General features: G+C 50.6%; 1 protein-coding gene across 2 annotated transcripts; it reads left to right on the top strand.

The window, feature by feature from the left end:
* Positions 1–542: 542 nt before the first annotated feature.
* VDR (vitamin D receptor) lies at positions 543–55,110 on the top strand. 2 transcript variants are annotated; one of them, XM_033117271.1, is made up of 10 exons: positions 543–625; positions 20,818–20,902; positions 23,873–24,020; positions 34,014–34,144; positions 41,295–41,479; positions 41,677–41,797; positions 44,508–44,679; positions 50,457–50,608; positions 50,788–50,904; positions 52,260–55,110. In XM_033117271.1, the coding sequence occupies exons 3-10, from the start codon at positions 23,875–23,877 to the stop codon at positions 52,517–52,519; spliced, it is 1,284 nt and encodes a 427-aa protein (XP_032973162.1). In that variant the 5' UTR covers positions 543–625; positions 20,818–20,902; positions 23,873–23,874; the 3' UTR covers positions 52,520–55,110. The 2 variants fall into 2 exon arrangements, with proteins under 2 accessions (XP_032973162.1, XP_032973163.1); XM_033117272.1 differs by lacking the exon at positions 20,818–20,902 and having other exon boundaries at positions 557–625.
* The last annotated feature ends 5,838 nt before the right edge of the window (positions 55,111–60,948 follow it).

Genomic DNA, 60,948 nt, shown 5'->3' with positions numbered 1-60,948 from the left:
TTTCCGTTTGCTCTTTTATTCTAGCGTGTGCGGTCGGGCTAAGCTCCCTGGCGCTCCGCAGTAGTAATACCACTACTGCGAGCGGCGCCGTGGTATTTCCCAGTAGCGCGGTGAGAATTGTTGGAGCTCTCGGCGGGCGCCCCCCAGCGCCGGGCAGACCAAGGAGAAATCCTGGCCAGGTCAGCCCAGGTGGGGGTGACGCACCTGGAGGAGGTGTCCGCCGCAGGCTGGATAGAACCACATTAGCAGGGGATGGGGGAGTGCATCACAGATGATCGCAGGCAGAAGCGTGGATCTGCACACACATAAGCATCGAAAACTCACGCACGGAAGACAGAAGCATGCCTTGCCTTGTGGACGGCAGTCGTGTAGGACTATATTGGGCAGAGTCTCCTAAACGACAGTGCAGTGGTTGATTCCAAGTCAATCAAGATGGTTGCAGCGCCGATGGAGTTCTTGGCAAGCGACGACTGGACCTGTGGGCGGGGCCAAGGCACGGGGAGGGACCAGGGGCGGGGCCTTGCGAGGGCGGGGCCAGGTGCTGGGCTGTCTCTGCTTGTCAAAAGGCAGCAGCCGAGCCGGAGGCACTGGGAGCGCGGAGCAGCGTGCCCACCCGCCAGACCAGGTGCGGAGCCGGGAGTGGCGGGGAAGGGGGTCTCAGGGTCGGGATTAGGCTCGGATGGGGGCGTCGGGGATCCTGGGTCTGAGTGCAAGCCCTAGAGTCTTAAGTCGCAGGGGCCAACTTGACGACTGAGATCCAGGCTGTCGTGCCATGAGGCTGGGGCACTGAGGGGACACTGTGGTCTGAGAAAGAGCTGAAGTTAGTGCCAGGCTGGCGAGGGAGCAGCGACCTCTTCGGTTCTCGGGCAGCTTAACGCAGAAATGCTCCGCTAGCACAGTGCTCAGGACTTGGGCAACAAGAAGCGTTTGTTTCCTTCTTGTGTCGGGCGCTTTGGCATAGAGTGGAAGAGTAAGAAAGGGAGAGACTGGCTGTCGATGGCGCTAAGATCTCCTAGGGCTGGAGTGTGTGTAGCCTTATCTTGTAGGACCCAGGTATGATCACCTGCCATGGTGGAGCTGGATCTTTTAAGTATTTTTCTTGACTTTTTTTTTAACCACCAATGATTTTAGACCTAGTTGGCCCTAGAGCACTGGATTTATTTTTCAGGAGTTGTCCATTGATGTCCAGCAGAACTTAGAGGCAAGCATCTAATTGAGGAAGGGACTCAAGGAGTAGTTTCTGTTTGGGGAGTGCGGGTGCTGGGCAGGCACGTTGGGGGCAGTGGATGAGGGAGGATTGAGGGGCAGTATCCAGGTGGGAACTGCATGTGGGTTCCACAGAGCAGTAGACACTGCCCCCTTCCCCCATGGACTACTGACGCTGAGACCAGGCTGCCTGGGCTGGGAGAGCCCTGGGTCTCTGAGCCCAGGCCCTTCCCGCATCTCCTCCTCCTCTGTCTCCTCCTCCTCTTCCTCCTCCTCCGTGTGGTGAGTGAGTCAGCCTCCTGTCTGGGCTCAGTTGCAGCCAGAGGGGCCAGAGCCCAGGCAAGCAGTTGGGCAGGCATTTTCTGAGCATTGCAGAAGCTCTCGTGGGCAGAGTTCAGCTCTGATCCAGCTCCCTGCTGGAAGGCTGTCTTCCTTACGGTCAGTGGTGGCCACTCCTGAAGGAGACACCCAACACAGCAGTGATTATGGGATAGCTATGGTATTCCAGAAGGGTTGACTGTGAAGGGATTGTGGTAAGTCCACATCTCTCCTCTCTTCTTCTAGGATCAGGAGATGCATCCCAGCACCGTAGAGTTTTCTCGCCACTCATTCCATGTCTGCCTAGTGATCTTGTTCCATAGCTACCCATCTCTGTTAGTGAGGTGGTATGCACAAGAAATCAGGAAGGTTCCGGGACTGGGGAAGGCATGGTATTGGCAAAGAAGGTTTTAAGCCAGGCTAGAAAGTGGGGGTGGTTTGCTGAGACGGAAATGGATTGTCGGGACACTGACTGGAGCCTCAACTCTATCAACCAAGAGTGTTGTGTATTGGGGGACCGTCCTCATCCTTTCCTTGTCCAAGTGCTGGAGGAGGTTGTGGGTCCTTCTGGAATGGTATCAGGACTGGTATACAGCTAGACCAGGAAGAAGTAAGACTGCAGATTTTTCTCTGGCTTTTGTTTTGAGTGCTTCAGATCCTTGAGCAGAATTGGGGGTCCCAGAGTCCATTGCCCCTTTCAAGTGGCTTCTCTGGACTCATTGCAGGGTCCATGGGCTGACTCAAACTGAATAAAGCTGGGGGATTCACAGTGTGTGCTCTGGCTGGTCCCATGGCTTCAGTTTGTCTGGTCCCTCATCAGCCAGTACTGGGACTCTTCCCAGGGTAAAGGATAAGAAAGGAGGGAAGAGAAAAAGGATAAGGAAAGAGCAGAGTGGGATAAGGAAGCAGGGAAAAGAAGAGAGTTAGGAAGATTTCCCGACCCCTCACAGCTCCTCAGCAAATGCCATGATGCTTTATTTATATAAATATTGTAGAAGGTCTGATGCTGTTTGGGGTGCACTGGTTATCTGTGTTTATGGATTCTCAGTCTTCTTACCCCATTCGACCTCAGAACTGATCTCCTTTTGGAACTAAGTCCCAGAGGAAGCACCAAGAGGACCTCCTGGACCCCCCATCTTCATTCCCAGAATGAATAGCTAGTGTCCAAAGACAATGTGTTGTGTGTTTGGAGGAAGGCCTAGGGCCCAGTGAGCCACACCAAATGCTTATCCAAAACGGGAGGAGGTGTTCCAGTCATTCAGTTCTTTACCCCATATCCTAAGGAAGCGCTGACCATTCCAGCCAAGAGCTGCCTCTGCTGGAACCTGCTGTCGCCAACGTCCAGCAGTTGGGTTCTAGTGGCCGGAGAGCCAGAGTCAGGATCTCCTAGAAGACTGAGCCAGGATAGCACTGCAGTTTGTTGCTTGACAGGATGAGTTACAGGACTCCAGCTTTCCATTTGTCACTACTGCAGGTCTGTTTCAGATGCAGGTAGCAGGAAGTAAGGAAATGACAGGATTTGATTAAGAGCCTCTTGTGTGCGCAGCGTGGTGCCAGGCCCTTTGAGGGATACCAGGAAGCAGAACCCCCCAGAGCAGGCCTCTTCCCCAGGATGACCTGAGCCCAGGATGGGCAGCAGCCCTCAGGCTCTCCTTTCACTCCTGCCCACCGCTGAGGGGATCCAGCTGGACAGAAGCAGCCTGGCTGTCACTTTGGACCACCACGACATCACTTCTAGTTGCAGTTTCCTCTGATTCTCCCTTGACCCTCCTGTGTCAGTGCCCTCCTGGATGTGCTAGAGAGAGTGGCCGTATAAGTTATTGTCTAAACTGGGAGACTTTGAGTGGGAGGGGGTGCTATTCATCGTCATGTCAGGACAATAGACATAATCCAAAACTATCCAGGGCGAACTGGGACATTTGGTCATTCTGGTGAACTCTGGTGAACGAGGAGACTCAGTGGGGGTCACAGCAGGGAAGATGTGTGGGAATGGGTTTCATGAGGAGGAGAGGACGGGGGTGGTGCTTAATGAGGATGGGAAGAGGGGGTAGCTTAATTCTGAAAGCAGCCCCAACCTCCCAGCGTGCTCCTCTGTGTGATCAGCCAATTCCAGTCTTCTCCCTGAGGGCCGCACTGCTCCCAGCCACCCTCTCCCAGGACCCAGCCTCCCATTCTTGTGACTGCCCTTCACCCTTGACTGGTGACCGGCTTCACCTTTGGTTTTCCTGCCCCACCCCTACCTCAGACAGGGACAGGAAGACCTGCCAAATCCCCTTCAGCTGCCCCTGGGGAAATCAGAGTTATAATGGAGCCAAAAGAGCCTCCTGCTTCCTCTTCCCCCTTCCCCCATTTCTGCAGCCTCCTCATTTTGTCTGTCCAGTTTCTCAGACCTCTGGGGCCACACCATCCCATGGGAAAGTCCAACTCTAGGTCAGGTAAACAACCAGGAAGGGAAGGGTAGTCAAACCTTGCCCATGTGGAGAAAGGGCACAGGTCACTTATAATCAGGTTCCGGAGAAATGGTATGCAAAGTGGAAGTCAGAGCCAGGGAGAAGCTGCTTAGCGGGAGATGGGGTCAGGTCCCTTGGCCACTGGAGTCTGACTCTCTTGTCTGGTCTGACTGTTGGGGAAATGGTCCAGGGTGGGGACAGACTGTTCTTGCTCAACCGAAGCTATAGGCGTTGGTGGCAGCTACTGTATCCTGCCCTGGTGACATGTGGAAGAGAAACTGCCCTCCCTTCTGAGTCCTTGGTCCTTGTGGTCCTGATGCGCAGGGTGGGCTCCCTGGAGAGTCCCTAGAGGAACAGTGTGCACGTCGTTGGACGTTGGGTGTGGGGGGTGGAGCCTCCCTGTTGACTGCAGTGATTCTGTCTACTCTGGCAGGAAGTAAGTCATGATCCGACAAATGACAAGGGCAGATGAAGACTTCTTGGGAAGTCCCTCCCTTTGAAGTGACTTGTGGGGAGACAAGAGGGGAGAGACCCCTGTGCCAGCAGGAAGAGGAAGGGGTGGCTGGTAGGTAAATGGCAGGAGTGAGAGGCAGAAGCAGCAGGCTTCTGAGTATGTGTCATGCTTTTGCAAACCTGCCCTGCAGGTCCCGTGCCAAGGAATAGACCAAGCAGTGTTCCCAGAACCAGATGCGACACAAAGTCCCCATTCTGCACAGGGGAGAGTCCTGGTTCTGAGCAGAGCGTGGGCAGCTGTACCAGCGGGAAAGTGGAGTTTGGCAGGACCCAGTGGCTGCTTCCTGGGAAGCTGCTGCCTCTCACTGGCCTTCTACGACAGGTGGAAGCCTTGAGGTATTATGCAAGGTGTGACATTCCAGGCACTGTGGGGCACCCACAAGTCCCAAGGCTCTGCTGGTGACACATCCAGTGTGTGCCACCTGCTGGCACTGGAGTTGTAGCTCCAGGAACAGCTACTCACTGAGCCCTCAGTTCAGTTGTACCAGGTGCTGTGCTAGGTATGTGGCATGCGTGGCCTCCCAGGCCTGCCACAACCTTGTGGGACAGAACCACTGTTACGTTCCTGCTACAGATGGGAAGCTGAGGCTCTGTGAGGTTGAGTGACGTACTAAGGTGACACAGCTGGGGAGTGGGAGTGTCAGGGTTCATACTTGGGTCTGTCTTAACCTCCGTGGAACCCTACTACTTGTGCACTTACAGACAGCCACAGGACATTCAGGCCATGCCTTGTGCAGAATAGGCCTGCAATAAATGTTTGTGAGCGGCAGGGGTAGATTCACTAACTCGTTTGAACAAGTTGAACTGGGAGCAAGCTTGATTTGCTCAAAGGTTACCCTGGGGACAGTGGCCACTCAGAAGGAGGCCGCCTCTGCCAGTACCCTCGGGCCTCGGTGCCTCTCTAGCAGTCCCAGGTACCTTACTGGGGTGAAAACAGCAGACAAGATCTGTGAGAGCGATTGCATGGGAGCAAATAAGACTTGAATGGTCTGGAAGGTAAATAAGAAATACTCTTTCAATTTCCAAGAAGGCACTCTATTGATAACCTTCTATGTGCTATATGTACCAAGGAAGAAAAGGCCGTTGTCCCATTGTCACCTGGGAGCTATTCTCACCTTGTTTACCTCTTCCCCTCCTGGCTACCCCTTAAGGAATATTCCTGACCCTAGCCCACCTGGAGGAAGACAGCCTCTGCCAGGCACTGTACCAATTCCTTTGCTTGTCTTCTTCTATCATCACAACCTCTCTTTGGAGTAAGTGACTATCATTCTCACCATCATGTATATGGGGAAACCAAGGTTTAAAGAGATGTAGTAACCTGCTCATGGCTGCAAAGTTAACCTGTGACCACTGCTCTGCACGGCTTGCTGGTACTGGGCCTGGGCCTATAAGCCACTCTAAGTACCAGAGCCCAGACGCAGAGGAGGAAAAACGCTCAGCCTACCCACATCAGCTGGGGTTTCTGGGGTTCCTTGGTATATGGCTGAATTTTAGCTAGTGCTAGGTATTAGAAGCTGTGCCACCAACCTGGTGGAATGGGAGAAACACAGGGTTTATGTTAGACGCACTTGGGTTTAAATCCTGGCTTTATCATTTTCTAGCTTGTGACCTTGGGCAAGTTTCTTAATCTCTCTGAATCTCAGTTTCCTTATCTATAAACTGGGGGTTATGACGACTCCCTCATAGGATTGTGCGAGGATTGCGGACGATGTAAATAAGTGCCTGGCACGAAATAGGCCCTTGAAAAGCATTGCAGTCATTCGATAGATGTACTTCAAGGGCCTACTGTGTGCTAAGCACTATTCAAGACACTGGGAAATTAAGAGTGAAAAGAAAAGATGCTTGCAATTGTTTTCAATTGTACTGGATCAGAAACACATCATTGGGAGAGTTCCCTTTCGAATCCAGGAATGGCTGTCTTGGCACCTAATATTCAGTAAATTGATTTCTCTTTCTGCCATTTGTTAGCTGATGAGCTTGGGAAAGTTATTTAGCTTCTCTGGGACTCAGATTCTTCCATTGTGTTTGTTTATTGTTTAACTGTGAAATACGTCATACACACAAGAGTATACAATATGCTTAGATTAAAAAATAGTATATACTGTACCCACTAAGTTCGGAATGGACCTTAAACGCCCCCTTTCCTCTGCCTATTTGCATCCCCCTCCCTGCTCTTAACCCCACAGTAATTAATATTTTGAGTTTGGGTTATTTCCTTGCTTTTCTTTGTAAGTTATCATCTATCTCTGTTTTACAAAACAATATATTTAGTCCTACGTGTCTTTGGAGTTTACATACATGTGTGGGCTCTGTGATGCCCTTTTTTCACTCAATATCATGTTTCTGAGATTCAGCCAGGTCGATGCACACAGCTGTAGCTCGTTAGTTTTCACTGCAGTGTAGTATCCCGTTGTAAGAATAGGCCACATCTTATTTCCTCTTGTTGCTGGACGTTTTGCGGTGTTTCCAGTTGGGGGCTATCATGATGAGATACTACTGCTTGGGATACGTTGTGCTTTCTCCTAGAGCATGTGTAGGCATTCTCTAGGGCATATACCCAGGAATGGAATTGTTGGGTCACATGGAATTCCATGGTTGGCATTACTCTACAAAGCCAAACTGTTTTCCACAGTGGTTGTGTCAAAAAAAACAACAACAACTGAAAAAACCTCTCCTTTCAGTAGTGGATAAAAGTTCTCATTGTTCCCATCCTTTCAATATTTGATACAGACTTCATTTCTAAAATGAAAAAGTTGTACTCGATGAGTTTCTGAAGTCCCTTTCAGCTACAATAACTGTATCATCCTCAACGTAAGGACCTGGTTTCCGGCGTATGTGTGTGCCTGTCTGCTGTGTTGTGCTCAGGTGGCTCCATACGTGCCACAACTTGACGGAGAGCCCTGTGCAGGTTCTCTGGGTGCAGCTGAAGTCTTTCCTCACGGGGCTTGCACCAGCAGTGGGTGAGGGAAGCCATGGCTCCACATCCTCCCCCACACTTGGCATCCTGTTCCGTTCAACCAAGAGCCTGGTGTCAGTGCTGAGCAAACAGTAGGTGCTCAATTAATACCCATTGAATTGCATTTTTCTCAAGAGCCTTGGAAGGGATTATATTTTCCCTGGGCATCAGTTTTGAGCAAAGGACATAGAAGTAACAGAATGATGTGTGTGCTAGCCAATCAAAGCACACGGGGCTGGGGACAGTGATGGGATTCACGTCTGTCCAGGGCTTCTGGATTATTTCAAGTCTCCAGATCAGGTGAACTGAAGTTTAATAGTCTCCACTGTTTAGAGTCTGGCCTTGTTCTTTGACCCTCTGACTTGTCCAATCTGAGAAGCAGGGAGTGGCTGGAGTGTAGAGAACAGAGGCAGTGCCTTGGGGAAGGAGCAGAACTCCCTCAGAGAACCCCTTCTCCTTCCAAGGGTTGATCGCGGTTCCTGAGGGTGCTGGGTTTAAGAGGTGTTAGATATAGCCAGTGTCCTGGCAGCCACTTAGACAGCCAGCTGCCCACCCACCCAACCACCCACGGGACAAAAGAATGTGGCTGGCTGGGCAGTTGCCTGGGCCATCCCAGCCCGCAATCCTGTAATTACTCATCTAGTCTGTGCCTGTCAGCTCCAGAGGCAGGTAAGCACCTCTGCCCTAGGCCTCATCCTGGTCACCAGGCCTACGCTGGGCTCAGTGGCAGGGCTCCACCGATGCTTCAGCCATCCCCACCCCCAGCTCTGTCCCAGTGCCTCTCTCTGCACAACCTTTGACCCTCGTGAGGTTTACATATCATATCATAGCTGGCAGTCATAATAACCTAATGGTTGTTATACATATAGCCCAGGCCTGTGTTCAACGTGTTCATGCATTTCTCATTTATGCCTCTCAACAATCCTACGAGGTAGGTAATATAATTATTCCATTTTACAGAGAAGGAAACTGAGGTTCAGAGACGTTAATTGGCTAAATTTCTTGCCGAAGCCATCGAGCTCCTAAGTCAGCACCAGAGCTTAAATTCAGGTTTTCCTAAGTCCCAAACGTGTGTTTCCTGCACAGTGTCCGGTCATTCAGTTCAGTTTTCCCCCTTCCCCCTCCTGTCCGAGGAGGGCTGGAAAAGAGGCCGCAGGTGGTGCCAGTGGAGGGTGAATGGGACAGTTCCAGGCTGGCCAGGATGATGCTGGAAAACACCTTCGGGGCAGAGTTCTTTGTTCCAAATGGCTCTGAGTTTCCCAGCCTCTGCCAGGGCTGGGAAGTTACTTGTACCCAGCCTATTTGGCAAGCACACCAACGTCTTGGGTGCCATGATGTTAAGAAGTGGGGGATGGCCTGCCTCAGGTAAAATTCCATTATGATGAACTCCACCTGAGATCTGAACAGCTTTGTTGAAATGGAATTATGTTAACCTGTGTGCAGTGGAAGAACTCAAACATGCAGCCTGAGAAACTGGAGGTAAAGTGGAGCTCATGTGCCATTGAGTGCCTCCTGGTAAAGTTCTGGAAAGGGTTGGAGACCAGGAGGAATAGAGTCGGACTCAGCCCCAGCTTCTCCTCGGATGGCTGGGACAGGGTAGGGAGGGGAGAGCTAAACACCACGTGACAGGGCTGTGACTATTCAACTTTCCAGTTCCCCCCACTCTACTGTGAGCCCCTGAGGACAGGTCTGAATCCCATCTCTCAAGTGTCACCACTCAACACGATACCTAACCCATCACAGATACACGCAATAGATGTTTACAGGATGCAAAGATGTTTGTAGGTAGACCAGGTCCCCGGAGCTAGAAAGATGCGAAAGGCAACTGCTTTGTGTGGCAAAAATATCTTTAAAGAGCTGGGCTGCACCTCAGATAAATTCTTCCTAGTTATGGAACAGTTGTGCAAGCACCAACCTTTACTGCACAGGTACGTACTGTGTGCCATGCACTGTGCTGAGCACCTTACATGCATTATCCCGATTAATCCTCACAGACCTAGGAGGTAGGTATTGCTGTTTTTCTCATTTTGTAGGTGAGGGAACAGAAGCTTGGGGAACCCAGGTCACTGGTTCTGGTCACACAGCCCGTAGCTGGTAGGGCGGGAAGGCGGGGTCTGCACCCAGGCGGGCTGCCTCCAGAGCCTGTCCTCTTCACCTGTCTCCTGGACCACAGAGTTCTGCTGTCACTGTGGGCTGGTTGGGGGTGGGGGGGAGGGAGTAAGGCCAGGGGTGTAATGAGCGCTGCTTCTTTTGCAGCCCTCCTTGGACAGGAACTGGAGGGGAGAAAACTGAACTGAATGACTGGACACTGTGTAGGAAACAGTGGGCAGGTGAAGAGTCCCATACGTTTGGGACTTAGGAAAACCTGAATTTAAGCTCTGGTGCTGACTTAGGAGCTCAGTGGCTTTGGACAAGAAATTTAGCCACTTAACGTCTCTGAACCTCAGTTTTCCTCTTCTGTAAAATGGAATAACAATATTACCTACCTCGTAGGATTATTGAGAGGCATAGATGAGAAATGCATGAAAACGTTTAATACAGGCCTGGGATATACTGTTATAATAACCATTAGGCTACTCTGACTGCCAGCTCCCTACACCCCTGGAGGGATGCCGACCCTGGTGGGATGGGCTGGAGGGCACAGGCCGGGGCTGGAGGGACAGCCTTGCCTCAGGTCAGCAGGGTTGCCCCTGGAACTGCAGCCCAATGTGGCCAAATTATCTCATTTGTTTTAATAGGAAGCTGGACATCCAGATTTTTTTCAAAAGTGAAACCTCTCCACTTTTTAAACAGTGACAACTAATTTAAAAATTTATCATTGCTGATGGCGTTGGGGATGGGGCAGCAAACAGAACATATCCATGGTCAGGTTTAGCCTGCAGGCCTCCAGCAGGTCGTCTGGTAGTTTCGTACTTTTAACAGGTGCCTGTCACGTAGAATGAGACCAGGAAAGCCCTGGTTTATATAGAATTCCTTCCCAAACGCATGAAAAGCACTGTCCATGGGTCCCCCTCCTGGCAAGAGATAATACGTTGTAATGCCGAGTGTTTTTTTCTGGAAAGTTATAATGAAATCTTTCAGGCGGATGATATTCCATGAATGAATCCTCGCCTTTTTTCCTTCTTTCCCGCCTTTCCTCCCTCCCTACCTCCCTCCTTCCTCCCCAACTCTGTTTTCCCAGTCAGATATTTTCCCATAGTTATTACAAGGAAAGTTCTGAGTAGAGAAATCAAAAGGAAACTAACAGTCCAGGAAAGAACATCTAAGGGGGGAAAAAGGACTTTTTTGGATTGGGCTTGGTGGGCATTGAAAGACGCTTATTATGTGCGATCTGCACTTTGGGCCTCCCGGGCTGCGAGGGCCTCATGCTGCCAGCGAGAGGATCACACTCCGTGTTGTACTTCAGAATGTTTCCTCACAGCCTCTACTTTACACCTGAATTCAGTCCTCCTCCTTCTCTTAAATACCCGGGAGAATAATAATAAACTAACCAACATTTTTATGGAGTATAACCTTTTTTTATAACACACTTTAAGTATTTCATCTCAGCTGACACAACAATCCTGTAAGACAGGCACGTGGGTATACAATCCCCTTTTTGAGGCTTGGTAAAGTAGCAGAGTTTTCTTCTTCTTTCCCTCCATCCCATAAGAGAGCAGTAGTCATGGAGGATTGAAACCCACTGTGCGGGGAGCCCCCGCTCCCACAGGCCTTCCCTCACCTGCCACCCTTACTCCTCACCTGGGGTCCACAGGTGGCAATAGGTGGGACAGCTGGGAAGTCCTGAGCCCCTGACTGAGGTAGATCCCATTTCCCTGAAAATCCTCCAGAGGGAGTGTGGAGTGAGCATGGGAAAGGCCCTAAGCCAACACTGGGTGGCCCGTGGCCAGCTTTCTCCCACGCTTACCCTCACCACCCATCACCCTGAGCTATTGTTCCCAAAGCTGGGCAGAAAATAGCTCACTAGAGAATTATTTTCGTCTCTGTTAAACTTCAATCCTGGGCTGCTGAAGAGCATGGCTGCAGAGTTGTTTATCAGGTCAGGGGGAGTTCTGGGAAAAGTAAGAGGTGGGGGAGCAAAGGGGAAGTGGTGGGTGGAGGGGCCGCCAGCTCTCCCCACAGGGCAGCGATGGGCCACAGCCCCTGGTGTCCTCCCTACCCATCAGGCTGCCTGACGGGCAGCGCCTCCAGCTGACAGAGTGCAGCCTGCCCAGCCAGCTGGAGCAGAGTTTCACTCCTAGCTCCTTCAATTGAGCGCAGGCTCTTAGCTGGTCCATGAAATCCCTTCTCCAGGGATGTTTGCCTCTGCTGGAAAGCGTGTTGAGGTGAAGGGAGTGGGGATTCTGTTACCTGGTGCAAAGGCCCAGGTGGGCGGGGGACGGGGCTGCCGATAGCTGACTGCTGAAGAGGGAAAGAGGTAGTTCTTCTGGGGGCCCTGCTTTAGCTCTTCTCAAGGCAGCGTTGAGTGCTGCTCTATGTAGCAAATCTGTGCCATCTTTTCCCCTGGCCACCAGAGAAAAACAAGGAAGAGGAAGATGGCCAATGGGTAGGGCTGGGGGAGGGGCGTTATAGTTTGGAAAGAGTTCATGGGTTGGGACAAAGGCAGCTATTTCCTACCACTCGTTGGCCCTGGGGAAGAACCCTTCAGAGCAATTAGGACATTTTGGCCTGACACATTGAAACAAGAGGGTTATCGTCAATCATAGCTCTGCGGGGAAGGCTGGGCTTGTGTTACATCGGCCAGCAGTGAGTGTGGACATCCTGACTCAGAGTGTGGGCTGACATGTGCCCACACGTGTCGGGGACTTCCCACACGTGTCCGTGGAGCACGTTGTTTGTGACCATTGTGTGTTTGTGGCTGATGCCCTTCCTTAGAGCAATTCCTGGCAACAAGGAAGTGACCCTGTTGACAGAGAGATGAGTGGGCCCAGTGGATTGGTGGAGGCAGGTTGGGGATCAGTGGGCTGTGTGGTAACCCAGGTCTCCCTGTGCCCAGCGACCGTATCTGGCCGCCCTTATTTGTTGTATTACATAAGGATTGAACTGGTAGTGTGCCGCTGAGCTGTTCACCAACGTCCATCTGCCCTTATTGAACCTTTTGTTCGTTGTATTGGTTTTCTCTCACAAAACGTATTTTTTTCCTATTCAGCTGGGCTGAATTTTCCAGAACTCTCCCCTCTACTTCTCCCTTCCAGCTCAATTACTGATGGTCCTATTCCCAGGGTAAAGGATCCCCTCCAGAGGAGGATGGAGGTGGTGGCTCTGGGGATACCCCAGCTGGGATCCCCCGCTGCTTTGCTGGCTTCAGTGGCCCTTTCTAAACGAACCACTGGATTAGAGGCCCATTTTTATGTTCTTCACTGTGTTCAAGGTTGATTCAGGTTGGAATGGGAATCTGAATGGAGGCTGAATGTCTTCAATTTCAAAATATTATTACAATAATTAAAAATTCCTCGTGTTCAAACTCAGTGGGTTTACTTAGAAGTAGTACTCAGTAGAGGAAAGAATGGGATATACTTTCTATTAAAATGAGTGCCCGGTAGGTTCTCTCTTCCTGGTGCCCTCTCTCTCTCTCCCCAGCCATAAAGAACAAGTTTCTCTGCCTCCAAGTACTGTCTGCCCAGAACCCTCATACCCTTCTTACCGCTGCCATGGTAAACTATGACCTCCTCTACAGAGCCTTCTCGAGCTTGCCAACACAAGGCAGGTGCTCTCCTGCATGCTCCTGTCACACCTGCGCTTACCTGTATCATAGCATGGACTGCACTGAATTATACTTTCTGTTTGTCTCTCCAAATAGACCATAACCTTCAAGAGGCCAGGGTCTGTGTGTGGCCCGACATTGCATCTCTGACTTCTAGTACAGGCCTTGCCAGGTAGTCAGTGCTTAAAACCAGGCAGGGGTTACCTTCAAAGATAAGGCATCAGATGCCAGAACCAATGCCCACCAGAGTGTGAAGCCAAGCAGAAATGCTGCCGCCTCGCTGACCCTCCAAGGGGGCCCCCTAAGAGGAAAGCTACACAGAAGGCTGGCTGGATCCCTGACCAAACAGAAGCTCTGGAAGAGCTCTTTGGGGGGAAATCATTCTAATTAGGAAGTGAGGAGCAGCCGGTGGCACCCTCTACAGTACCGTAGATGGGAACCTCCCTGTTTGCCGTAGGCCGTAGGAGCTTCATGAATACATGCAGGGTGTTCACTCCTCACTAATAACCCAGAAGATGGAGAGGATACCTTTGGGTAAGTCAGCCCCTTATGGGATGGGGACAGCCTGATAGAGAGTTATCCCAACCCTGCCATCTCGGAGGACCCAGGTTCCCTCACCGATTCCGAAACGGGCCTCAGAATCTAGCCCACAATAAGTGAATGCCCTCCCAAAGCCCTCCAGAACTGGGGGCAACCAGGAATCCAGGCCCCCTGAACTTAAGCCAGCCCAGTGTCTGGGTTGGGGGCTCTGGTGGGGCCATACTGCTGCCAGGGCAGCTGCAGCCCTCACTGCCGCCGCCGGCCTCCAGCCCCCTGGCACCCACTGAAGCCTTTCCCGGCCCTCTGCCTTCCGCTGCTTATGGTGATGGACAGGCAGGAGTGGGATAGGAAGTGCTGTCACCCTGATGACAGACAGGGGACATCACAGGACTGCTGAGCTTCAGGCCCCAATAGGGAGAGAACAGATGCACGACAGCTGTAGGACAGGCCCTAGATGATGGAGGAGGGAAGAGAGAGGTGGCACGGGGTGAGAGAGGGAAGGTAAGGGCAATGCGCAGAAGGGGTTAGTGATTGGTGACACCTTGGGAGCCACTGGCTTTATCTCCTTGTGGAGGAGAAGTCCGGATGTGTGACTCAGCTGCTCTGCTTGTTGGGGAGACATTAGAATTACCCATTTCTCCCAACCCTGAGCAGCCAGATTTTCGGAAACCACAGCCAATGGGTGGGGTGGTCAGTTTCTTCCCAGGTCAGCAGAAATGTGGCTTTCTCGGCACTGTTTGTTTGGGGTGGAGCTTTTGGGACCAAGAGCAGGCTTCTTGCCTCCACAGCGTCTCTCGGGCCCTGCAAGCCTTCTGCTCATTTTCCAGGCCTCGAACTCGCGGACGTTTGTACTAACAACAGTTGCAGCTCTAATAAGAGAACTAACTTATATAAAGCTGCAGTGTTCCCGGTGCCGTGCTGAGTGCAACCCACAACAGCCCTGTGACCCAGGCACTACCATGTCCCAGGAATGGGCTTTGGGGTAAGCTGGGCGGTGGTCAGGTAGCCAAGGGCATCCGCTGGCCACGGTGGTTGTGAGGTAAGCAAGGGATATGATGCCAAGGATCCTGAATATCTCCGAGCTGGCGGACGAGGGGCTGGATACTGACCTTCACACGGTGAAGGAAGAGTCTGAGTGATTCAGAGAACACACTGGTCCCAGAAGGAAAATAAGGAAAGGAAGACTTGCCAGGGTGGGGCAGGTCTCAAAGCCGTGTGTCTCAGCAGGGGTTGACTCAGGCCCCTGTGGACTTGGGCTGGGGAATGCTTAGCCTGGGTAGAGACCCCCGGGGGCTAAAAACTGGGCTTGGGAAGCAGCTCTCTCCTGTTGTTCTGAAGCCACTGTGGGGAACAGGGGGGAATGCCATTTAGCCATTGGCCACATCAGCAATAGCAGGGCTTTAAGTCTCCTCGGAGGAAGGCTAGACCCACTCTCCCTGTATTATTGGTGCTCTCCCTTTGGGCTGCTTCAGTTTGTATTCTTTAGTCCCCAAGTCACTGGGCATAGAGCCTCCTTGTTCCATCTACTTGGCCTGTAACAGATAGCCCAGGAAGTACCCCCATCCTAGTGTCCCAGGAAAGCCACCCAGGGGAGGGAGAGAGCAGGCCAGGCATATCCGACTTCCCTCTACAATAGTCCCTGTCTTGAGTCCCCCTCCATTTGTCCAGGCTGCAGAGGCCAGAGTGGGGAGCTGGAGTTGGTCAGGTGGAGTGTGTGGGCAACCCTTGCCCACCTCTTCATTTCTCTGTGCTGCTTGTAAGGATGGGGTCCGTATTGGATGGTCCCACTGCAGTCTACATCTGGGCTTCCGCTGTGGCTTCCCACAACTTCCCTCCTCTGAAGAATAAGATTCACCCCTCCTCGCGTGGTCTGGTGCTCTCCCATACCACTCTGTCTCCCTGGAAGCTTCTCAGGCTGAGGATGAGAGGTCTTGGGATTTGGCCAGTGTGGAGGTAGAGAATCACTGTCCCTCGTTGTGTGGCTTTGGACAAGTCGCTTCCCCTCTGATGGCCTCAGTTTCTTCAGCTGTAAAACCAGAAACATTGGACTATAGCTTACGAATGGTTTGGTTCCCTACGCTTCACCGGCCACTGTCGCTGCCCACGCTTTCCAGCTGTGACAGGGCATGGCCTGCCTGCTGCCTGGAGAGCAGTAATCAACCCAGAAATCTTGTTGACAAAGCTTCGGGCAGAGTTTCCACTGGAAAAAAGCAGCTTGCAGGAATAATTGTTGTAGATAAGAAATGGAAATATATCTAAGTAAGCTATGTATCTCCTGCCCCATGGCCTGGGGCCTTGTGGGTTCCTGCCTCAGCTCCAAGAAGTTGCCAATGTTCCCAAGAGTGACAGGACAGTCCGCCAAGAAAGAGTCCTCGTGAGTGTCCAGCAGAGTGGGAGTGTGTAGCCTGGTTTCTACAGAGTGACCTGCTAACCCTCGACACTGTATGGGGTGTCAGCCATGATCTTTATCAGGTTCTCCAAGGTGATGGATTCCTCCAAAGGGTTAATTAAAAAGCACCTGCAGGGCTAAACTCCTTCCTGCAATTGCTGGATCATCAGCCACTTCATTTCCCATCCTTCTCGGTCATTAAATAGTTCGGTACAGCCCATGCTTATACTTAGAGCTGCAGTGCTAGGGCCAGCCTGCCCTGGAGACAATGGAGCTGAAGACGGAGGAGGCAGGCAGGCTTGGTGGAGCTCACACAGTGGCTCGCTCTTCCATGGAGTCCTTTTCTGGAGCTGAAAACTGTACTTTCCAGGTGAAGGCCACAGAGGCAGACTCACCACATTACCTGCTGTCCTGTGGGAACTGAGATCATACCTGGTGAGTTTATGAGGTGTAACACATTCAATATAGCCCAGGCCAGTTTCCTCTGCTTCTCCCCTGTAACCTCACTCACAACACAGATATTGTACATTTTTCTGTTTCTTATGACAATGTTCCAGCAGATGAGGAATCGGCCCCCCTTTTCTAATTTGTACAATGGTGGTGGCCCTGCCGACCCCTCCTCCAGAGACCCTGGGGGAATGGCCTTGGAGGTTCATCTCAGGTTCTTCTTAGATGGCTGCAAAGAGCTGGTCTAGGACCAGTGATTTAAGCAACAGGGGCTATTTCATCTGTGCATGAGGAAGAATTTTCTAAGCATAGAGCCATCCAAAGAGAGTAGGTTGCCATGGATATAGTTCTCCATCAGGAAAAATATTCAGGAGCAGGCTAGGAAAGTGGCTAGAATATTATAGAGAGGATTCAAGGTGGTCGCACTTGGTAGTGTTAAGTTTCCTTTCCATCCTGAGACGTTCTGAGATGACTGATGTCTGTTGGGTTTTCCTTTGGACGTTGTAGTCGGCAGAAAATAATTTCCGATCATTCTCACCCATGTTTAAAAATATGTGTGTGTGGAGGAGCCGGGGAGAGAATGGGGCAAGAAATAATTTGGACAGGTGCTATTTATACAGCACACTTCCTCTCCCCTTGCCCTCAATTTTCACTGTTTCCCTGTCAGCTTCTTCTGGGAGGTAGTGCTGAGACTGTTCTGGGAAAAGAATGTGGGCGTATGTTGGGGATAGTGGAGAAAGAAGAAAAGGCGTGACCCTAGCTAGCCATGACACTGCTGTGTAGAAGTTAACACTAGAATGAAAGGACGACAAATAAAAAGTAAGGTAGGTCATGCTGTGTTCAGCACTCCATGCGCAGAGCTGAAAAGATGATGAAATGAGAGCAGCAAGAAAAGGGCGTGCCCGGACGTGTGCAGCCATGGCCAGTGTCCACACAGGCCTCTCTGCTCAGAGAGCCCCACATGTGGTTGACTCTGTATGTGCCAATTTTAGGAAGAAGAATTTTCTCCCCCCCCTCTGCTGGGAAATCACTTAGTTTTCCATTTGTTTCTAGAAGGAGGGGCAGCTTTGAGCCGATGTCAACAATTGGAAAGCCCAGTTTTAATCACTTCAGTCCCCATCTGGCTGAGCGAGGCCCCCTCCCCTGGGCTGCCATTCTCTGCGGGGCTCATCGGGCCACGTCACTCGTGCCCTTCCTGCTCCTTAGCATCTGAGGGTGAGTGCAGCTCACTGGCGCTGACACATATGTTGGGGTTCATCTGGTTACTGAGGGGCTCAGGGAGAGAGCTCAGTGAGGGAATCTCACATCCCGAATGGTCTTCAGGCCTCATCTTGGCGGGGACTCTGGCCTTAGAGTCGTGCACTGTCAGAGCTGGAAACTCCCGTAGTGGTCCGACCTCTTCTCCACCACTTGTCCTCCCAGAGTCGCAGCTAAACCACGCGCAGGATTCTGGAGGACGGTCCAGGGAATGTGGTGGAATTCACCTGAGCCCAGCGGCACTTTGATCCTCTGTCTTGTCTTGCCAGCGCTCAGCCCAGAACACCCTGCAGCCACCACCCTGTGAGGCTGTCCTGGTGAGACTCTGCCTGGGGATGCCCGTGTGGCAGAAGCCACTGGAACAGGGGGTGCCTGGTGTGTGAGCCCATAGGCAGACGTGTAGGAGAGGCACAAGTTGTGGCTTCAGTGACTGGAAGGAAACACGTTATCTCTATTTCTTGCTAAGGCGAGGTCAGGTCTGGGGTCAGGCGCGGCAGGGGTTTGATGTGGGATGCAGACCCTGAAGGAATGGAAGCCAGGGACTTTCTGCAGAGCTCAGCTCCACCCCCTCTTCTTCTCTATGGCTCTGTACTGGGGCTTTGGGTATTTCTAAAGCAGACGCAGAAGGGAGTTGCTCTGGGGACAGCCCCACCAAAAGCACTAGAATGTCCTGCATACTCAGAACGTGAACTGGGGGCGAGGTGGGGCGGGGGTTATGACGTGGCACAGGGTGCTGCTATTAGGCAGGTTGATTTCCACTTGCCTTTTTTCCAACCCTGTGTCTTTGCCCCACTTTCCATGCACTTGGACCAATAGACTAAAGCTAGGGTGATCTCTCTGACAAGGACCATCCAGTAGTGCACAGTTGCGTGGGGAGGGGAGGCCAGTCTGTGGAATGGAATTTTCCCAGAGAAGAGGGGCTGGCTGGCAGACGTGGGGTCCTGGCTGAGGCCTGCTGTCCTCTGGTCTTGGGGAGTCTTGGGAGGAAAAGCACCATGGCGTTCTTCCCTCGTGGCCTGGGGGTTGTTCTCTCCTCTGCTCCCCGACTCGGTGGACGTGAAAGGCATCCAGGGTTTAGGATTGGGGAAATGACAGATCGTTCTCTTGGGGAAGGCAGCAGAATGGAGACTCAGGGCTAAGCTGCCTAGGTTCAAATCTGGCTTCCAGAGACAATCAACTTCTCTGTGCCTCTGTGTCCCACACCTAATGTAGAGATGATAACAGTACCCGCCTGTAAGGTTGTTGTGAAGATTAAATGAGTGAGAATGTGAAGAACTTGGAACAGGGCCCGGCATCCAGTGACAGTGTCTGTATTGATGGTTATCACTAGAATGAGAGGAGCCAGCAGGAGGCAAAGGACACACCTGGGCAGGGCAGTCAGCCTGCCCTTGTTTGGCCCCTGGCGCCATCACTTGTCTGGCTATGGAAACTTTGGCCAGTCACTCAAAGTGCTCTGGACTTTGGTTTTGCCATCTGTAAAATGGGGCTGCTCCTCACCTCACGGGATGTAATGAGGGTTACGTGAGATCATGTGTGTGAGCTTAGCGGGCTGGCACGTAATAGATGCTCCATGCACTGTATTTTTTAAACTCAAGGATGGTGGTCTACCTGGATCTTATGTCTGACTTGTGGAAGTCTTAGAGGTTGAGGACAGAAACACAGTGGTCTTTTCTGTGTCCCCTTGGCCCTCACCTCAGCCTCTGAGGAACACGCAGGGAGTCTGGAAAGTAGATAAGGTAGAATCCTGAGAAGTGTGCTCAGCTGCGGCTTTGGGCAGTACAAGTGGAGGGAGCAAAGGAGAACCTAGCTTGGAAGTAAGTGGCAGTATGTCTGTCCACAGAGGATATGCCTCCTCCCACCTAAGGTCCTTGGGAGTGGGCCAGCCTAGCTCAGGTTAACTCAGCTCATGACCCACTGGCATTCTCCTTGGATGTTCTGGGTGGGCTGGCAGTGCCCGAGTGGGTGGCAAATGGGCTCAGCGGGCTGGCAGCCCTAGAACTGGGCCTAAGTCTTGGAAGCCCCTTCCCTGTCTAGCTGGGCCACTCGGAGGCAGAGAAACAAAAGCTGGGGATCTGGACCTTTCCCGGCTGGGTCTGGCATAAAGGTCTTCACCAGGTTTCAGGATAAGGTCCTCGCATATCTATGTATCTCCCCAGCCACCTCCTATTGGCATTAGTGAAGGGAGGAGTGTGTGTGTGTGTGTGTGTGTGTGTGTGTGTGTGTGTGTGTGTGTGTGAGTGTGTGAGTGTCTATGGGTGGATAAGCAGGGCTGGGTGGGGTGGAAGTGGGGAGGGTGAAATTCTGCCGGCCCCGCCTTGGTTATCCATCATCCCATTACAACCCAGAGTCTGGGCATTGGAGTAACCTTTAGCCCTTGCTGAGGCCGGGGGTGTTGAGCATGTCTGGAGAAGAGCTAAAAGTGGCAGAAAACATCCTGTTTGAAAGCAGTGTGTGGCTGTATTTAACCCTTGCAGCACCTGCCCCACCTACACCCAGTCTCCACAGGCAGGAGATCCCAGACACCTGTCTTTGAAGCCCCAGGCCACGTCCCAGCCTGCACTGTTTCCAGCTCCCCCAGGCTCCTCTGTGTTCTGCGTGGGGTGCCTGTCTCCTTCCTGCCCTCAGCAGCAAGCTGGGCTACCCTGCGGCTCTGCCTCTCCCAGCACCCCTCAAATCTGGAGCGGGGCCAGTGGGAGTTGGAGCACCCCCTTAGGAAGAAGCTCTCCTCCCTCCTGACACCTTCTGTTGTGAAGGGAGGAAAACCTCGAGCAGGGAGGCTGTTTCCATTGCCCTCACTGCTCCTTGCTACACCCTGCTTCAAGGGAGGGCCATTCCTGGCTGCTGTCTGGCCCCCGCCCCCTCACCCCTGCCAGTAATGACATGGCACACCTGCCCTCAACGAGTCATTCTGTCAAGTTCCAGTCCGTGATCTGGGGACTAACGTCCCTGGAAGGAGCCTATCTCACCCGCTTCTTGGGCTCCTTAGGGAACTGGCTATGAGGTCAGTAGATACAATGTTTTCCCTTTTTCATTTCAGAGTCTTCTTGGTAGGAAGTGTCTGTGAGACGTCACAAAAGGGCACCCCTGGACTCGACTCACCTGCCCACCCCCCTGCTCTTCAGGTGCGTGTTTTTCCGTCAGCCACAACCTCCCTGACTTTCTGTTTTCCAGGGGCAGGGCTGGGCCATGGGAAGGAAGAGGACACTACCCCGGGCTTTGCACATGCGGGCCAGTCCCATGTCAGCAGAATCCACAGCAGCCCGCAGCTGAGGCCCAGAGTCCTGCCAAAGTGGCGGTGGGGGCTCAGAGGGGCTCAGAAGAGAGGGACCTGCTGACTCCAAGACTAGGCCCCCGGGAGGGCTGTGCAGCATGGTCATGTTTCCTCTCCAGCTTCCATCTCCTCTTTCACTGTCCTGCTTTCCGCACACAGTCTCTGCCTGTGTGCTATGCCTGAGCCTGCCATTCCCAGGCCATAGATGCAGGTGCCTCTTTTCTACCTCCAGAGTTCTTGACAGCAGCAAGTAACTCCCAGCAGCGCTCTGTTTTTCTCTCCGCTCACCTGCAATGGTCCTGTTTGCAGTGGGCCTCTGTCTGCCAGCCCCTCTGTCCTGCCTAACCCCAGGGCTTGGGCCCCCAGCCCCAGGCCAGGAGCCTTCCTGATGCCAAGGCAGCACCTCGCCCGGCTACAGGACGGCACTGCTGACACTCTGTGGTATCAGTTGTTCCAACCCTGTTGCATCATAACATCTAATGAGCCCATGTGATGCTGAACACTTCTTAGATGGATTTGACTGATAGCCTCCCCACCCCCGCATCTGATTTCTCTTTTTTCCACCAAATCTGCCAGATGTTTGGCCGCTCAGATGACACAGACTCTGTGGCAACGTCATGATGACTCGGAGTTGCAACATCGCAGCTGACCTGGGGTTAAGCCACAGGCATCCTAGACGGTTTCTCCTCTTGCCCCACAGCGGCTTTGGGCCTCTGGGATCCCTGCCCACATGTTAGACGTGTGTGTGACACTCGGGATGCCTGGGCTTGGGGTGGTTATAGGGACACTGCTGACAGACCCACAGGCACTGTTTCTTTTCTTTTTCATCGTTTTAAAATTACGAAATGTTTTATGTATACAGATGGACATGTGAAACATAAAATAGTGTTTTATAATAATAAGATACCTACCATTCAAGGGAATAGAACGGCTACTAAATAACGCCTCTATGTGACCCTCCCCATTTCATCTCACCCCCCAAAGTTTCCTGTTAATCATCGCTTTGTTTTTCTTTAAGTGTCTCCCTCCCTCTCACTCTCTCTCCTTCTCTCTCTCTCTCTCTCTCTCTCTCTCTCTCTCTCTCTCTCTATATATATATATATATATATATATATATATATATATATATATATAAAATCATATATATAATCATTATAGTTTAACAAGTATGAATCTAGCTGTGAAAGGGACGGGCAACACTGTCAGTATTATTACAAAGTTTCCAGGAAAAGAACAGCTGAGGGAGAGCGTTAGGGGATGTCTGCAATCAGGGTCCCCTCCGGCCTTTGGGACTGACAATGCCGTATCTTTATTGGTCCCACTTCCTTCCTTTGGTTGAAGCTCTTTGTGGAATGTTTACAAAATTAAGTATTTGTTTTGTATATTTTATAATCATAGTTTCTAGAGATCCCTCAAGGCTTGGGCTTCTCTGGCCTTCATTTATAAAGAGAGTGATAATAGCACTTACCTCACTGGGTTAAGTTTCATGAAGATGAAACCAAACAAGACTCTCATGGGCTTTGTGTGCCAAACCCTGGCTCAGAGTCATCGGCCCAGTCATGGAAAAGAAGCTCAGAGCCTCCCAAGGGCCCCCCCAAATCTCTCTCTCTCACCTTGGGGTGGGAGGACATGAGACCTTTGTTGGGAGGGGATGCTTATCCCCTCATAACGGGCCTTCTCTCTTATTTCTCTTCTGACCTGAGGGACCCTCCTGCCACGGGGCCAAGGGGCCACTTAAAGCTGTAATGACCCTTGGGAGGAGTCACATAAAATTGGGAGGCACCAAGGTCTGAAACCATTTTAGGGAGGCCTGAGATACCCCCGAAGCAGCTCTGAGCCTGACAGCAGTCGGGATGAGAGGCAGCCGGCGAAGCCAAGGGCCCAATTTGCCTAATGGAAGAGTTCAGTCACCTGCTTCCCGAGAAGGATTTCTCAAAGCTATTACATTTTGTTCCCTCTGTCTCTCCCCGCCTTTCCTCAAGTGTGAAACCCATCTCGAGATGATAACGCTAATTTATAAAAGCCATCTCTGGAAACAAAATTAGTTGACTGTATATGACTCACAGTACTCAGAAGGGTGTTCAAAACAATGTGTTAAATTTATATGGAAAAAAGTAAGAGGGAAAAGATTTTGATCACCTGGCTACTAGCACAGGAGGGGCACAAGGCCGGTTAGTCCTGGGCCGGAGTGCCGTGAGGGGCTGGGGATTTGGGCCTGTAAGTCCTTTATTCTCCTCGCCCTCAAGACAGGAAGGGCTGAGGCGTTCTCTCCGGACGTGAGGTCTGAGGTTGGTGGTGGTCTCCCCTTTTCTCTTAGAGGGGGCACTGGGCATGGTCGAGGCTCCTGGTGTGCTCCTGAGATGGACTTGATACCAGGGGTGCACATACACTCATTCGTACTCATATAAGCCTTCCTCACGCCCTATAATAAAACGCCACTCTTCAGAAGAGGACAGTGGGGCACGGAGAGGCTAATCGCCTCCCAAGGAGCCCAGCTGGTAAGTGGCAGATGCAGCCTTTGAACCCAGGAAGTTTGATTCCAAGCCGTGGGATGAGTGGCTTCACCACAGTGCCCCCTGCAGATCACTCCAGAATTGGGAAAGGGAGCCCTGCTCCTGCTCACGGCCAGCAGAGCGTCAGTCAGGAGAGTAAGCTAGGGTATGGAGAGTCATATCGTAAGGGCAGCAGAGAAATCCTGCTCAGGCCTGAGCCCTGGGGAGCTGCCCAGCTTTGCTGAGCCCCCTGGCAGATGGGGGCAGGGGGATGCAAAGGATGCCAGCTGGCCCTGGCCCTGACTCCAGCCTGGCTGCTGTTCTTGCAGGGATGGAGGCGATGGCGGCCAGCACTTCCCTGCCTGACCCTGGCGACTTTGACAGGAATGTGCCTCGAATCTGTGGGGTGTGCGGAGACCGAGCCACAGGCTTTCACTTCAACGCTATGACTTGCGAAGGCTGCAAAGGCTTCTTCAGGTAAGTCCTCCCCAAGGGCAAGAAGAAGGAGAGGAAGCAAGATGAAAACAACCCCTGCGTGTTTCATGTCTCCTTCCTTCCATGCCCATGGAACATGGCAGCTCCCACAGCCATGGGGAGCTACAGGACCTTGGTGAGGGGCGTCTCCTTCCTCCCTCCTCCTCACTCCAGTCACGTCCTCTGACCCTCTCATAGTGCTTTCCTGAGGTCATTATGTAGGGCCCCATGTTCCCGTTACCTCTTGCTCACAGGCCCTGCACTAACGCATGTGTTTGTCTGTCCAGAGTGAACTTCCTCCAGCTGACATTAGCAGCTTCCTAATCCAAGAGACAGGCATGACCTTGGAAAAGCCCAAGAACTTGGCCTCAGATCTTGCCCTCCCATTCAAATGAAATGATTTCTTGGAACAAGGGAAATTGCACCCTTGATCAGACCTCCATGCTTGATCCATGCCCATGTCTTCACCCCTGGTTTGCTTGTCCCAGGTCGGAAAGCCAACCTGAGAATGCCCACGCATTGGCAGTAATGTGCCAGCATTCCTGTTTGGTCAGAACCAGTTTCTCCACCAGCAGCCTCTTCTCTTTTTCTGTGAGCCGAGCATTACCCGTGCAAACAGCATAGGGAAAGTACTGGAAAGGCTGAACAAAGGACCTTCCCATCCAAAGCCAGGAAGGGAGGATGGGAAAGTAACAAATTGCAGGATGGGACTGGGAGCCATGAGGAATTTGCATTCGGCATATATTAGAAGAAGGTATCCAGAAAAGAGCTTCTGTGCAGTAGTCTTGACTAGAGCCAGGTAAGGACGGGGCAGTAGCCATCAAGAGTGGAACGAACAAATCAAGTCCAGATCAAGGACCCGCAGGGCGACCTGGCTCTCCGGACTGAAGAGCTCTCAGCTTTGAGGACACAGTGGATCAGAGGCCTGGGGACCTGTGTGGTGCTCCCCTCTAGCTCAGGGATCCCCTGGACTCTCTGTAACACACCAACCAGCTCCTGGCTCACCTGCCCTCTGTCCCAGGAACCAGCAGGCCTGCAGTTTCATTGCCTTGAGCAATCACTGGGCAGCGGGGTTTCTGTAGGTGCTAATTGCCTGTTTGGCCTGGCACAGGTTGCCCGCTTGGCTTCTTGGCATCTTGCTCCCCAGCTCGGGGAACCAGACCAGCAGCATCGCTGGCTCCATGTCTGTTGCCATGTCTCCTGTTCCTTTGGCCTGAAGCCTGCACTTCCCGCAGGGTGGGCCTTCCACAGTCTGGGCTATGTGTCCCAGGTGCCACCTGGACCCTTTCCTGCCAGGGCCTGGGAATGGGGGGCTGCTTCTTAGAGATAATGGAGGAGTCTGGGTGTACACATGAAGGCCTGGTTCCTATCATAAAACCAGTCAGAAACGTGTAGGCTGTACTGCGACCCATGCCATCAATGAATTGCACGTCCTTGCTTAGATCTCTTCACTTCTCTAGGTTTCCGTTACCTAAACTAGCCACATGGCACATTCATATCTAACGCCTTTACCATATAGAGTTAATTTGAGGATTAACAAGATGACATATAAAAGTGCTTTGAAAAACACGTAATACAATATAACCATGTTATTTTGGAGTCTCATGGGTCAGCACGGATGTTCTTAGCAGAACCCCGCTCTAATAAAATAAACAGAAGTCTCTCCAGCCACCCACCCTCCCTTTGTGTTTTCTCTCACACACCAGATTTTAATGAGCATTTAGGATCCAGACATTGAGCTAGGAGCTGGCAATATGGAGACTCTCACCAAAGGTCACTTCTCACCAATCTGCAACCCAGAGTTCTCCAGCAGCTCTTGGGGCTGCTTGATTAATTCATGGACCCTACCCCCAAATCCCCTCTCTTCCCAGGCCACCTACCTCTGGGTTCACCTCTGGAAGATGGGGCCGTTAGATGGCAGCTGGTTGGATTGTGACGTGTTGGAGGTCCATGCCTCAGTGGAGTGCTTCAACCTCTGTGCACCTGTGCTTGCTGTCCTTAAACACACCTCTGGGCTCTGAATTCTTGGGACAAGACCGTGTTAGGCATCTGGGCGGAGGGAGGACAGGCTCCCTCATGCCCAGTGCCAAGCATGGGAGATGGCAACATTCACCGGGATGGCACTGGGCACATCCATGTGACCACAGACCAACTGTGTGGCTGTGTTGCCTGTGGCACAGTAAGCTGCCGTCACCCACCCTGAGCCCATCTTTGCAGACTGCTCAGAGTCCGTTGCTGGCTGACGGCCCCAACCCCTGCCGGCAAGGCCTGGCAGGATGGGCAGCAGGCTGCCTTTGTCTTGTTACCCTGGACTCGGACTGCCTATCTCTTCACTGTCCCCGTCTTGGTGACTGAGCCAGGCTGTACTTTCTGAACAGCCAACATCTCTGTTGTTTTGGGGCTTTAATTTTTTTTTTGATAAATACACACACACACACACACACACACACGCATATACACACACAATTATCTACGGATTCTGTATTTGCAAATATACTCACCTGCTAAAATTTACTTGTAATCCTGAAATCAATAGTCATGGCACTGTTGTGGTCGTTTGTGGACATGTGCAGAGTGGTGAAAAGTTGAGTCTCCCAATGTACACTTTCCCAGCTGAGGCTGAGAAGGGCAACGTTCTCCCTTCCGTTTCAGCTCTCACGCGATAAGCAAGTGGCCTTTGTGGGGTCTCCTGAATGACATGTTTTTTGTGCAGTTTTGTATTTTTTTGAATCATCTTTAAACAGAAATCAAACATGAAACACGGCAAAAACAAGGCTATGTATTGATCGACTGACAAAAAGGTTGTGACGAGAGGCTGGCAGGAACCTCACCCGGTGTGCCCCCCAGCGCGATGCTTCAGTAGTCATTACTGCAGTGTTTGCGGTCACTTTATAGAACATAACTCCCGGGAATAACAAGAATGGACTATATGAACATAATTTATCCTCTCCCCTTACTTTGCTTCCTTTGCTTCATCCAAATTCTATTTGGTATTCTTCCATTTCAGTCTTGTCCAAATAGTTGTTGGAGAATCCGCTTGTCGCTTATATATCTGTGAAATCCTGATCACGGTGTCCGTGGTGGGTACCTCCTCTGTGTTGAGCTCTGCAGCCTTGGGAACACAAACATAAATGCAACCAACTCCTTGCTCTCAAGAATGTCACTCAACCCTTTCAAGGCAGTTGTCCAGGAAAGAGCATCCCTTTAGCGTTGGGTCTCTGGCTATTTTCTAAGCCCTAGCAACAGTAATCCCGTTGGACCATTTAGTGTTTAATTGACTTCTAAGATAGTCAAACTAAACTTCTCTAGAACCTCGCTGGGGTCATCCCAGCAGGTCCAAGACTCCTAATCAAAGCAAAGTGTGATTATGAAGGTTGGACAATTCTATGGTCAGGAATTAGAGACAATTGCGGGCCAGTCCGTCCTACAAGCTAATTCATGTTGCTCCTGCTCCCTGTTCCTCTGGAATCCATGGACGTCCTCAGAGAAAGATGATATTTTCAGTGTGGGTAAAAGGTTGACATGGGCAGACTTGTAGATGGTTGTATGTCTCAGCTATATGTTAACAACTAGTCCATAAATAAGGGCCAGACGGGGGAAATGTGTAGATCTACTGCAAAGTATATTACATAGTGGATGATCTATGAATGTGGCTGAATCTCTCGTCTTGGATGACTTTGTCCAGCCTCTGATATAAAGGGAAAGGTGTAAAGGACAGAGAAGAAAATCAGAGGGACCTCTTGATGAAGAAAAGGAAGGTTATGGTGACATTTAAGAGGTGGTCCTGCAAGGCAGGGTCACTGTTTGCCTCTCCATTTTGTCCTCTTCCTCCCTGTTGACAGGTCCTTAATTAGGACATTGTGAAGCGGTGTGTTGTTGCAAGCGCCAGGTTAACAAAGGCAGTGTGGAGAAATGCCTTCTTGTTTGCTAGCCCCGAGGTCCTCAGGGCCCTTGTTAATTACAGGTCTCACGGAGCGCAGGGGAGAAAGGCAGGCTGGTGAGCATCCAGGAACACGAGGAATGTTCTGGCTCTCAGGAACGTCACCCAGCTGATATCTGTAGGAACCATGATGTGAAGGGAAGCGGAGAAATGAGGCAGACGTCCAATGACTTAAGACTCAAAGTGCTTAAAGGCAATAAAGAGAGAGGAGGGGAGGAGTGGCCACACAGGGCATTCTGTGGGCACAAGTGGATGAGTCACCAAGAAGCCGGTGTTGCTGGAGAGAACTTTGTCCGGGTTAGCTTGGCAGCTGGCCCCCCACCACAGCCGCTCAAGGATGTGAATGAAACAGAACGAAGGGGTTATCTGCAGTGGGGCAGTAACGTTAGAAGCAGGGGTAAAGGAGGCCGGAATATTTGGAGAGGGAAGGTTGCTGGAGTTGTCAAGAAAGTCAGCAGAAAAGATATGATGAAGATCTTACATTTCTTTTTAGCCAGTGTTTTATTTCTTTAGGAACTCAGCACCCTCATCAGGGCTCGCTGGCATGAATCCACTCTGAGCAGCCCCTGGGTGTCCTCCCTGTGGATGGCAGGGTAGGGCCAGCAGAGAGGACAGCCAGGCGTTACCCCGCACCTCCAAGCCGCACATCTCGGGGATGCCTCTGTCCCAGCGGCTTGTTTGTCCTAGAGGAGTCCTTTAAACAGTCTCTCCTTCATGCTCTTGGACTTTGGGGGACATATTTTTGACTGCTGCTCTCTCTTGGACTGAGGCTTTGGAATCAAACAGATCTTGACTGTAAGCCCAGCTTTCCCACTTATTGGGTACGTGACATGAAGCAAGCTATTGAACTACCCAGTGTCTTTTCTTATCACCCGTGAAATAGGGAGAATACCTATTCTGAAAGGGTGTTGAGAACACTAGAGATAATATGGGAAGGCCTGGCCCAGAAGGCTCTCAGTGAGTGGCAGCTGTTACCACTGTCCCCTTTTAGTGTCTTCGTTTCTGAGAACAGATAATCCTTTCCTCTCCTCTGTCATGGGACCTGGAATGTCTGTGACTGTGATGTGTCAGCAGGGGTCTCTGAGGAAAGGTTCCTAAGCAGAAGGAATTAAATATCAGGTGTGGACTAGGAAAGGCGCTGAGAGACCTTCCTGTCAGTCAGAGGCTCCATGGGGACTGGCTGGTGCTTGGGGAGACAGGACAATGGCTGCTGGGATTTGCACAGGGGTTGTGGGTCCAGACATCAGGAGCAAGACCATGTAAAGCAACAACATGGTTTGAGCCTCTGCTGCCTGCAGAGCCCTGCACTAGGCACAGAGGGCAGGGGTAAGACATGGTGTCGGCTTCTAGGTTCTCAGATTCTCACTGGGGTAATTAAATGCTGCCTTCTTCAGCACTCCCTCCCACTGCCTCTCCCTGCTAGCTTCTCTTTCGTCCCTTTATGGAATGCTTACTTTGTGCCAGGCCCTGCATCCTTTAGTTAATCCTTACAATGACCCCTTCAGTAGGTTTGCTTCCATTTTACAGATGTGAAAACTGAGGCATGAGGGATTAAGTGCATTAGGATTTAAACCCAAACAGATCAATCTAACCAAAGCCTGTATTTCCTTTTAAATTGTTACATAGTGCTAGTGGGTAGTAGATTTGTTTTGTGTAAATGATCCTAGAAGAAGAAAAAGATGCCAAAAGTTCAAAAGGGCATATCTCCTTCTCAACCCAATTCTCAGGTCCCTCCCTCCTCTGCAGAAGCTGTCACTGTCACCAGTTCATTGTGTTTTCTTTCGGATTCTTTGTATGAGAGTGTGTGTATGGGAGGTGGGGAATATACTGTACTCGTCGTTCTACATCCTGCTTTTATCTAGTAAAGCACATTTCTTCAAGTTTGCTCCCATTTCAGCATTCTTCCTCTGTCCTGTTCCCGGTCACATCCTTCTTATGGCTCTGCTCTGACGTAATGAGCCAGGCCGCTGTTGACGGGCGTTTGGCTTCCATCCTCTGCTGCCCCAGTGCTGCAGTCACTACCCTTATGCATGTGTCCTTGGGCCCATGGGCTGATTTCCCCGCAAGAGGAACTCCTGGAAGGAGATTTACTGTGTTGGAGGCTCTGTGCATTTCACATGTTGGGAGACACTGCCAAATTGCCCTCCAATAAAGAGGCCTCTGCTCTTTACCACAGTGCTAACCTACCTTCCTTTAAAGCTGATTTTTTAAAAGTCACCTTTGATGCTGCCACATACAAATGTGCTGTGTAGGTTCCACCTATCAGACTACATAGGTCTTTCATATCAGGAGCTCCATTCCTCAGGGTCCTGTATCCAGACCAGGCTCTGGGATTTCTGTGACACTCAGAACTGCAGTGGAGACAAAGCCCAGAGCTGGTACTTGGCCCCAGGCTTGGGTTTTATAAGGTGTGTCTCTACTGGCAGAGTCACCTACTGGAGAAGGACCCTACTGTCCCAGGCCTGAGACTCTGGCCCCAGGCGCTTCATGCTTTTGGAAACTGCCTGTCTCTTGTGTTTTGATGAATTGGTCTCTGGCATGAGAATGGGCCAATGTCCTCTTTCACCCCTAACTTTCTAGAAACTGTGTCTATATTTAGCGTGCTGGCACCACCCCTAGCCCCTTCCCGAGCAGGGGTATAATTGCTAACTGTCCAGAGGATGACAGGGTCCAGGCTCAGAGAAGCAGAGGCAGTGGGCTCCCAGGGAAACCCGAGGCTCTTGTTTCTGGAAACCAAATCAGCTCACAGGCAATTAGCATTGGGAGGAAGGCAGGGCAGGGCATGGATCTTCAGGACAAAGCACAGAGCCCGGACTGGCCAGTCTGGTCGCCCTGACTCCTCCTGGGCAGAGGCTAGATGACAGCCACAAGAGTGGAAGTGCCCTTAGAAGGCAGGAGAATGGGGAAGAGCTGGGTCTTGGAGCCCATGGGGCCTGGGGCCTGGCAAACAGCCATGTTGGGCCAGACACACCTGAAAGGCAGTTCTGGGGTCTGGGCACCAGGAAGGACCTGTTGGAACTGGCGAGACAGCTTTCCATCCCCAAATGCTGTCCCACACTCCAGAGTCTGATGATGTTCTGCGTGATAATGTTTTTTATGGAGTGTAACCTCCATCTTCCCAGCTATAACTCCAGGAGCCTTTCCTCTGATTCTGTATTTAACGGAGCCTGGGAAGAGCTGCTTACTGTATTTTTAAATAATAGTAATTTAAAAGCTTCATAAGTTTATAGGCTTCTTTCTACATTGCTCGAACAATGTGGAGACATACTGCCAGGTTGGTGGGCTTGAGGGCAAGGTATGGCAAAGGGTGAGAATCATAGGTGGCGTTCTTACCACTGTCCCTGCCCTGCTGTGAGATAATGTGCCGAGCTGGAGGACTTCTAACGTTTTCTTTCCCTCCCTCCCTCTCTCCTTCCCTTCCTCCTTCGCCCTCCTCCCCCTCCTTTTTTTTCTCAGTACTCCTGGGCTTCATACTACAACTACAAATGTGGAAGCAAGAACACTGCTTTTTTCGCCCCAGTGTTTTGTTTTCTAATTGAGCGCTTCATTCTTTTGGATTCCTGTCCCAGTCTCGTTAAAGTCCACTCCTGTTCTCAGGCCATGTTGGCTGAGTGACTGTCTCCAACTCTCCTGAGTGTGGAAGCCTGGAACTGGGCTTCAGATTTACAACATGAGAAAGATAAAAGAAAGATGGTGAAGTTCCAGAATCTCTCTCTGAGCAACTTTGCAGTTGGGGGAGGTCCACTGGGGAGGGTCAGAGGCAGGCCCCCTCCAGCCTGAGGAGGAGAGGCGGGCTCTGAAGGACAGCAGCCACCCTCCTGGGGCCTCCGCGAGCTCTCAGCCCCCAGCACAGACAGGGCTGTCAAGAGGCTTTGGCGCACGTGTCTGGAGGTGTCCCGTGTGTGTGCTCTCTTGGTGCCCATGGCCCTGGAGAATGAACAAAAAGAGCTCTGAGCCAGACAGCACAGTGGGTGGGAGGACAGAGCAGCCCCTCAGCCCCAGGGGGAAATGCCTGGTTGTTAAAAAAAAAAAAAAAGGGAAATGAGAGTTTGCTCTGAATTAGAAATTTCTGGTCTTTGAGTAGGTTTAGAGAATTATGGGCATTCTGGGTCCTGACCATTTGTGGTAAGAGGTGGAGCCTCAAGAACCGCAAAGTGGAAAGGAGTAAAGGGGGGAACCAATCTCACGTCCTGGCGTGGATAGATATGTCCTGTGGTGATGACAGTACGTCATTTCAGGGAAGCTCTAACAGTGCCCAAGGTACTTCCATACTCTCCTGTCCCTCCGAAAAGCTGTCCCTAGGGAGACTCAAGGAGAAAGTCTTCCTGTTTCCGTAAAGGTGGGCAAAAGCCTGATATACCGTCTCTCCCTGGCAGTCACTGCAGGGACAGGACACGGCCTTCGGTGGATACTCCAATAGCCTAGGCTCCCTGTATAGCCCAGCCTGCTGGTTGACCCGTTGGGTAATGAGGGTTATGACAGGCAAGGGCAGGCCAAGGTCCAAAACCAAGAGCAGTTACTTCCTGGACCACTGGGTTGGCCTTCGCCTGGGGCTGTGTTCAAGGCCCAACTACCTGGAGCTGTTTGCCTGTGGGCTCAGCTTCGCCGAGCACCTTGAGTTTCTGGGTATGAAACAGTACGTTCAATCCAGACTGAAAGCTCAGCTTCACTTCTTTAAGGATCCCAACTTGGGTGCCTTGCTGAATCGCCTCTCTGATGTTTCTTTACCTCAGTGGTGCCACCCATAAAATGAGGGGTACACTAATGATCTCTTGAGTGCCCTGAGGATCTCAGAGTCTGACTACCTGTGACTGCCAGCAGGGCCATTCCTCGGGTCTCTTCTCCCCGACTCCACGGGGCAAGTTGGTTCGGTCCCCACCTGTCCATGTCGAATGGGGAGTGTGTTTATCCTGAACCCCATGTATGTCCTAGTGCACGTGAACAGTAAGTCACTTTCCACCAAGAAGCATAACGCGAATGTGACATGTGGAGAAGATGGTAGCAGCAGCTCACCTCTGGGAGAGGGAAAAGGTCGGGCCTGGGCCTTTGCTTCTAAGGCTTGGGCATCCCCACAGCTCCTCGGAAGGTGCTGCTGTTCTGTTCACAGAGAAAGTGATGCTGCCACCATCTGTCCCCAGCTGAACTTTGTCACTGGGGCGCAAAAGGGAGGCCTTTCTTTGCCAGAGCTGAGGAATGTGAGAGGAACCTCTAGGGCATAGATGATGAGAAGCCTCTATGGAGGAGTCCTGTATGCGACTTCTCAGGGTCGCATGTGGTGTGGCTAGCAGCAGGGGACAAAGCTGGGGTTCGGGCAATGGGTGTTCTCTCTCTCTCTCTCTCTCTCTCACACACACACACACACACACACACACACACACACACACACTTTTACAATGGCTACCAGGTGGGTGCTGGCTTCCTACCTGAGAACCTTTGACAGTTTTCTGTTCGTACAGAACCCTTGCTTCCTCTGCCTTTCCGAAAGCCAAGGCCCGACCTCAGAGCTCCCACCTGCTCATCGGGCCTCTTCTCTTTCTGGGCAGGTTATCTGGATGTCTAAAGCTATGGTGGGGCTTTCCTCCCTTCTCCACGCACCTGTGTGCATGTCTGTCCCTGCACTGGGGATGCTATCGCCACAGATCTCTGGACTCTAGAAAGTTGAGGCTGAGACTAGCATCCTCACCTCCTATAGTGGCTCATTTGTAGCAGTGAGAGCTACTTTCCAGATTTCAGTATTTTGAAACAGTTTGCTAGGCTAATTCACTCATATACTTCTTGTGTAATTAATACAAAGAGTGGGGAGTAGACTACCATGAAAGTGAATAAAAGCAATGATAAGGCAGAGCAGCCAATGGGGGAGGAGGAGAGCGCGACTGGCACACACAGCCTGGGGTCAGGGGGTGCTCACTGAGAGTGGCCCAGGGGCTGGGCCCCAGTCCTCTGTGGGAGACAGGGAGATCTGGGGGCCTAATGCCCCTGCAGGCCATCTTCCAGCACCCGGAGCTGAGGAGCTGGAAGGTGGGTGACCTAGCGGAGGGTGTGTGCTCTCTTGGCAGGCGCAGTATGAAGCGGAAGGCGCTGTTCACCTGTCCCTTCAATGGGGACTGCCGCATCACCAAGGACAACCGCCGCCACTGCCAGGCCTGCCGGCTCAAGCGCTGTGTGGACATTGGCATGATGAAGGAGTGTGAGTGTCCAGGGGCCAGGGCAGGGGTTTGGGCAGGGGAGGCTCTGGCTGCTGTCTATGCGGATTTGGCCAGAGAGGTGTGCCCGCCCTTCCTCTTAGCTGCCGGCACCCAGGGCCAGCAGCCTGGGGAGGGTGGCCGGAACTCCAGGGTCCAAAGCACCAAGGGGTCCTGAGAGCCTCTCTAGGATCTGTATATGTGTCTCGGGCCAGGAAGAGCACCTCCAGGGTGCGGGCTGTGAGGGGGAAGAGGCTGGGCACTGCCTTCATGACCCCCCAGGTCAGCCTTCCTCTCAGATGTCATTGCTATGCTCACAGCTCCCTGTTCCCTGGACCTGAGGGGAAAGAATTCTTTGGCTTTTGGGAGAGGGGGCTGCTGTGTTTGTGGAGGGAAGGGATAATGGGGAGAATAAATGTTCAGAGCCTGGCTGGCATCTGGCTTCTGCCCCACCCCAGCCTTCCAGCCACTCTGGAGGGGCATGGTCACTTAGAAAGGCCCAGGACCTGAAGGCTGGTGCCCAGGGGAGACTGGTTGGAAAGATTTTGTGAGAGGAAGCACTGGACTCTCGGATGACCCTCTAGATCCAGAGGAAGAAAGAGGAGCGATCCTGTAGGACTTCGTGTCCAGCTCTGAGGTTGGAGGAGAGGACCAGCGGGATAGTTTCGTATGTTGTAACCACTGGACTTTGTATCTGAGCTCCACTACCAGTTACTTGGTAACCAGAGTAGTCATTGAATTCAGCAGATCCTGGGAAGGGCTAGCCAGGCCCTCCAAAGGCTCAAGGCGAGGGCACTGGGCCAGCCTGGGCATGGGTGCCCTCAGCACATCAGCCTCTGCTGTGCCCCTTCTCACCCCTGTCTGCAGTCTGCACCCCAGCCCCTCCCCAGCCCTGGGGTAGGGCCTAGGCCCTGCTCAGCTGTGGGCCTGCGGAGGCTCGGGACGGGGGCTCAGATGCAGGCACCCCTGGATGCCCTCCTGACTATGGGGCTGGGTTGGCATGCAGGAGAGAGGGCAGATACAAGGAAGATGTGTCCAGAACAAAGGAAAAGTCACAGGACAGGGCTGAGGGGATGGGAAATTTCTTCTTTGATGGGAAAAAGATTTTCTGTTGCTGGGAAACAGAGGCAGAGTAGAGGTCCTCGCCTGGGGCGTCATTCTCAGGCCTTGGCAGGCTCCCCACTGGTGGGTCTCGGCCCCTCACTCCTGATCCCAGCTCCCCAGCCAACACTGGCAGTCCTGGAAGAAGTTTCCAGGTCGTGTTCCTCGCCCCCACGGGAACGTACAGGCCCCGACAGGCCGATCGCTCTGTGCCCAGTCCCTGGCCCCACCCTACGCTTGTGTTTATCCTGGAGCAGTCAATGCTCAAGGCCTGGGTGCCTCCTGGCGCTTCTCACAGGGTGGCTTCGTGTGGCCTGCTGTGTGTGAGCCGCTGGGCTGGACAGAAACCAGATATAGCACATGTTGTCCCCGCCCCTGCAGCCAGGGACAGCGCGGCCTCCAGGGGCAGGGAGCCAGGGTTCTGAGGCCCCAGCCAACCAAGAGCGGCACAGAACAACCCCGCTGGGCATCACTAAGGCCACTGGAGCACTGGTCAGGGCCAGCCTCACGGATGTCCCAAGGCCCCTCTCCTGTGTCTCAGGAGGAAGGAGATGTTCTATCAACCTAGAACAGGAAGAACACTTGCAAATCAGTTGAGACCCAGAAAGGTAAAAATATCAGTATTAGAGTAAGAAAGCAAGTTGGGACTAAAGTCCAGCTCCATGCCCCCTCCTAGATCCCTCCGGGTGCCCACAGAGAGCAGGGCGTCCATGGCAATGAGCAGGCCTGGAATATCTCAGAGTGCCCATGCCCCAGGAACTCCATGTTGGGTGAGGGGGGCCGCCCTCCAGAAGTGGATGCCCACCCCCAGCCCCCAGTCAGCTTTGTGCCTCAGCCACCTCAGCCCCAGCTTCAGTTCCCCCTGCCATGGAGCCCCGTGTCCTGTGTCCTGCTATATGGCCAGTGCAGCCCCGTGCCCACCATTCTCTAGATGCCAGTGCCAGGAGCTGTTATGAATTAGGGATGGACCGCAGAGTTCCAGTTAAAATAGAAACCTTGGCCCATCACTAAGCTCTTGGTCCACTGGCCAAAAGGGGAGGTCTTCCAGGGACAGCTATGGTTCCCTGCCTCAGGCCAGCCCAGCTTTGGGAGGCCTGGCAGGGTGTCTGGGCCTGGAGCTCCTGGCTCATATCCCTAGGATTGATGCTCATTTATCACCTGACCTGGCCGTTGTCCCCAAGGCCTAGCCTCCTAGAGATAACTGAGTATCCACATTTGTAAACCACAGGACACCCAGGGCTTCCTGTGAAAGGAGCTGCAAACTTAGGCGTGTTGTGATGGGGCGGGGAGGTGGCCCTTCCCTGCAGGAGGCATAGGACCAGGAGGGACGGGCCTGGCAGTGAATGTTTTTTGACCACCTACTGAGTGCAGGTAAGTGTCAGGCACATGCATGTTCTTAAATTCTTATAACAATTCCTAAATATGTAAATACTTTTTAAAATTTAGTAGATGAGGAAACTCAGAAGAATTAAAATATCCCTCTAAGTTAATAAGATGATGGCATCAGCATTCTTACCTAGGTCTGTCTGTTTCTGCATACCATGCCTGTGGACCCCACCCAGCACAGCCCCTCAGGCACCCCCCACGGGCCAGAGCTCTTCCACTGTGCATTTCCAGGCACTTTCTAGGGCCCCCGTTGCACGGGCTGAAGAGAGCTTTGTTCCCTCTGAAGACTCCCTTTCTCTTTCGAGTCCTAGCTGACTTTGTGTCCTTAGAGCCCAAGAAATTTCTTAGTTGAGTTCTTGCTTCTTATAGATCTGTCCTGCACAGCACCACCTATATGATAATTTGTTTAATGTTTTTACAGAAGTACATCTTTTCTACCCAGCATTAGCACGGCACCTGGCTCATAGTAGGTGCTCAATAAATATGTGTTGGAGGATGGAATATTAGCTCCCCATTATGCTTCTTTGTATATCTACATCTCCCACTGGTCTATAGATCAAGAAGATTCCCCCAAATCTGATATTATCTGTGTCATTCATTTGGAAAACCTTTATGTCTGCTTCCCTGATGTTGTCCTTCGGCCACCAGTGGCAATTTGAAATTTAAAAAATTTTTTTTTTTTTTATTGAGGAATACAGGAGAACAGTTTGTTTTTCCAGGGCCCATCAGCTCCAAGTCATTATCCTTCAATCTAGTTGTGGAGGGCACAGCTCAGCTCCAAGTCCAGTCGCCGTTTTCAATCTTAGTTGCAGGGGGCGCAGCCCACCATCCCATGTGGGAATCAAACTGGCAGCCTTGTTGTTGAGAGTTCGCACTCTAACCAACTGAGCCATCCTGATGCCCCTGAAATGTTTTTATGTTGTTAGTGCTTTCAGATCTTGCCTCTCTAACTTGATTCTAGATTTCATAGAAAGGGGAATGTCTCACATCAGAAAAACTGGCCCAAATCCATTTTCTCACTCAGCGAGGAACTTAGAAGGAATGAGAGAAGCCACTAGTGGTCGGAGGGATTCCACAAAGTCTGTGCACAGAGCTCGTGCACTTCAGTCACTGGAGAGCCCATCAAACGCTCTTTCGAAACCTAATGGCTCTTATTCTAGGTCAGTGGCTTTTAACTGCAAAGCATGTGTCCTCCTACATGATAGTAGTGGCATTTTTAGTAGCAATTCATTGAGAAAAATGATTTTTAAAAAATCTCCTATGAAATTAATAACCCCTTTAAACAAATGACTTGTTTCATAAGTCACAACATCTGCATATGTGAGAGGCATATGACTTATTTGCTCCCCAGACAATGTGGTCTGGAGGAAGGCTGATGGGTTGGCGGCCTCTGATTGAACCAATAGATCCCAGCATTTCTTCCTCTGGTACCACACATGGGAAAGTGGTCACTATTTGATATAAGTGACCCAGAGGAACAATGTCAAAGGTTAACCTTGAATCTTCTTAACTTTGTCCTTTCAAAGTAAATCATTTACAAACTGAATTTAATTCTTCACACTCTTCAGATGGATTCAAACACTTTGTGTGTTCCATGCTGAGGACCACGATCCTCCTGTGCAATTATAGCCAATTCTAATTAGATGTCATGGTTACGACCATGGACTCTAGAACCATACTGGCCTGGCCTGAATACCAGCTCCACCACTTACTAGCTGTATGACTTTTAGCAAGGTAGATAGCCTCTGGGCCTCAGTTTCCTTATCTAGAAAATGGGGATAATAGCACCTGCCTTAAGTGGTTGTTATAAGGACCAGATATATGTGAGTTAATATAGAAGAAGCACTTAGAACCGTGCCCAGTACAAAAAAAGCTCTATATATTTTATCCATTTTTATTAACACTATTTTCTATTACATAAAACTTGATCTCCAGGATTGCCAGCTCCCAACAGATTTGAAGAAACTCTTAATGGGGAAAAAGACACACTTCTAGGGGCAGGCACCAATAGGAAGAGAAAACACACAGCTTAACAGAGAGGGAGAGAGGTAGACTGAAAGCCATGAAAAGTAGCACAAGAACTCAAAATCATAGCAGGCTGGGTCATGCAGGGAAACAGCCCTATATAATTCTGAGGTCATAACCTTGTTCCTACAAAGTCCAGTAATTGTTCAGAATGATGCCTCTGAATCATCAAGAAAAGGTTGCATGATGTTACAAGTGTTCTGTTATAAAGTATTTTGTTTTAAAAATATTTTGATAACAATTATTTAAATTAAAAAGGTAAGTTTGGCTCACTTATCTGGTGGACTGGCATTCAGTGTGTGCCATTCTTGACATCGTAGGGTACATGCAATGTTGGTGTACTTCTTACTGTCCTTTCCTGAGCCCAGGACAATGAGTAGCACATAGTAGGTACAAGCCATGTCAATGTGTTGGGTGTCCAATCCGTCAGACTATATTGACCAAGCACTATGGCCAGGAAGCCCAGTGGGCTAGCCTACGCAGGGGGAACACAGGAATTGTAAGACGTGGCCTCTGCCCTTAAGCAGCCTACAATTCTAGTGAAGGAGACCTTGAACTTCTTAGGCTGTCTCTATACGGGCATTTATTGGAAACTATACTAATCATAAACATTACAGAGTGAAAGGCACTTGCTTACCGGCGTCTGTAGGAAAAACCAGACATACCGCAAAAATAAGAAATGAGAGCTCAGTGCAGATCATGGCAATCAAGAAAGCCTTCGTGGTAATGGGGAGCCGGCTGTATGCTGGCTGCTTAAAGAACAGGTAGAACTTGTACAGCCATTGAGGAGAGAAGACCCGGCGGGACAGGCATCCAGCACAAGTGGAGATGCGGGGGCAAGAGTGAGCAGGTCATGTTCACAAGTCATCAATCCCAGCATGACTAGAGCAGAAGCTGCGTCCAGAAGCACTGGGAAGTGAGGCTGGAACTTTAGGAAGAAGAAAATCATGGAGAATCTTGACTTTAGTTTGGAGGTGGTAAGCATTAAGGATCCAGGAAAAGTTTCTGAGCAGAGAGTGACATTGTAAAACCACAAGGGTTGTTCAAGCCCGTGGACACCCATGGTGTGACTGACAGGGCCAGCCCCCTCTAGCTCCGGTCTCATCGCCTGCCCATCCCTTGGAGGAGTAGGAAAGACCAGACTTCTAATCTTGGGTCCTCGAGGCTAGGGTCTTGCACCCTGCCTTGTCTGGAATGCACCCTGCTCCTACCTCTCCCACCCCACTTGACCTCTTGGGGTCTGAGCAGACACCCTTTGTGGGAGGAGGGCTGGCAACAATTTGGGCAGGTGAGTCAGTACCCTGGGCGTGGCCTCCTCCCAGGCCTCCTCTTACCTCACCTGTAGAGGGAAGGCGCCATCTTTTGCTGCAGGCTTCCCTTTCCTGCTGTGCCAGCCTCTGGTTGCACACTCCCATCATAGGCTGTCCCTCACCCCCCACCGACTCCTCTTGTCCTCTCCCCACTGCAGGCACCTGGGCTAATGGGCCTTTCTGAAAGCCTGGAACCCACCCAGTCTGGTTCCTTTCCCTGCTCTTGTGAAACTCCCCAGTTCTGTGGGCAGAGGCCCTGGCAACACCAGCACAGAGCAAGTAACTACAGGCTGAGGGCCCCAGTGCCCACTCCTGCCGTCAGCTTTCTGCAAGCCCCGGCCAGGAGGTCTGTTTGCCTGGCTTCCGTGCCAGGCATCCCTGCTCCCAGCCCCGCCCTCCCGGGCAGCTGCCCAGCACCACCCGAAGCCCCTGCACAGCACGACGGGGTCATATGGTGTCCCCATCTTCAGACACCTGGCTAGCAGCTGGAGATACCTTCTCAGATTAGAGCTGTGATGTGTGATCATTGGTGACTTCTAGAGGACTCGAAAACTTCCTTGGGCAGAAATGTCAAGACTCAACAGGCTGGAGGTGGGGTTGTTTTGCAGGGAACCAAAGAGGAAAAGTCTTTCTACCTCGGTCGGAATAGATCAGGTACCCAAGTTCCATGCCTGGAAACTTGGACATGAGAATGGCCATGTAGGTAGAGGGGTCTTCTCGGCATCCCCTAACTTCTCGCACTGTCACTGTCCACACAGTGACTTCCTCCCTCCCTTCCCCCCTGAATTCTCCCTCAGTGTGAGGGAGTATGAGAGGAGGGAGAAGAGGCGAGAATTCATGTTCGATGAGCAGCTGCTCTGTGCTAGGCGTGCACTGCAGTCACTTCTCAAAACACTCCATCTTTTGAGGGACATGTTTTTCACTCTGCTGCCCCACACAGACACACTTTATGGAGGAAGGAACCAAAAAAGGGACCTTAGCAGAGAGCATATGGTCCAAACGTCTCATTAGATAAACAAGAGAACCTAAGTCCAGAGAGTTCAGTTTTCCCAGAGGCACACAACGTGTGCGCGTAAGAACACCGCCTTCCTAATGCCTCAGCCACCTCAGCCATCCAACAGCTCAAGACCTCTTTCTCTTCCTCTCTCATGCACCTGCGTTTTCATAAAAAATCCAGTCTTCCACCCATAGGGTGAGCTCGGATGCCCCCGGGGCAGGAAGGCCCCCAGTGGGGGGACAGCCCTCCCACCTGTGCCGTTAGTGCCTAGAGGCAGGTTTCTCTCGGAGGAGCTGCGGGCCCAGCCCTCTGACACCCCGCCCTTCGCACCCACAGTCATCCTGACGGACGAGGAGGTGCAGCGCAAGCGGGAGATGATCCTGAAGAGGAAGGAGGAGGAGGCCCTGAAAGACAGTCTGCGGCCCCGGCTGTCGGAGGAGCAGCAGCGCATCATCAACGTCCTGCTGGACGCCCACCACAAGACCTACGACCCCACCTATGCCGACTTTACCCAGTTCCGGGTACGTCTGCCCGTGGGGGCCACGGCGTGGGGAGTGGGACGGAGAGGGGCGCATCCAGGCACAGAACCAGGAAGGGGTGAGGCTGCCCTGTCCCCCTCCCTGGGGACTTCCTGGAAGCCAGTCCTGTCAGAGATGAGGGCCAAGGTAGGAAGGTGGCTCGGAAATGGGGCTGCTGATACTCCATCTTTCCCTTCCAGCCTCCGGTTCGCGGGGCCGAGTGTGGTGGCAGCCACCTGTCAAGGCCGTCCTTGAGACACATGCCCAGTTTCTCTGGGGACTCCTCCTCTTCCTGCTCAGATCACTACACCACCTCCCCAGGTAAGTGGCTGCATGCCTCCGTCCCTCCCTAGGAAGCGGGAGTCCTGAGCTTTCCCACCTGCCTGTCCCAGGCTGTGGAGGGGAGGATGGCACTTACACACTGTGGGCCACACCGTGTCCTGAGAACAACCCCTTTGTACAGAAGATGTGGAACTTGCGGAAGGGCCGGCGTTGGGGAAGAGGCTGGCGCTGGGGCCCCAGGCAGGATCTGCCTACAGAGCCTCTGCTCTTCCCTTTAAGCCAGGTGGCTGCCCCTGGACCCCTCCCTGGGGGCGACCGGGTTCCTTTAAGTGGTATTTTGAGCCTGGGCCCTTTGGGGTTTTTTGGTTTGTTTGGTTCGTTTTTCCAGTGTTATTGAGATATAATTGACAGATAACATTGTATAAGTTTAAAGTGTACAGCACAATGATTTGATATATGTACATATTATAAAACGAACATCCATCACCTCACATAGTTACAAGAATTTTTTTTTTTGTGATGAGAACTTGTAAGATTTACTCTCTTAGCAACTGTCAAATATATAAAACAGTATTGTTAACTATATTCATCAGAGCCTGAGCCCTTTGGAAGGTGAAATTTTCTGTCGAAAAAGAACACGCGGATCCCACTGCAGCCCACCTTATGCTGCCGCCCTGGAGGACCTGTCACCTCCAGCTCACCTTTGCTCTTCTTTTTATACTCCTTTGCTACCTTCCTCTTCATCTTCCTGCCTCATCCTCCTCTGCCCTTGTCCTTCATTCCTCTAACTCTCACCCACCCCCAACCCTGCTGCCCTCTGCTTGGGGCCTCCCTTCCCCACTGGGAACCCTCAGACACGGTTACTTCCAGACTCACTGACGGATCTGTGCCCAGATCCAGAATAGGCAGCAGGGGTCCCAGTGCCAACTGGACCGAGAGAGCAGTGGAGCCAAAAATTGTGTCTACCCACCCCACTGACCACTGCACGGATTAACTGAACCTCCAAGCCCCTCATCTGGGGATACCTCTTTTAGCAACTTTCAAATATACAAGTATATCAAATATCCCTGTGTTAATTTTCTCACTGGATGGCATGTTCACTTGCATCAGTGAGGGTCAAGCTGCATGTTATATGTTGGTCTGTACTTCAGCTTTTGATAATAATTCCATATTATTTAAGAGTTTTGATACCCTCTTATAGGTGCATTGATTTGAGGTGGTCACCCCCACCAACGATATGTTCAGTAGAGCATATATTTATTTAAAAATTCCAACTAGTTAACATTTTTAATTTTAAAAACTTATCACACAAAAGTAGTACATGTTCATTGTAGACATTAAGAAAATAAAAACTAAAAAAAAAAGAAAAAAAAGAAAAGAAAAACTAAACTTTATATATGTAAAATCTTTACTCCTACTACTATCCAAAGATAATCATTGTTAACATTGTGATGCATCTCTTTCCCATGTTTCTTTTTAAAACACATGTGTATATTCAGAAATGGAATTGTGCTATACACAGTCTGGTTATCTGCTTTTTTCTTACTATAGTACATTGTATCACATTTTCACATCATTCTGTGTACATTGAGAATATCATTTTTAGAGGCTGCATAGTAATCTGGAGCATGAATGTATCTAAATCACCTATCGTTGGATATCTAGATTGTTTACCAGCTTTTCATGAAGATGACAATATGCTTGTAACTAAATATTTGCACTTATTTGAAATGTTTTCCTTATGATGAATTCCTGAAAATGGGATTACTGGTTGAAGAGTACGCATAATTGTAGGATTTTGACCCCTATTGTCAAATAGCTTTCTAGATGACTTGTGAAGATTTATGCCTCCTTTAGTGCCCCAGCACTGCACAAGAATTGCCTAACTCCCTGCATCTTTACAAACACTGATATCAACATTTAGACATATTTGTTTCTAACTTATGGGTGAAAAGTATAGATATTCTATTTGGCAGTTCTTTGCTCACTAGTGAGGTTGAACATTGTTTCCCACAAGTTTATTGGCTCCAAATTCATTTTTTTAAAAATATTTTATTGGGGGAGAGGAACAGGACTTTATTGGGGAACAGTGTGTACTTCCAGGCCTTTTTTCCAAGTCAAGTTGTTGTCCTTTCAGTCTTAGTTGTGGAGGGCGCAGCTCAGCTCCAGGTCTAGTTGCCATTGCTAGTTGCAGGGGGCACAGCCCACCATCCCTTGCGGGAGTCAAAACCGGCAACCTTGTGGTTGAGAGGACACGCTCCAACCAACTGAGCCATCCGGGAGCTCAGCAGCAGCTCAGCTCAAGGTGCCGTGTTCAATCTTAGTTGCAGGGGGCGGAGCCCATCCCTTGCGGGACTCAAGTTGTTGAACCAGCAACCTTGTGGTTGAGAGCCCACTGGCCCACGTGGGAATCGAACCGGCAGTCTTCGGAGTTAGGAGCATGGAGTTCTAACTGCCTGAGCCACTGGGCAGTCCCCTCCAAATTCATTTTTGATTCTAGTTCATTAGGAACAACATGTGAGGAAGTCTCATTTTTCAGAGTATCTCTGATCTTTGATTTTACTGCCCCACACTTCTGAAAGAAGAGACAGGAACCCTAGAGGGAAGTCTGGGCTGAAGAGTGACCTTGGAGAGAGGCAGTCACTGTGAAATTCCCACAGGGTGCAGGAGGTCTTCACAGGGCCAAGCAGGAAGAAGCCTGGCTCAAGTATCCTTAAGTAGTTCCTTCTCTTCCCTTATCCTTCCCCAGACATGGTGGAACCAACCAACTTCTCCAACCTGGATCTGAGTGAAGAAGACTCAGATGACCCTTCTGTGACCCTGGACCTGTCCCAACTCTCCATGCTGCCCCACCTGGCTGACCTGGTCAGTTACAGCATCCAGAAGGTCATTGGCTTTGCCAAGATGATCCCAGGGTTCAGGTAAGAAGCTTCTGGGACACCTGGGGAACTGAGTCAGAATCCTAGAGTGAGGTGGAAGAAGGCTTGGAGATCACCAATCCACTGCTTCCCAAAAGAGAGAGTCAGGCCCTACCCCAGCCCTAAGTCAGCATCTCTGGGCTAGGTCCAGTAATCTGTATTTTAGGAAGCGTAGCCCACCCAGCATTACTCAGCAGGTCAACACTGGAGAGCTATTTGTGCCTCACCCATTCTGGAAGATGAAACAGACGCCCAGAGAGGTTTAATGGTCAACACCAGGATTTCTAGGGTTGGAGCCAGAGTGTCAGAGCCAGGCCTGGAACTTTTAGTTCACCGCTGTGTCTACTCCAGCTGGCTTGGGTTGAATCCTCATGTTATGCCTTTAAATTAAACGTACATTAACCTTCCACAATCAGTTCTGAAACCAGGATGAAGTGATGGAGGGGAGAAAGGGTTGGACACGAAGATTTGTGAAGTCATGTAGGAGTCCTAGAGGGAGGCAGATTATGGGCATATCTGGCCAGGGCATCCTCCACCCAATTTACTCTTCACTCAAGGCCATTTCCTAACCGTGCTGAGACCTTTCTGCTCAAATGGAGAAGTATAAGGAGCTCTGCCGGAGTAGAGATCCTCTGTTGTGGATTCATTCATACAAATTTTATTCATTCATTCAGATGTTTCATTGTTTTGGTAATAATGTCACATATAATGCATATAGTTAAAGAGTCATGCAGTGTCAAATATTCTTAAAATAGTTAAAATTTGACACTTTTAGTAGATATGTTGGGAGGTAGTTCTATCTATATATAATCTTTCTATCCTCATTCTTCCTAAACGTTTATTTAGAACTTTGCCATAAAATAAATATAGTGTGGTAGAAAAATAGAAAGAAAGAAATTAATATCCAGCGATATTATCATCATTTCACGTAGTGGCGATCGTTGCAGTTGTAGCAGCAGGAGCAGAATGCCTCCTACATGCTGCTGCCCAGAGTCAGTGCAGGAATCCTGGGAGCCTGAAAATGGTTGCACGTTGCCTGGCTCTGAGGTGCTGCTTATTGTTTTGTGAATCTCTCTGCTGTGCGGGGAAGCCATCAGTTCTTGTCGAAATTACGGCATTACCAGCTAAATGGTGATGATGGTAATTCACAGAGCTAACCCAAGCACTTCCCAGTCAGTTTCCGCCCTGAGACAGCTGGCTGGCTCTGTGTGATTTTATGCCTCTCTCTCTCCAGCCCAAATACGTGCGACTCTCCAATGCTCTTCCCCTGGAATTAATGTGAAAATTGGAAAGAGAAACACAGCAAACAGTGTCGAGATACTTACTGTATTGCATATGGTGGTTGCAGCAAAAGGAGGAAGGGCCACTCTGGCAGACAGGCTGGCAAGACGAAGTGTCACCTGAGTGTCACCTGGGAGCTCAGCATTGCGCTGGGCCTGGGATTTACCCTCTAGAGCCTTTCCTCGGAACCGACAAACATTCCGCTTAGCACAAGTTCCAACTTTCTCCTCAACTTTTCATGTTACTATTTGCAAACTCCGTGTGTTCCAAAGCCTTGTTTTATGTAAACAGCCAGAGAAAAAACACTTTCAGGTGCTAATGGATACGCGGTAGCACACGGCTTTCATCCTGATGCCAAGGGGCCGTCCTCATCTAAGCAGAGTCCATCCTTCCCTGCGTGGGATGAAAGGGCACCTGATATCCTGTCCACATGCTACGCTGTGGTGATTCTGCGTTTTGGCTGGGATTGCACACAAGGGAAAACTGTCCTAAAAAGAAAGTCACTCATTTAACCAGATGACCCCATTGTGGCCCCCTCCATTCAACAACCCGAGCCCCTATTTTTCTCCCATGCCCTTGGCCCCTATCCCTTACCCTCGCCACATATACCCTGACGCAAATAGCACTACCAGCCCTTCAATTTTTCTCCCCAAGGACGCGCTGAAGTCTGCCCCCTTCCTTCCATTTCCAGCCTCAGTTTCCAGAATCCCCTAGTCTAGCCCTGCAGTCATGGCCAAAGTGACATGTATATGAGCGGTACCGGAATGGCCCAGTTATTGATGCAAAATTGCATAACTGGATCCTGAATATGCTTGGGTTGCTTCTCTCTCTTCATCATGCCTTGAGAAGTCTCAGAAAGGAATGTTCTAGTAAAAATGGAGCAGACCTTGAGAAGAGCTCTTGGGGGGACGCTGATGTGGATACTTTGTGACTGGGCAGAGACGATGTGGAGCCTGGACTGGGGCCAGAGCCCAGGTTCCGGTGGGATCCAGGTGAAGCCAGCCCATCAGCCCTCTGGTTCTGCCAGTTTCTGCACTCAGGGTTCTGTTTTTCTAAGAAGTAAACGAACAGTGGCTGTATCCCTGGTGGCTTTGATCTTGCTGCCTATAGGCGGGGTGGAGGGTGTGCGGCGGGCAGGATGAGACTTCTGTGGGGGTGCGTGGGGGGTGGGGAGAACAGGATGAGGCTCCACTGCAGGCATGGGACCACGGTGGGGAGGGATTGGATGGTCCGTACTGGGTGTGAACTGGGTGTGAACTGTGCTGTGGGGCAGCGTGAGTCCGGCTCCTGGCTCCCGCCTCTCCTCCCTCAGACTCTCAGTCCGTACCCCACTGCAGGGAGGGAGTCTCCCTCCCTCAGCACTGCAAGGGAAATGCATGGAGGAAGTGGGGTCAGGAGCAGCATCTAAATGGCCAGGAGCTGTCTTGGATCTGAGAACCAAGGACCACAGGTTTCACTGCCAAGAGAGGTGCACGGGGGACCAGGCCAAACCAGCTGGAGCCCAGCCCTGTGGGCTAAATGCCTTCAACCTTACTGCCATTTCCGTTCTCAGGGGCTCCATCTTGGGTCAAAGGGGGTCATAGTGATACCCTCCTCCTATGCCCTTTCCTCCGTATTCACTTGTTCATCTAGCCAACCAACTGCTTTCTTACATAAACTGTGAGGGATAAATGTTGACAAGGATACGGTCTCTGGGCTCCAGGGGTTCAGTGTCTGATGGAAGAGATAGACATGTGGACAGCTTCTGTGAAGAGATAAGAGCTCTAAGAGAGGCCTGCTAGAGGAACCGTGAGAATACAGGTGGGGAGAGGCTGGAGTTGGCCTGGGAGGTGGGAAAGCTGAGACACATTTCCAGAGCATGTTGCAGGTGCACAGAAGCAGCCACAGGTGTGAAAACTGATCGGGGTATAAATATTACACAGGTCCAGGGAGGAGCATGGAGCCTGAGCTTGAGCTGGTCCCTATCATAGCAGGAACAAGGTCTCTTATGGGTTTCTCCACCTCCACCCCACCCCCCACCAGCCCCAGTTCCGGCTGTGAGCTGCACTTAGAAATTTCCTGTATTTCTAGTCCATGGGTGATCATTCGAGGTTGTTCTAGGTTTGCTTCCATAGAAGTAGCATGTTCGGATCACAATAGGCAGTGGTGCCCTTGAAATCTCTCTGGCCAAGCACCCATAAGATGTTTGGCCACTTCTGGCCATCCATTTGGAGAGGGCCATTGAACAGAGGGTTACGTAAGGTAACCCTCACAAAATTACTTGTAACAGCAAAAATTAGAAGCAACCAAAATGTCTCAAAATAGGTGGATAGGAGAGTGATTAAATAACTTACGATATGTTGATATGATGTAACATTATGCCACCCTCTGTGGACTGGGCTAGAGAAATTTTAGTGATGTAAGAAGTGGGAACACAGAATTACTGTGAGCTCGAGTGTGTCTTTTAAAAAAAGATATTTGCATAGGAAAAAATAAGAAGGAACTTCACCAAAATGCTCATTGTGGTTATGAGTAACTTTTATTTCCTTTTATATATTTTCTGTATTTTCCAAAGATTTAACGATGAGTGTGTTTTATTTGTATAATGAATTAAAACCCAAATGAGGGTGGTGTTAGTTTTTATTTTTTTAAATGTATATTGAGGGGTTGGCCGGTTAGCTAACTTTGTTAGAGCGTGTTGCTAATAACACCAAGGTTGCTGGTTCGATCCCCACATGGGCCACTGTGAGCTGTGCCTTCCTTATTAAAAAAAAAAAAAAAAAAAAAGTATATTGAGCATCTAGAGAAAAGTGACAAGGATGGTGAGATGTCTAGATGTCGCATCACTAGGTCTGTCTGTCCTCGAGAAGAGGCAAGGGATGCATAGTAGCAGCTTTCTCTCCATGGTTAAAGGGATGTCCATGGCGAGTGGGGAGGTCTGGTTCTATGTTCCTTGAGAGGACAGAAGTACAAGCAGTGGATAAGTATGTCATCATGTGGGTGATTGCTCAATAGAAGAAGAGGCTGTTAACCAACCTCATGAGGCTGGATATAAGCTCACGGCTGTACCCAGAGGCCATGAGCTCCTTGGCACTAGGAGAATCTTACACAGGCCGTATGAGAGCCATTTGTCAGGAATTGGACCACGAAGCCTGTAAGAGGGGCTTTCCAACTCTAGCACTTTGTGGTTTTCTTTTTCAGTGCAAACCCTTTGCTGGTCATCCTAATCATCTTTTCATGAATCAAAGTGCAGCCACAGAGAGGATGACAGCCTATCTACAGGATATCCAGACAGAAATATAGTCAGGAAGAGGAGGGAGGAAAAACCGGAAGCAAGTTGATCTGCAGGCCCTGCTTTTTTCCTTGTCATTGTTCAGACAAGCCCAGCGCGTGACTCAGATTATGGAACTAGTCATTGGCCTGTTGACTCATCAGCACATGTTTAATGAACCTCTTATGCTCAGGGCTGAGTGATCAGTGTGTGGCAGCACTCGGGTAGTTAAGAGGTGGCGCTGGCCCTCAAGTAGCTTACAGTTAAGACCAAGAATAAGCATATAAAAAACAGAACCGAAGGGGAAAGGGCAAAATAGGTGTACAAGCAATGTGAAGTGTGTTGGAAAGGAATAGCTCCAATTCTGCTGAGGAGAATCGGAGGGTGAGGACCTCCAAAGGAGACCTCACCGAATTCAGGACCAGACAGACAATGGAGAGAAGGAGAAAGTATTCTTGGCTGCAACTGTCGCATGCTCAAAGGTACAATGGTGTGAGAACACAGCCTCTGAGTGTGGGGTAGTCCACAGTTGCTAGCATGGAGAGTTGGTGGAGTTTGCAATGGGACGTGGTGCTGGCAAGACAGGTTGGAGCCAAGTTATGGAGTATGGCCTTAATCCTGGGGGGGTGTGATAATCAGTGAGGATTTTTGAGCACAGGAATATGATACTTCCCTGTAGCCACTGTAAGAAAGATAAATGACAGATCCAAGAGACTTGATTCCAGGATTCTAGTGGGAGACAACTGAAAAAAGATAATGGAACTCTGAACCTGAGAAGGCCTGGTGGGCATGGGAACGACGTCAAGGGTTCCAGAGACGTCCTGGAGACAGAGTTGGCAAAGCTTTCGTACTAGGAGGGACTGGAGGACAGGAGGAGGGAGAGGGAACGAACGCATAGGAGCTGTTAAAGGTGACTCTGGCCATACCTTTTGTAGACCACCACATTCATGCCGTAACCCTGGAAGCCTCTTCAGGCTTCCTGTCCCTAAAATAGCTCTGGAGACCCTGGGTTTTCCTTGTCTTAGTAGTTGAGCTGCTTCACTTCTCACCTTGACATACAGTCTTGAGTTGTTCTCCCTCAAGAAACAGTCTTGCTCTTTCCAACCAGGCTACAAACTCCTCAGTGGAGAATCCAGGGCACATACTGGTCACCTGGCAGTTGTAGACCTGTCAACACACTGATTTGTATGACTGATTTGTATACACACCAATGTAATAACCTGATCCTCACCTGTGCCCGCCCCGGCAGAGACCTCACCTCTGAGGACCAGATTGTGCTGCTGAAGTCAAGTGCTATTGAGGTCATCATGTTGCGCTCCAACCAGTCCTTCACCATGGACGACATGTCCTGGACCTGTGGCAGCCAGGACTACAAGTACCGTGTCAGCGATGTGGCCAAAGGTGCGTCTGGTTTCTGCCTCCCCCTTCTCCAGCTCCCAGATTCTGGCTCCACCTCTCCTAGGGTCTCCTATCAGGCAACAACGGGGAGAGAAGAGCAAGGGTTGGGCCTGGTCAAGGTTGAAGGCAGGGGTGGGGTGCTCCTCAGTTCCGCCTACACATCTGGCCATTCTCTCTCGTAGCCGGACACAATCTGGAGCTGATTGAGCCACTCATCAAGTTCCAGGTGGGGCTGAAGAAGCTGAACTTGCATGAGGAGGAGCATGTCCTGCTCATGGCCATCTGCATTGTCTCCCCAGGTATGGGGACTAGCCATGAGGAACTTGGGGACCTGGGATGTGGGGAGTAGAAGGATGAAGCCCTACAGAGAGTCAGCAGGGCAGTCTGGAGGGAGAAGTGAACAAAAGGACAGACAGACCAGGAAACACCTGGTTTCCACAGCCCATATGGTCTGTGTGTACAGAGAGGTCCCCCACTGCCTTTGGCCTTTCTTATCAAGACTATTGGTGATTCATAGGTGGGAATCTTAGGAGCTGGATAGATAGGGTTTCTCAGGCCACCGACAAACCTGGATATTGCCAATATTCAGGCTTTGTGCGTGAACTGGACTAAACTTCCCTGATACTTGAGGTACCCGGGGGTGGAGGGGGGGAGAAAGGCAGGGTAAAAAACCCTGGGGCCTGATGGATGGTTCTACCTAGATAGTTTACCTGACTAATTATGGAGGCAGTGTGCTGTGACCCATGAACTCTTCTGCCTGTTTGGGGTAGGAAGAGGGAGAGAAGCTGAGGAAGAGGTTATTGTGGTCCTAGGGATGTTATGTTGGTGATGAGACTCAAAGGGGTTAGCCCTGCTTCACCCTGGACTGTGCTCAGGGAACAAGCGAGTAACCTCTACCCAGAGATGCTTTCCTAGGCTGGGGACCCAAAGAATGGACATGGGCTACCCTCCCCTTTCCACCTGGTATTCATTCATTAATTCATACATACACTCAGTAATGATTTATTGAGCATATAGTGGCATTGTGATGGGCATAGGGATTCAGCAGCAAACAGGACTTCTCTCCCATGAAGTGTAAGAGGAGACATTAAGCAAATATTATTTAACAACTAATTTCTAATGTCATGAGAGTTTTGAAAAATAAAGAAGTATGTGATACTAGAGCAGGGTATAATAGAAGGGAGGAACCTGATGTAGTCTGGGGCATGGAGGTAGAGAGTCATCAGGAATGGCCTTCTTGAGGAAGGTGTTTTAAACTGTTACCTAAAGCATCAGTAAGAGTCAGGCAAAGATAAACTACTGAGTTCCAGGCAGATGGAACACAAATGTGAATCTGGAGTCCAGAAAGCATGGTGCATCAGAATCCTCATGGAAGGATGGAGTGTAGAGATGGAGGGAGAGAGGTGAGGTGGGGACAGGGCCAGATGGGTGCATAAAAGGACCTGGGGCTTGATCCTAAATGCAATGGGAAGTGGTTGAGGGGTTTTAAACAGTACTGTGATGTCACAGGTCAGAAGCCCTACAACGGTGACTTAGGAGGACGCTGAGGTTGCATGTCTGTCTGTGTGAACTGAAGGGTGGTGGGGAGATTGAACAGTAAGGGACATAGCTCAAAGCTCCTGTGCCTCCTGCTCCCACCTCCCTGTGCCCACAGACCGTCCTGGGGTGCAGGATGCTGCTCTGATCGAAGCCATCCAGGACCGCCTGTCCAACACTCTGCAGACCTACATCCGTTGTCGCCACCCACCCCCCGGCAGCCATCTGCTCTATGCCAAGATGATCCAGAAGCTGGCTGACCTGCGTAGCCTCAACGAGGAGCACTCGAAGCAGTACCGCTCCCTCTCCTTCCAGCCCGAATGCAGCATGAAGCTCACACCCCTAGTGCTTGAGGTGTTTGGCAATGAGATCTCCTGACCAGAGTGGCCTACGGTGGCACCGGGGTGGGGCTGCTCCTCGGGGGCATGTGCCCAGGCCTGGGGCTAGCTGCTGTCCAGCAGCCCTTCCCACCCCCTCTCAAGTTCAGCCCCTCCTCTCCCACCTCTCCTTCCTGCCTGGCTCAACCTCTCTCCTGCCCAATCTAAGACCAGGTCCCCACTTTCTGCAAGCCACAGGCTGTCCCCAGTCCCTTGAGACCTCAATCATGAGGAATTGCTGTTTATTTGACAGGAAGACTCAAGTGGGGGCAGAGAGCAGATGCTGAAGGTGTAGGCTCACCTGGGGATGCCCCCACTACTCCGAAGTGGCTGCTGGCTGGTGCCTAGGGAAAAGGCAGGCAGGAGAAACGCACCCATTCCTCAGGGACAGATACCCGTACCTCCCCCCGCTCCAGGCCCACATGTCCAGAGCCTGGTGGGGATCTCCCTCCCCCTGCTCCACCCAGGATAAATAACTGGCCACAACCCCCACCTACCCTCACTTCCTGCAGGCCACAATCTGTGGCCTCACTTCCTGCCTCCAGTCTATGCTTTTGTGTCCCAGGACAGTGTGCCATGATGGGGCCTTCTCCCTCTGCCTTCCCACCCTGGCCTGTCTAGGATACTCACTGCCAAGGAGGACCAAAAACAGGGTGACTAAGGTCACAATTCCCCCCCTCCCACCTCTGCTGGCCAAAGTGCACTTGCCTAACCCCTCAGTGCCAACCCTCAGCCCATCACCATGGTAACATTCTCCTCAGAAGTGGCTATGGTGAGATGGGCTTTCTCCCCATGACTGGGGCCACTGGCCCAGAACCCACGTACTGAGAAACCCAAAGAGGGAAGAAAGCAGGGCCCAAGCAGTGGGGATAGGCAAACCCAGCTCAGAGAAGAGTAGTGGATGGTGGCCACAGCTGTCCCTGTCACCAAGCCAATGGCTCCTTGGCCTGGATCTAAGGAGTTAGTTGAGGCAGGAGCTCTCCTTCCAGCAATCCACGTGGCAGGATGAATTGGCCCCCAGTTGCAGAGAAGCATCAGGCATTGTCCTCACCATCCCCTGCCAGTGCCTTACCTCCCACCACAGAGAGAATCTGCTGCAGGCTCCAGAGTCCTCTCATTGCAGCCTCTGCCACTGTTGGGGCCTCACCCTAAGATGGCCAAGCGTGGCACAGAGATCAGCCTACTCTCCCAACCTCCTCACAGTCTGGAGAAGCAGTGTCCACTCTGCTTACTAGTGGGAGCCACGTCTTTTCCACCTGATGGGGTAGAATAGAAGTGAAGAACTTCCAGACCCCAACAGCCTAAGTCACGCTCTCCCTGCCTGCTGAGTGTAGTTCTAAGATGGCTCTTTCCCCTGCAGAACCAGGACATGGTTCTCTGAGACCTCAGGTGGGTGGAGGGAGAGCGGGTTGGCCTCTGATGGCTAGTCAGAGAGCATTTAGGGGTGGAGTCTTGTGGGGCTGGTTCCCTTCTTATTCTCACCTCACCACCCCAAAGTCAGAAGGGGTCTGGGGGACCAGGAGGGATCCAGTTCAAACTCCATGTTGTCCTCTGTAGCCAGCCCAGTCCAGCGGGTGGGAACTCTTGGTCTGTTTACTCTGGGATGAGATTTCTAGGTGAGTGAGTTGTAGGTATGTGCGACCAACACAGAGAGGGTCCTTTCAGGAACCACAAAGCGTCCATCAGATTGTTACTTGAGTTTGAGGAACATAGCCACGTTCAATGTCTAAACACGGAGGACTTCATGTCAGTAAGATACCCCCTCCACCTGCATCTGTTGTCCCCTAAGAGCAATCCAACCACTGCCAGAGTTGTCAGTGTCCACCTGGCCCAGTGTTTCTTCAGGTGGAAAAACATCTGACAGCCACATTCCTTATTGCAGAATGCATCCTTATGGCTGAATCTTATGTTTATTCGCTATGAGTTGTTTTCAGAATCAGATTCCATTTTGTACTACATTCTAATATAGCAGGTAGTAGGCACCACTGATTAAGAGGTATTTATGGGGGGGACTTATATTGTGAAAATTCTATATATTAATTATTATTTTTGTTGTTGTTATTTTATAAATTAGGGAGAGACCCTTATTATTTGATTTTAGCTGCAGAACACACAAGAATACATTGGCCCAGCTTGCTATTCAGTGGGAGAAAAGGCTTGAAAATCACCAAACTTGTTCAACCCCCTTGTTACAGAAAACTGATGCTTAGAGGAGGGTGTGGCTCCTCCAAATTCATGTAACTAGTTAGAAGTATCACCAGGCCTGGACCCAGACTTAGGATGTATGGTCCAGTGCTCTTTTCACTATACCACGCTTGAGCTCAGACCCCATTTCCTATTCCCTCAGAAGCTGATCTAGTCCCTTGGAGGAAGTGCTGGATTTGAGACAGAGCAAGTCTAGATCCCAAACCCCTGCCTTCCTTCCATGGGCTGTCACCCTGCTGACCCATCAGGAGGATGAGGGACACCTCAGCCTGTGTCTCAATGTGAATCAGACCCCCTGCCCCCAATGTGGCCCTGGCCACCTGGGGTGTCTGCCTCAGCCCTGTATAATGCTGTTGCCTTATCAATAAAGTGCATTTGTCTTTGTAATGTCTCCACCTTCCTAGCTCTCTCTCTCTGGCCCTGCCTTCCCCAGGAACTGCACACGTGGAGAACACTAGCTCCACAGTCCTGGCGCCCACAGCAACCCAGCCTCCTTCCCAATGGGAGTCGAGGTGCTAGGAGGGAAAAAAAAAAAGGAAAAGTGAGATTTCATGGGGCTGAATTGGGAGAATATGTGATTATCATCTATTCTGCTTTAGAATGAGAGAAGATGACGATCAATGTTTATAAATCTAAAACTTTTAAAGTGTATTATCAGAAACCCAGGAAAGTGTGCGCACCAAAATGCCAAATAAAGATTCAGGGAGCTAGGAAAATCCTTCTGCTGCCTAACTGGAAGCAAGTGGGAGAATCCAAGTGAGGCCAGCAGAGAGGTTTGGAATGGATGACGGACTCAGACGAAGCAGCAAAAGCAAGCTTTAAAGAGTGCCTCCTGACTTACTTCTAAAGAGAAAAAAAAAAAAGCTTTTTGTCAAAAAAAAAAACAGTGCAGAAAATTTTGCTTACAATAATAAAAATAGCTCATACTGACATTGCACTCACTTTGTGGCAAGTATTGCTGTAAATAAATGCTTTATGCAAACCAACTTGCTCTATCCTCGTAAGGACCCCAGGGGAGATGGACTACAATTACCCCCATTTGAGAGAGGGGATAACTTACCCAAAGATACGTGGGTGGAGAAATGCGACTTGCAGCCTTGACAGCTGGCTCCAGAAGCCGTTCACAAAGTGCTACACTACACTGCTTCCTACTGAGCTGAGTAGCCTGACATGTGACAGTCTTGCCAGCTCTCTACTAAAGAGGACATAAGGGAGGCTCCCATTTCTAAAGTAGGGCCTGAGACGGGAGAATGGACTAACCAGTGCTCGACTCTCAGGAAGCATTCAGTTATATGTGCTGCACCCCTCCGGCACGTACCTGAGAACCTCAAGAATGAAAACCAGGCAACTGTTGACAAAAATGTGTCTTGTATTTGAAATGGCTGTTGTGCCAGTGATAGAGAATTGCAACCAATTCCTGTACATAAACAGGACTCCCAAGGGACCCAGAGGAACGGGTGCACCCTACTCCACAAAAAATAGCCCACCAAAGACACAACATGGTAATCTGCAAGTGAGGAAATCATGCTCAATCAATGTATTTAAGAGGAATTGGCCTGGGAACCTGTGGATGGGATTTACTTTAATTTTTCAGAAGTATGTAGGAAGATTTCAAAGCAAAGATTTCAAACCACATGTGTCACTGGGGCATGGGATGAAAGTGGAAGAATTGGGGATAAGGCTTGAGTGCTATTTGGTTGTGAAAAACAAATGGACTTGGAGAAAGGGAATCAACAGCTGCTTAAACGTGCGTATCTCTGGCTGGAGAAGCACGAGGATGAAGTTCTCAGACCCTATTAGGAGAACCTTATCAAGCATTCTATACATGACCGAGAGGTGTGCACAGTCTCTAAGGCTGCGTGTTACAATGAACTTTTCCAGGTAAACTGAGAGGCCCTTAGAGTTAAGATAAAGTGATTTTAAGATTTCACGTTCCAACTTTGGTTCTACACGTGTGCTATTCAATAAGGTAACTACATGTGACTATTTCAATTAATCACAATTAAGTGCAAGCCGACATTTAGCTCTTCAGCTACACTAGTCACATTTCCACTACTCAGCAGCCCCAGGGTTACCGGGATGGACAGTGCAGATCCAGAACATTTCTGTCATCGCAGAAGTTTCTGTGGGACAACACTGGTCAACACAACGCATTCTTATCTGATGGTGGATGACACGCTTCTGTTGATCTGTTGGGCAGACAGCCACTAAACTGTTCGACATCATGTAGGACATATGTATGCTGCTACCTCACTGCTGTGAACAGGCTGCAAAAGGGGCACAAAGGAAAAACATCTTACAGGCATGGCGTTGATAGGCTGAGAGCTTCACGTGGCAGAAATCCGTGTAGGTCAGTGGTGTGCCAGGAAATGTTGGTTCTTTCAGTCCTGGGGGCAAGAAAAAAGTGGCCAGAGCCCCCAGGTCAGTGTCTCTAGTTTCTGCTGGAGCTCCCAGGAGGCTGTCTATGCAGTGTGGGGTCTGTCTGCCTGCCCTATGGCCCCACGGGCACAAGGATGATGAGGGACAGCTGGCATCCTCTGCACGACCAAGGAGAGGCCTCATCAGGTGGCTAGCACTCATGGTGGACAAGAAGTCCGCGAGGCTCCTGGAGGACTCCTGTGCTCCAAGAGGCAAAGAAGCACAGGGGAGCGTGGAGCAGTGGTTGGCGGGGGCAGTGATTCAGGAGGTGGGGGTCCCTGCTCCTGACAGCCGCTCTGACTCTCTCAATTCGGACAGGTCGTATATGATACATGAGATAGTATTGCAAGTCAGGTTCCAGGGAAGCTGACTCTAAATGTAGCTGAAGTGCAGGGAGTTTACTGGGGAGAGGTCTCCGGGTCACCAGCTTTGGAGACAGGGAGGGAAGTAGGATCAGGTAGAAGAAGAAGTTGGGCTGCAATGTAGTCTCGAGGGAGGTCTCACCCACCCCTTATGAGGAGTTCTGAGACTAGATTGGCCCTTGCTGAGTTTTTATATCCTTCATCAGCTAGTCTGGATGCTGGCTGTCCCCAGGAGAGAGCGTGACCCTGACATGACCCTGAGCTAGGCAGCTCTTTTCAGTAAAGGTCAGGGAGGACTAGGGGTTGTTTCTTCACATTTTGTGGCACCACATAGGCCCTTTCAGCATAGGCTAGTCTGCCTTGGGGAGGGGCCAGAGGCTTCCAGGCCCTTCCCTTGGGCTCTAGGTGGTGGGAGGGCAACAGTCATAGATGCTCCCTCCAGAGGAAGGTATTCCCAGCTTCTCCGCAGCTCTGGATGGTCTGGTATTCTTTTCCTAAATCATCTTGAACTTCACCACTAGGTGGTGCTACTTCCCTACAGGGACAGGTTTGAGCTTCGGACTTGGCCTCTCTCTCCCCCATTTCCTCCCTCTATCCCCCACTCCTGCCCTTTGTGTATCTGTGAAGCTACTGCAGGCACCTGGTAATGTTCACCTGTCCTCACACCGGTGACCATGCAGAACAGATAAGGGGTGTGGGGACAGAGCTAGGAGTGCAGTTTCCAGGCTCTCGCCCTAGTGGAAAGGTGCTGGCTCAGGTAGTAAATGGCCATCGACTGTGATTGGATGGCCATCAGCTGTGGCTAGTTGGCCGTCAGCTGTAACCAGTGAGCCATTGGCCACTAATATAACTGCTGTGGCTACACTAGCAGCAAATGGGGGCTAGCAAGAAGATGGTGGCTGACCCAGCAAGAGCGGATTGGAGTTAGCAGGGCAGATTGCAGTTAGCAAGTGAGGTTGGTTGGCAGAGAAGCGGATGGCAGGTTGTGGATAGTGTGGCTCCTGCTTCCTGTGTCTCCAACCCAGCCGCCAGCGAGATATAGCGGTATGACTCCCCTATCTGTGGCTCCGTGGGTGTTCCTTTTTGGCCTCACCATATCCTGCATACTTGTGTGGGGAGCGGAACCAGAGACCCTGCCTGACACCCTGCATGACAAGGGGCCTGCTCTTTGGCTTCCCAGGCCACCTTTGGTGTCACAGCCAGAGTCTGACACACCTTACTTAGCCAAAGGCACTCAAGGCTGAGCTCTCCTTTTGTGCCTGGAGCCTCTGAGTACCCTCTGTGCTGGCTCCAGTTTCCCTCTGAGATCCAGCCTTGTTGTGCTATCCTTCCAGTGTTTCCAAGCACAGACACAGCACTGAACTCAGTGCTAGGGATACAGCGATGGATAAGACAGTCGCTGTCCCCAAGAAAGGCACAGTCCAGTGGGGGAAGACAGATCATCACCAAACAGTACAAGCAGGAGCCTCAAAGTATAACACTTAACAGCATACACTGCTGGATCTCTGTCCTGACTCTGTCGCTTGCTACCTGGATGACCTTGGACAAGTTACTTAACGTTTTCGAGCCTCAGACTCTTCATTTATACAACAGCAACAATAATAGTACCTACTTCCAGGTTCGTTGTTGTGATATAATCTGTGTAAAGCATTTATCACACTACCTGGACGTAGCCATGACTCATAAATGCTGACCAGCATTATTATTATGTTGCAGAATGGAGGCACGGGCAAGTACATTTTCATCCAGAGTTGACATTGCTTTCACGCTCTGACCACTGGTCCTTGCTGAGCTGTCCAAACTGGCCCCAGATGACCTCCTTGGCCAGTCCTTTGGAGCTCAGCCTCTTATGGGCTCCTTCCTGTTCTATGAGTTGGAGGAAGGCGTCATTTTGCCGTCTGGCCGCCAGGGCGGGCAGGTGTGCAACTTAATAAACCAAATGGGCCCCAGCTGAAACAGCTCTGCCTCGGAGAGAAAAGTGTGGGAAAGAGATGAGAAGGTAGGAACATAAATCTGAAATACACGGAACTCTAGTTAATACTGTCCCCAAGTTCTTTCAATTATGGTCTTTCTTTGGTAGTTTCGCGACTCCAACGACCACCGCCACCTCACCTCACTGCACACATTATCAACCCATAATTAATGTCAACATTGTCTGGTAGAAGTGACTCATGCCCAAAGCAGGGGAATCAAAATGAGCTTCAAGAAGCAGGTTTTCTCCATGTATTTGTCGTGTCATTGTTTCTCATTTTTCACTCCCTTGCTTACTGGACGCTTGCTCCTTTGGAAAGGTACAAAGCCCACTATGATGAGGTCTGTCTGCCCCTTAGGGTCACCTATCACTGTCCAGACATTGAAACTCAAGGCACCACTGCCGCTTCCAACCACTTGCAGCTCTCCTACTGTGCTCCCTGGTGGCCTGCCCGCACTACGGTGGTTCTCAAACATGTTGGTCTTAGGACCCCTTTACACTATTAAAAAGGAGGACCCCCAAGAGCTTTTGTTTCTGTGGGTTATATCCATCAATATTTACCATGTTAGAAATTTAAATGGAGACATTTAAAAAATATGTATTAAAAATTTTAATACATATTAAATAACAATAATGAATATAAGTTAACATTAAATAACAAATTTTATTAAAACAAACTTTTCCCAAAGCAGAACCAATGTAGTGAGAAGAGGGTAGGGTTTTATAGTCTTGCAAAACTCTTCAGTGTCTGGTTTACTGGAAGGCAGCTGGATTCTCATATCTGGTTTTGCATTCCATCTGATAGGATAGCACACATCTTGGAACCTCTGGAAAACCCCTCTGTACACAAGTGAGAGAATGAGAGTTAAAAAGGCAAATAATGTCTTCGTATTACTGTGAAAATAGTTTTGACCTTGCAAATCCCCTAAGTGGGTCTCAGGGACCCACAGGGGGCCCCAGACAACACTTTGCGACCCGCACTGTACACCTATACATGCGCCATTGCCTTGGCCAAACATGCCTTCCCCTTGCTGGCTATCCCCCCATTTTCTCAATTGTGCAAACTCCCACTGCTCTCTCAATTTCCAGCTCAGGCTTCATGTCTTTCATAAATTCTTCCCTGAACTTCAGGCCGTACTCCTGCTTGCCCCATTTGGGTAGAATTGTGCTCTCTATTGTAGAATGAAGTGGATATTGTCGTGAGTTTTACATTTCTGTTTTGCCTTTGGGGCTCCCTTCCAGACTGGAACAAAGGAGGGAGGGATTCCATAAATGTAGCTGAATAAATGGATGAATGAATGAACACGAGGCCATGTGCTACCCACTTCTGTTATCATCTAAAAGATCTGATCTTCACAAGAGATGTAAGTTAAAAAAAATTCCGCTTGGGTCCCTGCTAGAAAATGAGATGCAAACAGACTTATGCAAATTTAAACACCTTCCCTTGAACTTTGGAAACTGAGAAGTTAAGTC

Source organism: Rhinolophus ferrumequinum, chromosome 10, assembly GCF_004115265.2.
Source record: "Rhinolophus ferrumequinum isolate MPI-CBG mRhiFer1 chromosome 10, mRhiFer1_v1.p, whole genome shotgun sequence".
In the NCBI taxonomy this organism is placed as follows: Eukaryota; Metazoa; Chordata; class Mammalia; order Chiroptera; family Rhinolophidae; genus Rhinolophus; species Rhinolophus ferrumequinum.
The sequence above is the reverse complement of the archived record's forward strand: the minus strand, read 5'-3'. Positions and strand labels throughout refer to the sequence as shown.

Excerpts from the sequence above, each read along its gene's own strand:
- VDR (XM_033117271.1), top strand. The coding sequence starts at position 23,875 with ATGGAGGCGATGGCGGCCAGCACTTCCCTGCCTGACCCTGGCGACTTT. Across the intron at positions 41,480-41,676 it reads CCGACTTTACCCAGTTCCGG|CCTCCGGTTCGCGGGGCCGA; the intron begins GTACGTCTGCCC and ends TTTCCCTTCCAG. Across the intron at positions 50,905-52,259 it reads CATCTGCATTGTCTCCCCAG|ACCGTCCTGGGGTGCAGGAT; the intron begins GTATGGGGACTA and ends CTGTGCCCACAG.